Source organism: Pseudonaja textilis, chromosome 1 (assembly GCF_049901715.1).
Source record: "Pseudonaja textilis isolate UNSWEBS1 chromosome 1, rPseTex1.2, whole genome shotgun sequence".
Classification (NCBI taxonomy): Eukaryota; Metazoa; Chordata; class Lepidosauria; order Squamata; family Elapidae; genus Pseudonaja; species Pseudonaja textilis.
The window spans coordinates 279667532-279739620 of NC_141990.1; the positions used below are offsets into that span (position 1 = coordinate 279667532).

The window sequence follows — 72089 nt, forward strand, 5'->3', positions numbered from 1 at the left end:
AAGATAAAGGCTTCTGGTGAAGGTACTACATATTGTTCTTGTATAAGCGAACATTTAATTATGTTATATCTACCTAAACTGAAATTTAATTTGTTATCAGTAAGGGCTTTAGTTAATCTTGGTTATGTAGTAACCTTTAGGGGAGATAACTGTATAATAGAGAAAGAGGGTAAAAGTGTTACTGCTACTTTAGAGAATGGTTTATATGTGATATATGATGACCAGTTGCAGATGGCTAACTCAGTTTATAACAATGTTAAGCCACATGATGAATGTATACATTTACTTTATAGACGTCATGTATCTGTGTGCTGTGTGTGTATTATTCAACATGTCTCCCTGTATGTGCTCATTCTCCTAATGCTCAACAACTTGTCCTTTTTTTTTTCTTTTAATTTGCAAGAGAGATCTTTGTGCAGCCATGCTGGTTTCTTCTTGGATTTCTTGTTTTTCTTTGTCAGTGGTATTGTGCTGGTCTGGGCTACTATGGTCATACTTTTTAGAGTTTCCCAAGATTCTTGAGTTGTTTCATCCCATCAAGTTTCTGTTATTCCAACTATATCATATTTACCTTCGTGTATTCGTAGTTCGAGTTCACCCTGTTTTTTCCCCAGACTTTGTGCGTTTGTATATAGGCACTTGAAATTTTTATGTCTGACACTGTGTTTACTGTCTACATAACCTGCATTGTGCCTGCCTGCCCCTACTTTCTTGCCACCTGTTTGATTAATGCACTTGGTATGGCACTCACTATTAAATGCTTGGTTTTGGTTGGCATCAAGGTTGATAATCTTACCTGCACAAACATCTATTTTGCATGCACTGGTATCCTTATTAGTTTTAGGTTGCTGGGACAGAAATGTTCTGAATCCATTAATTCTCAATCTCCACTGTTCAGTTTAAATGTTTATCCAGGAAATCTGTGAATTCAATGTCAAGTAACTCAATCCCTTTCTTTTGTACAGTTTTTCATTGGACCGGCTGCAGACATCATGACTAATAAAACCAAAGCCTTCCCTTTTACACCACTCCTTTAGCCACACATTAAACTCTGCTATACACTGCCCTTTCCCTTTTTGTTCCTTGTATACTGATAGAACCTCTGAAAAGATAAGCCTGCAGCCCATATTGCTAAGTTCATACCCCAAGCTCTGGAAGTCTTTCTGAACAGAAAGTACATCCTTCTGAGATAGATCATTTGTACCAAGATGTATAATAGCATCAACATCACAGTCCTTGCTGGCATTCTTGACTAACAGGCACACAAACAAAGTATTATCAATCTAAATGGGTGCAAATTTATACAGAGGGCAAAAAAAAATTAAGACCTCTTCTCTACATTCAGAGTGTGTGCAGGATACAGAAAATATATTTCAGGTTATAGGAAGACAGATTCCAAGTGGATCTTAAGAAACATTTCTGAAAGTAAGATTAGTCTGACAATGGAACTAATTACCCCAAACCTGATCAGCTTCATTTGGTGGATGTGTTCAAGCCCAGGCTAGAGCAATGATAATTGAATTTGGATTCCATAACAATGGCTTGAACTCTGTGGTCTCTTCTAATTTGGTACATCTAAGATTTTAAGCCCATTTCCCTTTTCATTTATTTATTAGATTTATTTGCCACCCATCTGATCTAAATTTCCTCTTTTCCCTATCTCAATTTTGCCCTTCAGCATTCTACACAAGTACAGCAGGAAAGATTATTTTCCCTTCACAAAGAGGAAGTCTCACACTGCCACCCTGTGGCAGCAACACCCAAAAACTGGATATTCCAAAGGAAAAAGTAGTTTTTGTCCTCCTCTCCCATGCCATAGAAAATTAAATCTGCATTCTAACTGTCGTTATGAATTATGTTACAATGGCTTCATCTGATGTAGTTAGAAAAAGGGAAATCACGTTACAAAATAAGAGTGACTTTATGACAACGCATAAACAATATTTCTGTACAAAGTCGATATGTTAGTATTAACTGAGTCCAAATGAAGTCTTGATTTCTTGACATTGTCTCTTTTGTTTAATACATTTCAGTTAGGGGATGCTGGCATTTTATATGTGACTTCTCAACTCTCTGTAATGAAAATGCTGCCTCCCCATTAGTAAAATAATAGAGATATGCACAAATAGTATTTAGTATAAGAGGTGCTCAACAGGAGGGGTGTGAAACCTTCATCCTCCCTTCCTCTATTGTGCAGTATATTCTCTAATATTGTTGGCACGTTACCATTTCAATGCCCACCCTTCCCCCCATCTAGATTCCTTGCATGTGCTCATATAATTATAGTTCATTTAGCAGTTGATATGAAAGTTACTAAGACTGGAAAGTAAGAAATCAGAAGAATGAATCATTTTTATTCCACAACTTTAGCTACAAATTAATCGAAAAAGCTCCACTAATCTTCTCTTTCTGGAGCTGATTCAATTCAGCAATGTGCAGAGCACTTAAAAACAATAAAAGAAATAACCTAAGAAAATGAAAGAAAATGAATTTCCAATTACTTGCCGAAATTGTAATAAATGCACTTGCAAAGCAAAGAGTAAAATGTAACTTTGTTCTGTATAAATGGAGCTTGCCTTTTGTGCTTAATATAGTTCTCTTATAATTAGCTGAAGATTTGTTCTGGCTTGAAACAAAGTTCCTCCTTGAGATTGCTGTGCTCTGTGTATACAGAACTTTCCATCAAGGCAGGCTGGAGCGGCAGGGTTTGCTTTGACAGCCTTTATAATCTCTTTATAGAAATGAAAATGGGAAAGAACACAGCTGGTTCAAACAATGGAGCATGTTCAACATTAGACCAAAACACTGGAGATATTGCAAAATATTGCACAATTTATTTATAGCTCCCTGCACTTATTTTTTTTTTTAAATCATGCTGAAGCTTTTCTGCCCATGTCTCTGCAGAACAATCTGTCCCTTAATTAACTTTCAATTTGAGAGAGTTGCTTTTTAAGCCATTGGCAGCAGAGCTGGCCTTGGAGTGGTGGCACTGTGTGCCACTGGAACAGAGAGATCTTTAGCAGTGGGATCCAAAATGGCACAGAAGCTTAAGATTTTTAGGCCTGTGTGCAGTCTCAGAAAGCCAAGTGCATTTCATGCAAGAAATACATCTGATGATATCCAGCATTCCCAGAGCGTAACTAGCACAAATTATCCATTATAGTTTGTTTTCAAGAAAAGACTATCAGTGATGACACTACACATTCTTTGCTCTTTCTGCCACTTCTTTCTTTCCAGATCAAAATTGCCTTTGTCTTGCAAAAAGCAATACATAGCTGAAAGACTTCAAAGTGAACTTCAGAAACATGAAAGGTTAATAGTTACCGGGAACAATTTTAACTAAATTCTACGTACACAGATGTCTTATACTGAGCAAGACATTCCCAATGGTTTTGTTTACTCTGAATAGAAATTGTTCTCCAGACAGAAGCCTTCTAGAATCCTGAAATCTCTCCAGCTCAAGGTGACAGAGACTGAACCAAGATTTTACTCATGCAAATCTTAATTAGGTGATATATGTTTGGTTGGCAATTGGGTGGCACTGACTGCTGGATCAGATTGACCTGATTCAGCTGGGTTCTGCTTGTCTGCATATGATATGTCTTAGCTAAACATGTTATTACACAGAACTTTCACATCCTACTGTACAAAAGATCCATCTATAATGTAAAATGCCTTGTTATAGGATGTTGCTCCAAACTATCCAAGTTAACATCCACTTAATCCACATTACAAAGAATTTGTGGAAGACCTACATGCCATGGCCAAAATAATTCTGCATAAGAAAAGTGTTTCCATATCTACCCAAATTTTAAAGATAAAGGTTCATAATACTATTAGTACATGAAGGATTATTGAAGCTCAAACCCACCCTCCTGCCTTTATACATTAGTTTATAATCCATCTGCTTTGTAATGTATTCTTTTATTGAATCCCACTGATTTAAAAGATAAGAGAGTGTTTGTTCTTTGGGTTAAAGTTACACTAGAAAAGCATAATTGTCCCACAATATGTTATCAACAGTTCAAAATAAATCTTACCAGCTGTAGCATGTGAAATGGCAGGTTGTGCACTACATGGGGCCTTCTTGCTCAAGTGTGTGCATTGACATGCGTGTGCCCTAGAGTCAAGATGCATCTGTCTCCCATTCCCTCCACCCGCCACTTTGGTAGAGAAGGAGACTAAGGGAATGCAGCTGAAACTAGAAGAAAGACATTTCTAGCAACTGATACTAAGAAAACTTTAACAAGCATACCCAAAAAGCAAAATAGGAACTGGGAAACAGGAAATGGAATTCCTATATAGGAATATATGAAAAATGTTCATATATTCTTTTCCTAAAAATAGTCCTAGCTGCCCTATCACAAGTCTGTTAATATATATTGTAAAAAAACCCAAAACCTCAATTTTTATGTTTTGCATAAACCTTTACCTATCTATAAATATGAGTAGTCCTTAACTTACAAATACAACTGGAACTAGACATGTAGTCATAAAACATTAAGATCATAAATCAAGGCACTTATGTGACTGGAAATGATTTTACAACCTTTGGGGGTGGGATTCGCTTAGTGAATGCTAAGGGTTTTTGTCAAAACTGGTTTTAAAAAATTGCAAATTGTGGTCATGTGACTACTGAACACTGCAGTGAGCTATAACGGTGACAAGCATCTGACATGTGGTCATGTGACCACAGGGAAACTGTGCAATCATTTAACACAACTGGAGGTCATTTTACAAGATATAAACTGTTTGTTCTGTAGCTATCATAAATGTGAAGGTATTAAGCAGCCAATCCACTTTTACCACTACCTGGTATATCTCATTGAATCTTTGGAACTTGTTACCATATATCTGGTTATTGTAGTTGTTGTGCCGCAGATTGTGGATTACAGATTACAGTGGATTACATTGACTTTCATTTTAGCTGAGACTTTTAAGAAAACAAGCTTGGAGACAAACATTATAGTAAGGATTTTATGGACGAGAAGATAGTAAGCAAATCCAAGATGGACAGTAGTTCCTAAAAATGTGAAGAAATACTTAAAAATAGAATTACTACTTCAGTGAGAAAATAAATGGACAACAAAAGAAGACCAACATTCTTACAAAAAAAAAAAAGCTTTATGAAAATTAGGATTTAAAAAAATATGGAAAATGGAATGGGTCACAAAGGAAGGGTACATTCAGGTAGTCTGGTTTAGAAGGAAGGTTAAGAAAACTAAAGATTGTAATGGCTCAAGAATGCTAACGAAAAGAGCTTATTTTACATGTGTTCAAAATAAATGAAAAGGAAACTGGGCGAGAGAGAGAAAAGGCAGAACTATCCAGTCCTTATTTTGACTTGGTTTTCTCTAAAACAGAGAAAATTGGATTAAGGGATCCCATCAATATCCACGTCTCAAGTCATGTATCAGTTGTAATACTTTGGGTTGCACTTGGAAACAAAAAAATAGACAATGCAGCTCCCAAGTTATTGGTCTTAAATAACATGAAATTTCTGTAAATATGTGAATAGCTCCATTCTGCACCAAGTGAAGTTTCTAGATGGTTTTCAAATGCAGTCCCATTTGAGAAGTAATGAGAGCATGAGCATTGTCAGTGCCTCCCCTTTCCAACAATGGTCAACAGTGGCACACCTGCTTCAGCAGGAGCTGGAATCCAAAAATCAACTCAAATTATGAACCAGCACCTTCTGTGGGGAATATGTTCCCATCAAGAGCTAAAACTGAAGCCATTCCAGAATCAGTTGGTTTCTGAATTAACAATCATTCTGTTTACTTAGGGTTGAACTTCAGTCTCTTCCTCCCCATTCAGACTCTTACAAGCCTTTAAACACAGAGTTGGTTTTTTTTCTCTTAATGTTGGCTTTTAATTAGTTAAAGCTCATTGGCTGTTTTACTTCAGACAGTGCTCAAAACAAATTTAATTACTGCTTTTTAACTAGGGACTGCATTCTGTGTTTACAGATTTGGAAGAAAACAACTTTGAGCTTCTTTACCTTTTATAATGTTTATCTTCTATGTCAGTACATGAATCATTTACACACTGACTGTATTTATGAACAAAAACAGTGAGATAAATTATTTTCCCTGACTGATTTTAGAATTGATGGCTTTCTGCTCTCTTTGGTTGTTTGTCTAGCTGAATGCAATACATTGCATAATGACTCAACTGTTGTTCATGTTGACATTTTTATACCTTCCACATATTTCAAATTCATATCTGTTTGAATGGTATATGGTTAAAGTTCTAAAATCACAGCAGCAGTAGACAAGGAATGGCAGAACTTTGGAGCAGAGTGGAAAGCCTAGAATCCCTTTGTAGCCACAAATGAACAAAGTCCAACCCCTTTTGAGTGTCATTGACCCATATATCTTTAATCAGGTGCTGATTCCTATGCATAGTCTTTTAGCAATAAATCAGCTTAACTGAATCTTCATCTGTGAATCTGATCTTTTATATCTGACAAGCAGCCTTTTTCCTTGTTAGAAATGATTTGTTACATTAGGAATCAAGTATAAAGCTAGATAATTGAATATTCAACATCCCAACTCTACTGAGTAAGATATACTGTACGAACTCTTCCATGTAACAGAGATAGATCAATATTCAGTTTCTCTAGAACATAATTTTTTTGGAATCAGTGTATAAAAGAAAAGATTTAAAAAGTATGTTCCACAGTAGCAATATCTATCTTATTTTGAGACCCATTGCCTGATATTGAATTGGTTAAGGAGGACAAATAGCTTGAAGCTTAGTACTGCATGGGCAAAGATCTCCTCAGCTATTGTCCCTCTTGAATATCCTTCCTGGAAGCACTATTTCATAACTGTATTCAAATGGGCCTTATATTATGATACTTGCTTTGATTATATGTTATTGTATTTGCATATTTTATTGCTACTGATTTGCATGTTTCATTATTAAAAGTAAGGCACTACACCAGATTATTGGGCATCTGAACCACATTGAGAACCACATAAAAGATCTTACATTTGTCTCAAGGCAGCTGTAACATGATCTGCCCCCATCCGATCATTCTGTTCACGTTTTTTATTGACTGGTACTGTCCTTCTATTAGGTTGGCCTATCCTAGGAAAGTGATGGTTTCTAATTAGTTCAAGAGGGAGCTTAGGACTTTCCCTGAGGATCCTATGAGCAATTGGGCTAAGGCCTTTGTCACAACCTGGAATGGATGTAGCTGAAGCTTTAGTCCAGATTGTCCCTAAGCAGTCTCTCCCTGTATGCCAATCCCAAAGTACTCATTACTTTTCTGATAACCACTGGAAGATGAAGAACCAGAAAAAATGCTTGAAATACCACTGGAGGGAGACAAAGAATACTCTCATCAAACATATGTAAGAGGTCACATTTGGGGTTACTTCATGGCAATAAGAGCAGTGAAACAGCATTATTTATGTGCCCTTATTGCATATTCATCTCCTTACAGTGACTTGCTCCTTGCTAGGGACAGATAAATCAAGGAGACAACTACTGGCCTACTATGAAGAATATTCTCACTATCTGGATAAAATTACTCAGATTCATTCATAGTTGGACTCCAAGAAAGGAAACTTTATTTCAGTCACTCATCAGTAAAGACTTGGACTTCAATTGGGCAGGCCAAGTTGAGATCCCTGAATATAAATCTGTGGCTCCTGATGAAGTAAACAGGGTCCTTCAGACTGTGAACTCAGCCATCAGTTTACTTGATCCAGGTTCCTCCTGTGTTGTAAAAGCTGTCTAGGAAGTGATTTGTGGTTGGGTGCATGCAGTGCTGTTCACTTCTTTGAGAGATGAGTGGTCCTTTCAGAATTCTTCTCAAGGTCATCATTGCAGCCAATTTTTACTCTGTTTCAAACCTTGCCTTTTGGGAAAGATTCAGAAGGTAGTTGGGCAATGACTCCAGTGATTCTAGAGTAAAAAGATTATCTAGATCCATTTTATTCAGGCCAGGAAAAGTATTGAGATAACATTCATCATGTTTATCAATGACTTTAGCAGAGCAGACTATGGGTAGTGCGTTCATCGTTATATTGTTTAACCTCTTCACAATTTTCAATAACTTTAACCATAGTTTCTTTCTGGATGAACTGCAGTGTTTGGTAATGAGGGAGACTTGGGGTTACAGTGATTTTTGTCCTTTGCATATGGCCAGTTTCAGCCATTGTTGAAGGGTGAGATATATACCCGAACTCTTGGCCCCAAGTACTTGGCCCTTCACAGGTCAGGTACTGAATGGCTTGACACTCTCTCCCCATCCTTAAACTTCTGGGTGAGGTGATCCCTGAGCTTCAATCTGGTATCATCATTATGCAGGTGCTTTTCCAAGTATATATAGATATGATTACCTACAATCATAATGGACCCTACCAATTACAGTTGCAAGAGGTGATGATCATACAGTTTTCTTTATGACTTCTACTCCCTGCCACTAAACATGCAGGTTATTAAGTGAGCATGGGATACCTCATGGGTGTGGGAGACCCAGTTGGGTCCATAAAGGATCCAGACAAGTGGGGGGGGGATTTGCAAAGCTAAAAACAGGTTGAGCAAGTTGAGGGCCCAGTGTTATGTTCCAATGCCAAAAACCTTCCAAACAAGCCTCCATCGTTTGTCAATGAAAATGAACTTGTGGACCGGGCATCTGCCCGATTAGCTGGCCATCGGTAAACTGCAAAACCTATCCTGGTTCTTGCTAGCCTTGGGGAGGTCAGCCATCTGCCTGAAAAGGTGGCAGCTTTGGGGCAAGCTTCCCCAAACCTTTCCCTTGCTTAACATCCTCCCACCCCACCCCACCCAGAAACCCACTTTTCTTCAATAACCCCCCAAAAAAAAAGATGGAAAGGAAAATTTTGTTTTTGATTTTTTTTTTCACCCCTACCACCATTAGTTTTTCTGATTGGGATTGAAAGCTCGGAAAGCAGCCACCATTTTCACAAGGAATTATCAGAGTACTGAAAATGGTTGCTGCTTCTAGGAAGTACGGGGATCAGGCACCGGGTGTGATGGGGGAGAAAGAAGCAGGGGGCACTGCAGCACCTCCATGATTGGTAGTAAAGGTGAATGACCATAGGGGCACTGCAGCTGTCATAACTTTAGAGCAGGATCATAGTAGTTTTGGGGATCTGTGATAACTTCAAACAGTCATTAATTGATGTGTGGTATCACAAGGACTACCTGTATCTTGACCCTGGGTTGTTTCACTGTTTGCTTTGTATGGGTCCTTTGATTCTGGGGAGTTCCCAATTTTAGCTTCGGATAAGGTTGCACTACCCTGCTTAAGAATGATGCGTAATCTGAAGGTTGTCCTACCAGAAAAGCAAATGACAGCTATGCCCAGGAAGGCCTTCATACAGATTCTCTAGTGAACCAGTTGCTCTCATTCTTGGATCTAGAGACCAGGACAGTCTCTAATCAGCTGCAGCATGGATTACTGCAACCCACTCTACTTGGAACTACCCTTGAAAAATCACTCAGAAGCTGCAGCTACTTCAGACTGCCACAATACATCAATGTGACATCATTGTTCCATGATATCCACAGGTTGCCAGTTGGCTTCTGGGTGCAATTCAAGATACTGGTTGCCACTGATAAAGTCCTATGAGGAGGGTCTATTTCAAATAAACTGTGTCTGGAAAAACTTGGCTGAGTTGGCACATTTCAAGTCCACTTAATTAAACAATGTCATCTAGTGGACAATAATGAAGCATGAATGTCACCACATCTGCCTTCTGAATGTCTCATTCAGACATGATGTGGCACTGAAAACTTGGTTATTGTTGAGGTAATTCCCCATTAGCAGAATGAGTGCACACAGGGAGACGTAGTGAGAGTAGTGAAGAATAACACACACACAGCACACAGCCACACTGTATAGTAAAATGTAGGTTTTCACTTCCAGTAAAACCATCAAGCAAAGTTCAACAAAACAGTCCAAGTCATTCACGGTTAAAGCAGTCAGTTTTCAGTCCAGGGATAATCCAATAACAAAGTCCAGTATCAAAAACAATTCAGTAATAGACTTACATCAAATCCAAGAATAACAGTCCATAGGGAAAAATGGAGGACGGGCAGCACTCTCCAGAAACATCAGAACAGAAACTAAACAACCCAGGTTTCTGGCTCCATCTTATGGCAGTTTGAGGAACCACACCCGATTACAATTTTAGCATTTCCTTAAAGAGACAGTATTAAAATGTCTATCCTGGTTTATATATTTTCCAACCCAACTAACTGTTAGGTGACTTACATTCATAGCAGTTATTCTCCAAGACATTGATGTAGGATGGTGGTGAGCCCCTGTAAGTTTTAGTTTTGTTTGGCATTCATTTATTTGAGTGATTCAGTTTATATGGCCACACATCTTAATATTTTTTTCTCTAAGGGCACATTCCTTTGTTCTTTTATTTTATTCTTCCTGTTTTTATAGCATGAATTGCTCAGAATCTCTGAGAGTTAAGCTTTGTTCATTCTGTGTATAAATAAATACACAAGAAAAGAGACATCTAGCGTGTTGTGGGAGGAAGACAAAGAGCAGAACTGACTAAACCTATTAGGAATTACATTATGGCAGGTGTGAAGTGGGAAAATATATTTTCTTTTCTTATCTTACTGCATTTACAGGAATCCAGTGGCCTTGCTTAAGGTGATTTGATTCCTGTTAAGAAGTTATGTGAATATCTTCAGGGCTACTGTGAGGAATATTTTTTTTTAAATAAACTTTATTAATTTTACAATTAAAATAGACAAACAACACATACATAAATTTGAAAGAGAAAAAAGAAATAAAGAAGAAAAAGTTAAAAAGAAAATTCAGAAAAAAATTAAAAACCTCGACAGTTTGTGGGACCTTATTTTCAACTTTATACAATTAGTCCTTGTGCGAATATATATATATCTAGACATTACTACGATTATAACCTATTTTCTTTTGCCCTTTGATGTTTACTCGATCTTTGTTCCATCCATTCATACCAGCAGTTCCAGCTGTCATAATGCATTGTTGTATCTTTTCCTTTTAATGCCAAAATTAATCTGTTCATCTCTGCCCAGTTTGCTATTTTTTGAATAATCATTTCCTCCGATGGAATATGAGGTTGCTTCAAACATTATGCAAAGGCCAGTCTGGCCACTGTCAAAATATGTATTGTTGTGCACTTCACTTTTTTTGAGAGTTATTAAAAATCCCTAATAAAAAGAATTCTGGTTTAAATTCGATCTGTTCTATTGTCATTTCTTCCAACCATTTTCTAATTTTCTGCCAATATTTTTGAGCCTCTATGCAAGACCATCATATATGGAAGAAAGTTCCCTTCTTTTTTTTACATTTCCAACAATTCAGACTCATGTTGGGATGCATTTTCGCTAATCTCGAGGGGGGGAAGGTGCCATCTGTAAAACATCTTGTAGGCATTTTCCTTGTAAACTGCAGATTTTGTAATTTTGTTGTTTCTACTCCAGACCTTCTCCCATTCTGTTAAGGTAATACTGAGTCCTATAGTCCTACTCCAGGCTATCGTATTCCCTTTGACAATTTCTTCTGTGAGGAATATTTTAATGCCCCTGACAGAAACAATTGCTTGAATCTGCTCAGAGTTAGATTCTGATTGGATAAATATATATTGAGTGACTAAGGCATTTTCCTGTTTATTATTTGGGAAGTATTTGACACTGTACCTCTTGTGGAAAAAGATAAATTCAATAGGAATACTAACTAGCCACCCGATCATGCCCTTCTCATCTATTTAAGCTGCCCAGAAGGTGAATTACTGTGGGTCTATGTGGTGGTTAATGCAACTTTGAGTAAAAGGGTTCCTTGATGCCACCACTGGATCCAAATTCAGTTTTCAAATTTCTTTCTTCACGATTTAAGATATTTAAATTTGCAGCTTCAAAGGGCAGCAAAGAAAGTGGTTTACCTGGATCCTTTTCAGCCAGAACATAATATGGAGACAACATTGTATGGAGACATCATAATATAGATTCTAGTATGATACTTGGTGAAAGAGGAATAGTGCTTCTGCAACTCTCCAAGTTCTCATTGACATTCAGAAGCCTTCAATATTGTCCATCATAGTATACTTCTCAACTGATTGCAGGGATTAGAAGTTGGAGACATATTATTGTGGAGGCATGGTATTGCCTCCTTTCTCAAGCTCAGTTCGCATCATTATGGGGAGAAAATCCTGATGTGTGGGGTACTGCAGGGCTCTACACTGTCCTCACTCTAACATTTACATGAAACCAATGGATAATTTTTTGTTTCATTCTTATGCATAGGCTAGATATCAACATGCTGATGATTCCCAATTGTATATCTCAGCCTCAGGCCAACCAAGTAATGCTGTTGAGGTCTTTCCACAGGGTCTGTTGGTATCTGAATGCAAAAAGACAGGTTCAAGCCCAACCTTAAAAAGACCAAATGTGTGTTTTGAGTTCTCCCAATACTCATTCCTTAATCATCTCCCTTGCAGACAATTGAAATGTGCTCCACATGGAGCTGTTGCTGAAAATCACTCAAATGCTGTAGCTGCAGTAGCACATGCAGTTATGGGATCACCTTTCTGTGCCTATTGAATATTTGACCAGAAATGGGTGTATACTGTTGTGCCCATTTAGTTGTCGTGGTTACTAGTATTCTTCTGAGTGTAATTCAGTGTGCTAATTGTGAACTAAAAAGGCTTTCAAGGAATAGGACTTGGTTGAGGAATTGCTTTTCTCCCACTGTTTCAGCCCATTCAGTAAGATTTGAGAGAGTGGGCAGGCTCCTGTTCCCATAATTAAAGCAAAATTGTTCCAGTTCCCATAGTTAAAACAAAATTATATAATGGGATCAGGGACCTAAGCAGTTTCCTTTTTCTTCACATCACCTGCCTTCTGTAATAGTCCCCACACTTTACCCCAAACTGAAATTTCTTCAACCCTACCATCCTTTAAATAGGCCTTGAAGATGTCATTTTTTTTCCTCCAGGTGCCATGTTAGGAAGTGTACCCAACATAGGAATTTTACTGGTTGGGATTTTGCCTTTGAAATTTTTTGTCTTGTACCACAGTTACAGGAATCTTTTGATTTATAAATAAATAAAGTACCTGATAAGTCCTTGCCAAAATGAATTTATACTTTACTAATTTAAAGCTGAACAGACACTATTTCTATAGATCAGATCTTGGAAATGTTAGTCCTTTTGATAATAGGACTACAAATAAAATAACTTTGCCCTACTAGTTGAGGAAATATTGCAGTTGTAGCCCAACTATGTTTGAGGAACCATGATGGGGAAAATATACCATACCTTGACATTACCTAAATTAGAAGCCACAGTAATGCAGTGCGTTATTTGCAAAAAAAACAAACATCTAGTCTGAGTCTTAGGACTTACTAGCTTATTAGCCAAGTTGAACTACAATCTAAATTGTCAAGAGAAGTATTATTTTTCATATCTACCTGGCTGCATGAAATTGAAGAAAACAGCAAGGCTTTCCATTGTGTACTTCACAAATAAAGTGTTCTTAGTAGCATATTTGCAGATCCATTATAACAAGAAGTGATGAATATGATAGTGGAAGTAATAAAAGTCCATATTCCTTATAAGCAAGGAATTCTTAATTGACATGGTGCCACATGCAGGAAATCTAACAACTATAAAGTTCTGTAATCTATTGCTTTTGGTTAACTAATGAATTGCTTAATTAACAAATGCATGAAGATGCATATTTAACAAAAAAAAAACAATGGTAAACTAGAGAGTGTAGTTTAAAATCACTTTATGTCTACTGTAATTCAATTTGTGGACTTGGTTTAAGTATTGTTTTTAACCTTAACAAACTTTAACCTTAACAATCAGAAACTGGAGCCTGGCTATCTGAAAGTTCTTTTTTTTCTCTCATTACACCAGACAATTTTTTTTTTCAAAAGTTTTGTTCCTGAAAAACTTTTGGTGATTATGAGAGAACCCTTCACACTGAACACAAATATAATTTCAGAATGATTATATCACATAGAACTCTTAAAAACTATAATGTATTTAATCATACAATGTTTCCAACACGCTGCATGTGTTCAACAAGACTAACAGTGTTTTGCTGATTTTCGTTGGTACTGAATGTTCATTTTGCTGCAGTGCCCAATAACAGTCAGCTGGCACCAATAGATTCTAGTTCCCTTTTATCATTTTTCCATTTTGGCCATGTCCCAATGAAACATTTTGCCACATTCATCACTGATTTCACCTAGATCAGGGGTGTCAAAATGGCAGCCTGTGGGCCAGATGTGTCATGCATAGGCCATGCCCACCCCAGCTCTGCAAAGGCAAAAAACATCGCAATGCATCATGTGACATCAATGTGATACAGCGAGTTTAACACCTGTGGTACAGCGAGTTTGACACCTAGATTTTCAGGAAAGAAGTCCAAATGTGAATGCACAAAATGAATCTTCAGTGACATGTTGCACTTCATGATCTTGTATGCTGAAAGAAGATTACCAACCAACTGAATGTAGTCTGGTGCTCTGAAGTTCCCAAGAAAATTCTCAACAACATCTTCGAATGCTCTCCAGGTGTTGTTGTTTTTTTTTTTTCTGGCCACTGTAACGGATACTTGAACTGCTTCTCATTGATGACATATCCAGTCTGCAGACCAATAAATACCCTATTTTTAGTCTTGGCATCAGGTATTCTTGGAAACATCTGTCTTAAGTAATGAAACTATCACCTTCCTTGTTTCTTCTCTTTCACAAAATCTTTCATCAGTCTTGAGTTTTATGTGAAGCGAAGGCAAAAAAAATCTTGATTGGGTCAACAAGTGGTTGTTATGCCACATTTTACTCTTCTGGAACCAAATTCTTTCAGAATGGCAATTTCTCTTTAATGTAATGCAACTCTCTTAAAGAACTGTCTCATTTGCATACGTAACAACATCCAAGCTACATTCCAAGCAGCAGAGCCACTACTTTTGGATCTCCACAGATATTCCAGTTACTTGGGGGACTGGATATGCTTCAACAACGGTCCCATATTTTCATACATTTCTTTCAGGTGTGCAGCATAGCCAGTACATACTGAAGGGTGAATTTTCCAAAAACAGAAGATTTCTACAGAACAGTCCATGATAGATTAATTAATTTCATGATTAGCAGCCAAAAAGCTGTGACAGACCCAAAAGTATTCAGGAAGCAAAATCTTTGTTGTCCAGTGTTATGAGCCCGCTTAAACATTTATATATGCAAGAAATTCTAATTCTAATTCTTTGACGAGAAGGAACAACAGCCAGTTTGATGTAGTGATTAAAGCATGAGGCTATCTCCATCTTTGTTTTCTGAAGAGGTAAAAATATAGCATTTTCAACAGTTTTACAGATAGTTTCATTGTGTATTATTGATGTAATATGTAAATAATACCTATTATTTATCTCATTGTTTTTGTTATATTTTAATTGCATCATCAGTTTGTTTTTATATTTTTGCTATTGACTCTATAATGAAACAAAATGATAGAACATCGATTTAATATTTTTGAATATATTTCTTTAAAATACTGACATAGGAAGGAAGGAAGGAAGGAAGGAAGGAAGGAAGGAAGGAAGGAAGGAAGGAAGGAAAGAAAGGAAAGAAAGAAAGGAAAGAAAGAAAGAAAGAAAGAAAGAAAGAAAGAAAGAAAGAAAGAAAGAAAGAAAGAAAGAAAGAAAAAGAAATTCTCACAGACCAGGTACTGGTAAAGTCACCTATCCTTATGGAAGTCTATGCTTAATGTCAGCCTCAGATGGTAGTGCACAGAAGGTAATAATATGTACCAAAAAAGGAGCATCTTATATGGACTGCCCTTGAAAAAGGCCCAAAATTGCAAATGGTGCAAAATGTAATTGCCATGTCACTGAGTGATACAGGGATCATGTGATGTCTGCATTAAAAAAATCTGCTTTACTAACAGCTGCCTATTAAGGACTATTTAAGGTGCATCTTAACAAATGTCCACTACTATGTCTAAATGTTCCTTATCTCTGCGGCCACCTTTCAGTTAGTGACTTAAACCAGTGGGAAAAGTCCTTCTGAAGTTGCCCTCAACTGTCAGATACCCAACTATTGATTTGGCTCCCATTCTTCCATGTCTGGTTTTATTAAAGTTGGGTGTAATCATTTCCTTCTGTTTTATTCTGCATATTTTTTATTGTACTTAAGTCCACCTGTTGGAATAAAGAAAAACACAAGGTATAAATTCAGTAATAAATGAGGTGAATAAATAAAACTTTTCCTCTCTAAGTATGCTGACCTGGTGAACTGCTCCCAAGCTCTGTTTCAGAGTGAAATGCACCAAGGATATCTTTCTGTAACAAGAACATAAATTGAAATTTATACTGATAATGAACTTGGCATATGAATGCTGTATTTCCCATTATAAAACCTGGACCTATAAAAGCAGTAAAGCGTTGGTACACAGCCTGTCGACCTGCATATATCAACCCTGAAGATGTGGTAAATACCTCAGCACATCTGTTCAGAATACAAGGTGGATATTAGAGAGTTTTTGAGGAGAGAAACCTCATAGTGGTTAAGGATTTTCTTATACTAAAAATCATCCTTTGCAAATATGGAATGACTTGTTAGCTACATCATTCTACCCAAAGTGACATGAAGGGTTTTATTTGTTTGCTTTGGGGGGGGCGGCACAGTAAGAAGAGGGAGATAATCATATTTAAACAAGGTATGATATTTAAACAAGGTATCACATTCATTCCTCTTCTATCAGTCAAGCTATATCAAAGTTTGATTCAGACTGGGCATGGTGAAGGGCAGGGTAAGTGGATTCATGCTATTTAATATAACTGACAATATCGTAGAGTTAATTTTCTATTTCTGGTACTATATAAGATTTGTACCAATCATCTGCTTCTCAGACTCACTTATTTGCCTTATGAACTTTTATTATTTCTAGAGAGAAAAATAGTGTGTCTGCTGACCTCAAGTAGATGTGTGGCTGAAGACTCAATGCCATCCCAACCTCACTCTTGCTCCATCCATCATACTCTCTTTGAATGTCTATGGAGAGTCTCAATCATCCAAGTCATGGTTGTCCCAAAGCGCCTTTTCAAAAGCCAACTGGATTTACTTGGGAGTTTTTTTCTCTTTTTTCTTAAAAATGTTTTGCTTCTCATTCAAGAAGCCTCTGACTGAATGGTGGGGGGGGGGGGGGAGTGCAGTCCCAAGAAGATACACACTACACCCATTTGCACTCTGATTCAGGTGACCCTGAGGATACACACACACACACCCAGTAGCCTCAATCACTCTCTAATGTCCTAATGCCCGACCTTCAGAGTGCACTGACAGATCAGTGGTGGGTTTCAACAAATTTTACTACCGGTTCTGTGGGTGTGGCTTGGTGGGCATGGCAGGGAAGGATACTGTAAAATCTCCAGCCAGAGGTGGTATTTGCCAGTTCTCTGAACCACTCAAAATTTCCACTACTGGTTCTCCAGAACTAGTCAGAACCTGCTGAATACCACCTCTGGACCAGATGACTGCAAAGAATATAAATCCTTCTATTCCCCAATATCTAATCTGAACTGAAGAAGCTTTTTGGATGAAAGTGAAACATTTTCAAAGAAAAGAAAAGAAAAACCAAGAAAGTCCAGTTGCCTTTTGAAAAGATTCTTTGGGACCCTCTTTGAATCTTTCCTGAAGTTAGAAAAATGAGAAAAATCACAGAGAAAAATCAAGGTGGGAGACGGGAGGATGGTTCTAAAATTGAATTAACCCTTCCAAGATCAGAGTTACCTCTGATGCCTGAAAGAATGAAAATAATGAACTCTACAGTCTCTGAGATGCCAAATAAATGCTCAGAATGTTTCATCTATTACAGCATCACACCACAATCTTTGTGGTGTTATACAGTATGATGCTATTACAAATTTTTAAAAAAAATCTTCAAATTTCTTGCTACTGTTTAAAGATTGAATAAAATATGAAAAGATGACAACTCTGTCACATGAAACACTTGTATATATTCAGAGACACATACATAGGTCTATTTATATTGTAAGGGCAACTGAAAGATAGACATGTAGAGTTTTATGTAAAGAAAAGTTATGTGTATAAGAATTTGCTCCCACAGTTACTGTCTTTTTTCTTCATTCAGTGTCTGTGTGAACACGCCTAAAGTCCCCATCTCACCTCCCCCACACAGAAGAACATCAGGATCCTCTATGTATAATTTTTATTGTCACATATAGAGTGATAGTTGAGGGTAAGGAGCTGAAACAATATTTTATGAAAGTATCATGTTGAAGTTTCTGCAGGTTTCAAAATATTTAAATATGTAAATTTCAATGAAGAGATTTCATATATTTTTTGATAGCCTAATGATTTTAAGCATCTCATTTCTAGTCAAACACTGACAAAAGATGTGCAGATTGCAGTGTGAGATGGTTTCTATGGTTACCGTTGTTTCCTAGCAGTTTAGTGACATCTTTTGTGAACATTGGCTGCTTCACTTATTTGTCACTAATGTATGTGTAGAACTATAGTTAATAGCCTTGGGCGGACAATTTTTTTTTCCCCTCCAGAATGGCTGTATTGTTTTTTTAGCAGCATTTTTCAATAAGGTGACAATGAAGCAGAATACTAATGGTATGTATGGTATTTTAAGATGTCAACTTTTCAATAAAATGGTGATAAAAATTTTGCATTTCAGTTAATAGTTAAATATTCATGAATTTTCACAGCACGATCAAGCAGGCGAAAAATAAACTGTATAATGTGTAACACTAAACATCATAAATTCAAGCTCTTTACAGAAAATCTATTCACAACCGTTCAATAAAAAAACCTTTTTTGGGTTTAAACCAGCTTGTGATAAATTAAAGGTATATAAAGTCATTTTCAATCAGTCAGAAATAATTCAGCCCAGCATGTTTACAACTTAAAGAAAAATACACCTGGGAAATAAATGGTACTTTTTGTCATTATAATTTATAATGACCATTGGGAGAAGAATATAATATTTTGGCCTTTGTATCTGAAGGCATGCACAAATGTGTACACTTACAGATACAGGGACATACACCCACAAATAAGAAATATTTTTATTCAATCAACATACTGCTTTGGCAATCATTCTTAATATTTAGAAGTGACAGAATTAAACATTGGAAAGTACAGGAGCAATGTCAGAGCACATGATAGATCTGTATCAGCCGCTTCCAAATCTGATGTCCTTCATATGCATTGATTGGAAAATGATGGAATCTGTATTTCAACACATCAATGGTTGAGGGGGTCCTTGGTGCTCTCTGAGTTTGGTTGTTTTCTTGCAGACAGTTCATTACCCAAACAAGGTAATATCATCAGTGCATCATCTAGCACAGATGATGCTAACTAGTTTGGGTAATGAAATGTCTGCAAGAAAACAACCAACCTCAGAGAGCAACAAGGACCCTTCATTTCAATCCTGAGCTACAAATATTCTCCTTTATTGGTACGTCAGAGCTTGGAAAAAGATAGGCCAAACCACTGGTAGTGCAGTGCTTATACACTGCTTTGAAACTAGTACTCCACTGTGGGTTTAAATAAAGCAAGAGATTTCATATGATCAATATTCCATTTCTCCTTTACTTTTAGTATTTATTATTGATAACTACTTAAATCCTACCTTAAAGATAAACATTGTCCATAAGTGGCTTGCAAGTATATAAATCAGACAATCAGTACTATTTACAATGAAATGCAGAAGTGAATTTCCAAGATCCTTCCCATGGTTAGGAAGAGGAATGTCCAGCTCAGGAAAGTTCGATGGTATTTGTCACTTGCTTTTCTTCATCCTTCCCACAGGGGGAGAAAGGGAAAGAGAGGGAGAGCAATTTAAAATGCTTATAGAGTGAAGAGACTTCAGGTGAAACGTCTGCATTGTTCCTGGATGCAGATATTAAGAGACAAAGCAATCCTAACAATTTTTTTTAATTGTTTTTTTAAAAAATGTGAGAGAGGAGCTGCTAGATCTGTTTCCAAACCCTCTCAGAGATTTGCAGGATTGCAACCAAGCAAGTCTTAAAAGAAGTCAGCTGTTCTTCAAATGCTTTTGACAATCATCAATTGCAGGCAATGGCAATAAAATGTGAAGCAGTCATTCAAAATGTGTGGAGTATGCCCCTCCTTTGCAAAATGTACTGTTTCTCTTGCAACACAAGCACCTGCATTCCAACAGAATTATTGCTGTTTCTGAGCTGGAAGTTCCAGGAGCAAAAGCATAGTAAATTTGAAAGACACAAGGTTTGGAAGATATGAATTGCTGACAACCCTCCAAAAGTGTCTTCTGTACTTTAATTGTTAAGAGTCAAGATCATTACATTAACTCTGGATCAACTACTCCCATCATTGCTTGATCAATTACACCAGCAAAAATTTGGAACCACTTACATTATTTTTTAATTCTATAGGTGCCTATTTTAAAGCAATTGCCCTTATAATTTTTATAAGCTGCAACATCCTGTGTCAAGATAGCAACATTATCTTTCCTCTCACCAGTGAGCGAATAGTCTTCACTGGGACTCCCTATTCTGCGATGTAAAAGTCATATAAGGTGAGTAACTGACTGCTGGGAGAACCAAGATTGGGAGAAAATAGATTTTCTAAGTTCTTGCATCCTTTCTTTCCTCTCAGAGTGGGAAGATAGACCGAGAATATATGGAATATAAAATGAGAACACATATTTCACAGCAGAGGTGTCCAACTCAAAGTTCTGGCATCATGTGTGACCTCTACAAGTCATGGTAGGACCTCATTTGCCCCTTCAAAGTTGCTGCTGAGTTCTAATTTTTCATTTGGCAGAATGGAAAAATGATTAAATGCATGTTATGAATGTATAATTATTGTTAAAGTACAGTTACAAAATGTTAATTAACCATATTGATGGTGCAATTAAATTGACTTTTAATTTCTTTCTCATGACCACCTCTGGTTTTTGGAGTACACTCTTGACATGTCACTTATGGGCCCATGGTCTGAAGAAAATTCTTATATAATTCCTTTTTTTTAATGTTACACTCATAGTGGTCAAAGACTGTGCTTCAGCATGCAGTCTTTTATTGCCTAGTAAATTAACTGCACCCTCCCTAGTTTTCCATTTCTGAAATACCAAAGGAAGACACCATGGGGGTGTGGGGGCAATGAACCCTTGGACGTAGAAAGCCAGAAGAAATTATTTATGTGGGCTACTAGATCTCAAGATTTTTATAAAAAAAATACTTTATTTGCATATTAATTTATATATTAAATGGTCAATTAACTTGAGTATTTTGTAAAAAAACATCTGATATTTTATTCACTAGGCCTTAAAGATCTCGGGCTCTTTGAGTTTGATTATTTCTTGCTTTCAGCCATTTGCAATGCTCCTTTTTAAAAACAAATAACATTTCCTTTCTTTATATAATAACATAAACCCAATCTTGACCAACTAAAGATGGGTAGGAATCTCAAAGTACCAGGGGTAAGCATGGTTTTGGATAAATATAAAGCAAACAGAAACATAGGTCAATGTCATTTTTATCACAGATCCCTACAGCCCTATACAAAGGATCCAAATAAACTTTTTTTTTAAATCGCTCAGCCCTTTTTTTAGTTTTTTGTTTTTCTTCTTTTATAGAAGAACGCAAGAACTGGTCTCTATCATCCTCAATTATGAGGGAAAAGACTATTTGTCTTATATCACAGAAAGACATTCTAGATGAATGTTAAGAAAACATGCATTAAAGATAAGAGAAATTAGACAAAGAAACCAATTATTGGGGGGGCATAGAAAAAGGTTAATCATTTTTCAATTCAAGCAGGTGACTCTAGGTGACTATTGAAATTGAAAGGGACTCTTTGCATCAGAAATCGTTTATGGCCAGGAAACTAAAATAAAATGAAAATTAATATGACAAAATCACCAATGTCAGCAATCTCATCCCTGAGAGCTCATGAAACAGAGGCATTTGCACTGGAGATTTCATGATTTCATTATTTTATGTATTCCAAATATCTACAAAACATGGACTTTATCTGGAGGTACAAAATGTTAATAGCAGGTTCCCAGCTACTCAGCTGATTTAAACAGCAGGGAAAATGAATGGGCCTCTTCTGGAAGCCATGGTTTTCCTACTAGTGGTATGTATTATCCTATAATGTTTATATGAATGGAAAATGCAATGTTCATAAATGCCCGTAGAAATTCTCCACAGTCTTCTCTTTGAAGTCTCAATTTATTTCTAGCAGCTTTTATTAGTACTACATATTTTTAACAGTTAATGCCTGTTTTTTTAAAAAAAATATTCTTTCAAAAAAGCAGACATATTTCATAAATAATAACACACTTGCATTATCACCCTTTAAAGGATTTCAAAATATAAAACTAGCATACAGGGAACATGCTTAAATATGATCTGGAAAGAAATGGTTCAGTACAAATCATCATATATATCATCATCATCCAAACAGAATTGGAATTGATGTTTATAAATGTTATGGAATGCACTGCTGATTTACTCTTTTATCTATTTCATGGGCAAGCCAAACCTCATAATGCTATTCCATGAATGCATAACATAAGGATGGAGGGAATTCCAGGCCCACAAGCTGCAGGCCTTAACTGAATTAATAGCACTACTGCAGATCAGAAATTAAGGTTGTACAATCCAGCTGGCCCCAGGTTACATTGATGGAATCATAGAGTTGAAAGAAACCTCTGAGTTCTTCTGGTCCAACCTAATGCAGAATCCTAAAAAATACTTTAGGGCAAAACTATCTCCATTCTTTTAGGAGGTCTATAGTGAAGGACAGCAATCCTTCCATTTGTTTAAAATTAATCTACTTATTTCCTTTTTGGAAGATAGGGGTAATACCTGTTCTCCTCTTTATCTCAATAAGTTTTGCTGGTAACCTAGTATCTAGCCCTGGAGATAATTCCTTTTAAATTAGCCTCTCCTTGTCTATTCCGAGTTGCAATGCTTCCTACCATTAGTGGCCCAACACTAGTACTGTTTCACAAGTAATACTTAAAATACTATTGACATTCTTCTCTCTCACAGCTCCTATTCCTAATTAATTCCTTTTCCTTCACCATTGCCTTTTTGCTTTTCCTTCTGTTTCTAACTTACCTGAAAAGACTTTTGTTGTTGCTTGGGGCACTTCTCACAAGCCTTACCTTAGCTTTCTGACACAATTCCCCACAGTATTTGGTGACAGTCTTTTGTTCTTTATCCAAATAGGAAGAAATCAAATCAATCTTTATTATGGCCATAAACTAGAATAATGAGGGTGGAATACAGTCAAGTTAAAAAGTACCTGTTTGCCACAGAGCCTGACTTGTTTGTCTCTAGGAAGCCACAAGATGAGAATAAAGGCATATCCCAAAGGTGCTTTTTCAAAAGGCAATTGGACTGTTTTTCCTTGAAGACATTTTGCTTCTTATCCAAAAAGCTTCTTCATTTCTGACTGAATGGTGGAAGATGGAAGGATTTATATTCCTTGCAATCATCTGGTCATTAGCATTCTCCTTGAGAACTCTTGAGGCTACTTGAAGGTTTATCTGTTCCCTCAGTGTCATCTGACTAGTGCAAAAGGGCATGAAACCTCCTTGGAACTGCTGAAAGGACTGTATTGTAAACAGGAGATATGTTTGTTGTATCCCTTCCCCATTGTTGAGAAAGAAGTTAATGTAGATGGCCAGTTGCCTTTTGAAAAAGCACTTTTGGGACAACCATGACCTGGATGACTGAGAATCTCCACTGACAATAAAGGCAAATATTGCAAGCAGTATTAGTGCTTCCCGCTGTGAAACATTTGGATGATTTCTTCCTTGTTTCCCACACTTATTACCTCTCCAGTTCTGGGAAATCCCATTCCCTTGTCTACTTCAGCTCAAACTCTTAAATGAAAGTCTTACAGCTTAGTTTAACTAGAGAAACTTTCCCCAACCACATGCCCTCCAATCATATTGGATCAATTTCCATGATCTCTCAATTGCTATACAATAGGCTTTACACACCATGTAGTTTGATTGGTTTTGGGAGAATAAGTTGTAGGTACCCAGTAGGTTATTCATTAAACTAAATAATAAACCATTAAATAAAAAACAAACTTAATAAACTTTAAGTTATTCAGTACAATTGTTAAGCAAACCTCAGCTTACTCTGATGTTTCGTGGGTTCACACATCACGTTTGATTAACCCCAATTTATTGAGCTCATTCTAATTAGCTGGCTTCGCACAACATATTCAGTCAGAAATTTACAAGTCACAATTGTTTGAATTACACACCACACAAGCCATCTCTATGTTGTTCTTACAATACATGGCTATAAAGTGTTTGCCCAGAGGGTAACGTAAGAATAGAGCTGATAGGAGTAATTTACATAGCAGTGAAAGGGGAGGGAGCATTCCCCTTCCTAGCTAAAATTTTTCTTTGCTTAGCACTACATTTAAAGGAATATTCACAATTTAGAGAGAGGGGAGTAATTATTATTTCCAGAACTAGGAGATAAGTAGTGGTTTATCCTTGGGAGGAAAAACTTGCAAAGCAGCCAGCATTTTGAAATAAAAAATATAAGAATAATTTAACATAATGGAAGCAAAAGATCAGTATGCTTCTTTATCATCACAAATTTCTCTCTTGCTCCACCCCTCTCAGATGAGATAGGGTTTTTTTCTTTCTTTCTTTTTTTCCTCCCTTTAATGCTATGTTACAGAAGATGGCATCCCAGTTTGAGCTGCAAGTTGTTAAATACATTTGATTTGCCAAAACACAAGAGAGCTAATTAACTTGTGCTGAAGAAGCATAATTTATTATAACAAATTAAGGACATTTTTTTTTAAAAAAAAATTGTTCTTCCACAGTGAATTTCAATGATCACTCATTCAAAATGAGGAGGTACAACATTCCTTGTGTTTTTAGTACCATATTAGCAATCTAAACTGTAAATATAGCAGTATGGTGAGAGCAACCCACACAGAAAAGGCATATTTATATAGCAGGATTTTTTTTCCCTCAAACAATTCCCTTTGTATTGCTTCTTTAAAAAGGGTGGGAGGGGTGTCCAGCTCAGTTACTAATTTATCTTATATGATTTGTCTTCCTTATTATTATACCGCATCAATAATGTTTAAGCTATAATATTTTAAAATGGTTACAAAATGAGGATTAATAAAAGAAACAAGTTTTAAAATATTATGCACATCTTTAAAAGGCCTTAATTGATCAAACACAAAAATAGCTTTTAAAAGATGAGTAGTTCTCTACTTCCTTGTCCAGATATAAATATTAGGATACTTTCCCCCTTCTATGTAGGTGTTCAAAGCTCATTTACTGTCAGGAATGAAAAGCTCACATAAAAGTAGAGAGGAGTATTGGTAAAGTCCAAATAAAATGGATTTGATCTCCTAGAATTCCCTAATCAATTTGGCCAATGACGATGTTTCTGCAGTATCTGTAACATACCAAATTGGGGACATCAAGCTATGATTCTTCCCTTACTTTGTTTTTCCCTTTCAGATATCCTACCTCCATTTTCTTCTAGAGAAAATTCAAGTTTGCCACAGAAATACAGATTCCTGCAGAGAAAAATACAGCTAGGGGAGTTAGAGGATGAGAGATTTTGCCTTAATTAAACCTAGCTGAATATATACACAGATGCTTCTTGTTCTGAATGACCATTACCATGGGTTGGGATTCTGCCAATTTCTCTGCATGGCCCACAATAACATTGTCCAAATGTTTCTCCTTCTAAATTGTTATTAGAATGCACCAAAATAGTCATTCAAAATGCAGGGGAATGTGAATCCATTCATATGCGTGCATGCTATTGCTTTTCTGAAATATGCAGGACAGGAACAGTTTGATTCCAATGAATTTATATTGCCATCTGATCATGCAATTCAAATATGCTGAGCTCTAAGGCCACCATGAAGAAAATATACTATCTATAATATTAAAAAAAAATCTTGATTTATCTCACAAGGTTGTTGAAAGGATTAACATTATCTTTTTAGGAAAAATATCAATTTCTTGCCAGATCCAAGGATACTAAGAATAAGTAGTGTTAAAATATAATAAGCAGAAATATAATCCTACAAACACACTAAAACATGAACCCACAAAACTCTGTAAATTAACAAATCTAAATTTCCAAGTTGTATGTGCAGACATGCACATACTCCCTCCCAGAAAAAAAAAATGCTGTCTTTAAATGCAGTCTTTAAAATTTATGTCAATGACAATTATCCTTCATTTAGCATAATCTACTAGTATTCAAAAATGTTCTAATAGGCAATTGATGCAAAACATTTTGATATTTTTATCAAAAATATCTTATATTTTTATATTTTGTTTTCTATGGTTTTCATATAGGACTTCAAAGCCATATAACTTTTGTATTAAACAGAGGGGAATCTGGTTTATTTTGGTTGCTTTGATTTGTTTTGGCATGCAGAATATCTCTTCCAGTTATTGATAATTTTATTAATCACATTTTATTTTAATTTCTGCCACATACTTCATCACTATTTTACAGTTACAGAGTAATGTACAAAATAAGTGAATGAGACTTCATTTATGTAATTTGCTCAAATTTCCATTGATTGGTGCCTATAAAAGCTACTAAACAAATAAGCCTGTATAACATTGTTTATTATAATATACAATATTATAATATATTCAGAATAAATTTTATTTCCAATTGTGCTTCTTTGCTTGTTTGAACCTTGTTGCAGAACTCTTTTTAGGTAGTTTATTATAATGGAAGGATGATTGTACCAGAATTATATAGAATAATTTTCAGATGCAATATAAATCTATAAACAGTACATTTTCATTATGAAGGATGATATCTTGATCACATGGCATCAAATGATAATCTTTCCTAACCCACAAATATTCATATAGCTGTCTGGGACAAGCAATATATAGAGTCCAAGCTATATACCCTTGAAATGCTTGGTGATTGTATATTCTCTACACATCAGTCTGAATGCTCGGGATCTATTAAAAAAAACCCTACAGAATCTCCAAATGTGATGCAAACCAACCACCATGATCAAGTGCCCATCTTCTGGTTTTTAAAACATATTAAATCAGGGTGAATAGCCTTATAGGACAAGTGGCATTTTCCAGGGGTTAATATCAGAAAAATGACAATTTACCAACAATTTCTAATATGTGATTAAATAAGACGAAGATGCTCAAGGGGTGCAAATAGGAAACAGGTTGCCCCAAAGCCTTAGTCAACTGTTAACCATATACATGTGAGGCTTACTTGATGATCCTTATCTACATTGGAGGTTTTTGATATCAGGAGTTGATCAAACCTTGGCAATTTTTGTTCTTCGAATTCTGTTTTTGGTCAATGACTTTTGTCTTTAGAACTAATAGCAACAATGGTGGGCCAGGTGTAGAAATCCTGACCAATAATGCCTTGTATTTTTCAATAGGTCAAACCATGCACTGGTAAAGATGTCCCAGTAGGAAACACATCTGAGAGTGGGAATAATGAAATGGCTTTTATTTCTAGGGACCATTGCCTGTAATGGGTAGTTCCCAGCACTGAGATGTACAATAGTAAACCTCAACATTGCCGTTTCTTTTCTACAAATGTTGAGTGATTCCAAAGTGTGTTGATCTACTGTTTGGAGTAATTAATGCACGCTAACAAGGCAAAGTGGTTATGCTCTCCTGGCATATTCATCGAAAATCAATGGCAACAGCTTCCCTGACAACATTTCTCATCTAGAGTATGAGAAGGCAAAGGGTGATAAAGAAGTCTCCCAATTAAAAAGGTAACAAAAGGAAGAACAATTTTCCTTTCAGTTACTGACTGTGCTGCAGCTGCATTTCAGGTATCATGAGTGAGAGTTGTAATTTAGTGACAAGGTGTTTTCTTTCCAATCATAGGAAAAAGAAAACAAAGTTGATTAAAGAGATATAAGAATGAAATAAATGATAACAGGGTTTAAAAAAGAGTGGGTCATTTGCTAATGATTTTTAAAATTGTGTCATAAACTATCTGAATATAAATTTTTGGTTGCTTTATCCATTAGAAGCTCTTTCTTTTAGATTAGTTGCAAAGGTCTTACTTTGGTGGAGAGTGTAGTATACAATATTAAAATAGTTGATTTTTTGTACTATTCTATTCCTACCAATCTATTTAACATATTGACACCTACAGGTGGTCCTTAAATATATCTGATTAGTCTACACATCTTCTCAGATGACATAAAACTAAATTACTAAAACTAAAGATAGCCTGTTGGCATTCTCAAAGATGAAAGGGATAGTATTATGCTCTGTGTAATCATTTATCATGACATAATAACCCCTTAATTTCTAGAGCACCAAAGGGGCAACATGTTCAAAGGGATTGGAGCTAAATAAGAACAGAAAGGAGAATTCTGAACATCCAGGAGATTACTGGTTAATTTTGACCTCAAACACATGCTGAGTGTTTTCTGACCTTTGTAATCTTTTTCTACTGGTGATAAGAAACTTATATATTATATTTTTGACATGGAAATGCTTAACACAGTTATGGGAATATGTATGCAAGCAAGTATATTTCACTGTGACACCATTGAACAGATTATCCTAGACATATAATCAGGGGTGGGATTCTACAGGTTCGCACCTATTCGCTAGAACCGGTTGTTAACATTCTAAGCAGTTCAGAGAACCGGTTGTTAGAAGAAATTATTGGCCTAATCCTGTAAGGACGGCAGGAAGGAAACATTCTGGTGTTGCTTACAGAAACTGCCTCTCCGTTAACCCTTATTACATTCTTAACAGGACTAGACTTCCTGTCTCAGGAACTTCTCTGGAGTTTTTTTCCCCTCCTTTGCTGGTACTTTGCTTGTGTGGAGTGACCATTCAAAGTTACAATGACACTGCAAAAAGCGACTTATGACTGTTTTTCACACTTACGACTGTTGCAGCATCCCCAGAGTCATGAAAGGCTAGACGAGGAGATGCGTGCCTTGATGTGAATGAAGTTGAGTTGATCACACCTAGCCAGTCACATGACCACCAAGTTATGCCCATCAACTAAGCCACACCCACAAAACCGGTTGTTAAAAAATTTGAATCCCACCCCTGCATATAATCCATTTAGCTCAGTAATAATATATGGGAGATGATTAGGCCTCATTCTAGAAGGTATCTGGGATTCTGAAATGGGAGGCAGCGAGGGAAGGACTTTGACATATGAGAAGAGAAAGTGAACGAGAAAAGTACTTAGGGAAAGAAAGGTCTCAATACTCAGCAAAGTAAGAGAAGGAATAGAAAAGCGAGATTATTAGTGCAATTGATTTTCTAAATTATCTCAACAAAGTTATCTCAACCTAGATCTTGAAAATAGATTCTATTTATTATGTCAACCTATAATGAAACTAAATCTTGGTGTTATGGTTAATTAAAACATTCAATGAAAAATGGATGTTTTGCAGAAATGTTTTATAAGGATGTATATATTTTATTATTTTTATTATTTATGATGGACATTTATGTTTAATTGCAAACCAGATTACTCTTTATTTTCTTCACACTTTGAATGTACAAAAATTATTTTGCATGGCAGCCCTCAAGACTAATGAATTGGTAGCTTTATTATTCATGATAATTTAATTTGAGACTCCTAGTAGTCAATTCCTCCGTAATACAGAATTATCTATTTCCTCATTAGATGTCGTGCCTGAACCATAGAATTCCATCTGCATCATTAGCAATAGTTCCTTCCATAGAACTTTCTCTGGAAGTCCCCACCCATCAGAACATATTCCACATCCCATTTCTTTAGCTGGAGCCTGGAGGTCATGTTCCAGTAATAGAGAAGGAACTATGCCTTATCAACTAAGCACCACAGCAGATTTAGAGCAAAAACTTACCCCTTCTAAGCTACTTTCACCCCCAACTCTGGGAAAATTAATCAGTTTCAAAGTTCATTATCAGCTCAACTCAGAGGGGGGATTTGGAAAAGCTCATATGTCCACGTTACCTGTAGAAATAAGGAAAAATGTCAGTAGCTGGAATTTAAATATTGACTGGAATTTAGAATTTTAGCCTCAGGCTATTAAGTAACTCCCACCCACATCTGCAGTTTCTAGATTTATCCGAAAACTACTTTTCCATGGAAAAAAGCCCCTGGTTCACCCATGAAGCTGAATCCTTGGTTTCTTTAATTGTGACTGGTTGGATTAATTACAATTTGCTGGATTCAAACATATAAAACTATATACAATGATTAACAAACCATAGCTTACTTCATAAAGCATGCAAGATAGTCAAACTAATCCTATTTGGATTTAGCAGAACCCAAAGGGACTAGCATTTTGCAGTCTTCATCCTAACACTAAATAAAAAACTTTATGCAAGTTCAAGACACACGGTCATCTACCCTGCAGTCAATTTGTCTTTACACACATCCAAATGCAATACACGTGCAAATATTCCATTTGAAACTAGTACTGTAGATTTGATCCTTAAAGGATAGCAGAATCAGATAAAAGTACCCATAGAAAATTTTACTGTTCCAAATTTAATCCCAGATCAGTTTTTCCTTGATGCAGCATTAAGAATCCATAGGGCAGGAGTGGAGATTAGAAAGGATAGACAGAGTTGTTGAACTGAGTTCTCTTTCTGTCCATTTTTTCAGTCCTGACAGCCTTTCTAGTAATAATATTTCTTCTTCGTCATCATGAAATGTGTCAGTTCTAGGGCAGATTAGATTTTACAACCTTGTCCATGAGCTAGAATGAGCTGGAGGGAGGAAGTGCTATATGCACTGCCTTCCTCTGGATTCAGATTTTAACCACATGATCTTCCTAGTATTTTATTTCTTACATATACTGTTTCCTATTGCATTACAACAGCTGGTCAATTTCTACTGAGTTGGAAGCAGCAACTTAGTATTCCGACTTGCCAGCTGATTGCAGAAAGCCATCTGGTGATATGGTAGCATCTCTGAAAGGGCTGAAGAGAGTGTTGAGATAGGGTGAAAGGTAGAACAGTGAATGGTTGACTTCCTAGACGCTTCCTGGTCTCATTCACAATCTTATGTTCTCATATTTTCAATTTCAGATTGGTGCCACCAAAGAGATTTGCTTAAGGGCATAATTTTGACCTCTGTTTTGGGGGGAGGGATCGGGGTATTTCTGAGTAGTTAAACATGGAAAAGTAAAGATGAAAAGACATCTGTTCCTATTCCCACTCTTACATTTGCCAAGAATATATTGGGGTGCTGGAAGGTTATATATTTACCCAATCCTGAACTGAACTGAGTCATCTAAATTCATTGCTTATTAGTACTTTTTATTTAATTAACTATACTTTGAGAAGTCCTTGGTGCTCTCTGACCCTTGATTGTTTTCTTGCAGACATTTCATTACTGCAAGACTAAGCAATATAATCAGTACTAAGTACCAAACTAAGCAATATCGTCAATACTAAGTAACTTCATCAGTGCCTGGTCGGTCCATTACCTATTTTGGGTAATGAAACATCTACAAGAAACAATCAAGCTCAGAAAACACCAAAGACCCTCATTTCTTCCCTGAATTACAAATATCCTCCTTTCTTGGTAACTATACCTTAAACCTTAATCTCCCTTTTTATGACCCTGTAATCATTTAATATTAGCCTATATCTCTTTAAAAATACATGAGAAAATTATATGCTGGGAAACTGGTTTTTTTTTTAAAAAAAAAATCTAAACTATCCAAGGAGGAGTAATGGGCATTGTTAGCTCTTTCATCACCTGGCATTTATTTTACATTATCATTTCACCCTTTTAAACATTATCTTAATAAGAGATTGAGTTTCATTATTAATATGCTTATTTGCCCTTTTGGGGGAAAAAGAAAGACTGTAAAGATTGCTTGTTTATTGCTGAAATATATCTTCTGATTGCTCCCCTTATTTTTTTAAATCAACCTTTTGTATAGAAAATTATTAAACCAAAGATAAGGTTCTCTTTTACAGTGTATTATACTTTAATAACACAAAATGTAGATTTTCAATTCCTTATGGTAAGAAACTGTTCAGTCAGCAACTGTTCAGTCAGTAAGAAACTGTTCAGTCAGATTCTTCAGCCAAGAGAGATAAAAGACCTTCAAGCCAAAATTATTTTGTGCTCCCTCTCATTCACTCACACATAGTTATCATAGATACATATTTCAATATTATCTGCTCTAAATTCTTACCTCCTACAATGATGCCTTATTTTTGATGCTCCATTTTTTATTTATACATTCATCAGTCCCAGACATGATAGTCAAAATCAAAGTGTCTAGTAGACACCATTTTGAATAATCTAGCCATAGTTTTCTTTACATGGCTAACTTTTCAAATATGAAGGCTTAGGGCAAAATAAATATGCATTCAAAAAGTCTATACCTCAGATTTTATGCCTTACTCTGGCATTATTCAGAGTAATGATCTACTGAGATCCAGTTGGGTATAGCAATTGAGGCAGCAAGCTAGAAACCAGGAGTTATAGGGAACTGTAATCCCACCTTGAGCATAAAACTATCTAGGTGACCTTGGGTTAGTTATTTTTTTCTTGGCCCAAGGAAGGAGGCAATAGTAAACCACTTCTTTTTTTGCCAAGAAAATTGCAGGAATTTGTCCAGGAAATCTCCAAGAATCAGACATGATTGAATGGAAGAAAAAAGTATACTATTAAAAGATCATTAATATTACTATGTAATGGTATTTTACTGATAAAGGTTAAAACCCTTTTACAAACTTGACTCCTAATGACTTTATGGCAATACCACAAACAATCATTTTGTTTCTGCCTTTTTCCAGATTGACTTATCTCCAATGTAACCTAGATTCTCAATTACAGCAGCAAGGAATAAACCACGGGAAGACCTGAAGGGCCATATTTGGGAATATATCATCCTGGAGAAGGTATATTTATGTAGTTGCTAAAAACCAATACTGAGTTCATGGCACATAATAAATCAATGTTTCTACCCCACCAGCAAGACCAGACCAGGAATTGCCACATAAGGAAGCTAAAACTAATTTTACTGAAATGGGTAATAAAAGCATAATCTTGCAAATTTGATTTTATTGTACTCTCCCTCCTTCTTATAGGCCTATCTGAATCACTTCCAGATGTTATCCGGACATTCTGGACTTTAAAATTTAAACTTTTGTCAACTTGGCAATAAAGTTTGCATATCTCCATCAAGGTCATCTTCCTAACTTACACAAACAAGAGTTCTGTTACAATGCCAGAAATGCTGGTGGCATTTCCTGGTTGTTTCTCATCAAACCACTGACTACAGCAAAACTTAATAGTCTGGTGATATTTTCAGCTGGTATCATCTAGAAATCCATTCCCCTATCCTTGCAAAGAGAAATCCGCAATGGGTTTCTATTAAAATGTTCTTAATATTTTTATATAGCTCTGCTACATCAAAAATCTTGTTTCATGGCTCCATGAAGTGTAATAGTTTAAATAAATATGAAACTATGGGCATATTTCAATAAATATGGACTGTTACAGATAATCTCTTTCAATACTTCTGAATAGACAGAAGGCAATATACTAATTAATTGCATTAGTGCACCTACTGAAATGTATGCCTAAATAGAAGTTTCAAAGGGGTCTGAAAGAAAGTGAGATCAAGTATTTCCAAAAGTTCAAGTCCTAGAAAAGATCACCTCTTATCCTACCTTTAGTAGGCAGCATTAAGGAGCTTAGTGGTATTATGACAGATTAGTCTCTCTAATCTAAAAGATATTCAGAAAGATCCTGAAAATCCTGAAGTTAGCAGTACACTGAATGTTTGCATACAAGCACAATCATTTCAAATAAAGGATAATATTTATAACAGATTTTGAAGCATATTGTCTATGGTTAATGTTATTCTATGACCCTGCTGATTTGGACATATTATTTTTGTTTAAATACCATAACTTTTCATATAGGCATCTTGCACTAGCACATATGTTAGAATTCACTTGTTGCCTCTAATGTATATGCAGAATGTCTGTTCTGTAGCAAGTCTGTGTTTGTCTGCAAATGTGTACATTTGCATCTAATGTACAAGTTATAATCTAGATACCCTTAGTTCATTCACATGTACTGCAATGGACATATGTTCAGTACAGAGAACTTGGGCATCCAATATCCATTAACCCATTGAATGGTATTTCTGTACCCGATAAATCATGAGACAATGTGTTATCATTCTTACATTTCTGCTAGAATATTAATTTGTTATGCTACCAAATAAAAATAGACTAGGGATGTCTTACATGCAAAAGAAAATATCAACTATGGCAATATACAAGAGTTGGACACAATAAATGGATAATATTATTATCACATAAAAATATGCCATCAACAAATACTGAAATACCCTCACCTGAGGGTTGGGCAAGAAGCAATGGGTAGAAACTAATCAAGGAGAGAAGCAACTTAGAACTAAGGAGAAATTTCCTGACAGTTAGAACAATTAATCAATGGAACAATTTGCCTCCAGAAGTTGTAAATGCTCCAACACTGGAAGTTTTAAAAAAGAAATTGGATAACCTATTTGTCTGAAGTGGTGTAGGGTTTCCTGCCTAAGCAGGGAGTTGGACTAGAAGACTAGATCCAAGGTCCCTTCTAACTCTGTTATTCTACTCTACTCTAAACAATAGCTTAAATATCAGCAGTAATTATCCATAGTAAACTCAAATTAGTAAATGAAATGCTACCAAAATCCTCATCAAGACTACCATCAGTCAGCAAAGGCCCTGCAGAACAATTCTATCTTTGCTGTTTTTGAATGACTAGTACTCTTGTGGATTATCAATACAACGGAAAGCTATTCCATAAAATGCCATTTTAGATAATCCTCAATTTACAACTAGTCACTTAGCAGCCATTTGAAGTTAAGATGCCCTCCCCAAAGTACTTACAATCAGGTTTTGCCAGCTGTCTCTCCTCCATGGTCACATAACTGCATTTCAGGCACTCAACTGATCCACACGTATGGCTATTTGCAATGTCTCGTGTTCATGTGTCAGTAATTTATGTTTTTGCTGAAAATTGGAATTTACTGCTGGTTTTAGGCAAAAATGCCCCATAGCAAATAATGACCTTGTTTAACAGCTGCAGTGTTTGTTTAATAACCTCCACATTCACTTTGACACTGCTACATTCTCTTAACAACTGCAGCAAAAAGGTCATAAAAATAGCTCCAGTCACATGATGTCCTGCTTTACAATGATAGCAATTTCTGTAGAAATTCTATTAGCAAGTAACATAATCTTTGGGGCAAAATTCATAAAAGTATTTTTCCATCTACTCTAAATCAAACATTATGTACAGTATGCCCCAAACCAATGGCAGGCTTCACAAGATAATAAAGCTAGTGATTTGAGATAAGGGGTCTATCTTTCCAAAAGGGCCCAAAAATCTTCTTAAGTGCTAAAAGAACTACATCAGAGAAGTCTCCATTTGAACAACACTTCTTTTGTACATTTAGAAGTTCATTTTGAACTTCATGTTCAAGAACAGATGCTGAAGCCAATGCATGCTTCAAAACTGGAAGTTATTTGTAATGCATGAGAATGTAAGTGCAGCATTTCTTTAAAACAGCCAAGTCTTTTTTCAGGTTTCCATGACATGGCTGTTTTAAAAAGTATTGTGCTTGCACTTCCATGTATTTCAAACAGTCTCTCCAAAGCATTTGGAAAGCATGTAAAGGTCTATTGTAGAAACTTTGAAATTGAAATATATTGAAATACCAACCTTTTCCCTGTTGCTAGCTAGTTATGCTATTACAGCAACCAATGAACTTACAAAATGTTGTGGAGGGTACATTTCTCTTTGCGTTCCATCTTTGCATTCCATTTCCTCAATAATCTCTCAATAATTTGGAACAAATCATTGATGTACATAGGGAACTGAAAAGACAATCAGTTTCACTACTAGGTAAAAAGAAGAGCCACTTCTTTCACCCAGTGATGGCCAACTTCTATTGGCCAAGAGCCATTCTATACGTATGTAAATATTATATCATAAAAGTTGAAAGAACATAGTCTCTTTGGGAGGGGTTGGGAGAGGAGAGGAATTTAAGAGCAAAATAGGAATGTTTATGCAAATTGTAATTGTAACTTAATCACCACCTCTAAACTTCCAGAAATTCAAGACAAGGGTATCATTCTGGGAGCTCAGAGAGTCTCAAAGTAGATGTTGGTAGGGCCCATGCATCCCCAAATTGAACTTTTCTTGACACTATTTCAGCAGATAAAGAGTTGCTGTTTAGTAGTTGGTACGCCCTGGGATCTTTATATTTTAATTAATACTTTGTAGATTATATGCCAAGAAAATATTATACATCAATACATAAGCAAATCTTGTGGCTTTGGCCTACACTCATTATGCTTTGTAATTTGCATAAACTTTCCTAATATATCCAAACTGTCCAGATATATGCTAGAACTAGAAATTTTCCACATTAAGTGAGAAGACAAGCACCATCATATTCTATCCCCAAAGTTATTCTTCAACCATCCGAACCAGACAGCAATTATATCTATATCCCCATAATAATCAAGTCTTAATGGATGGGACCCAATTACCAAAGGATAAAAGCTGAGGTTTCCTGGAACAGGGCCCATAATTTTTTCAGTGTGTTGCAACCTACTGCAGTATTGTTGAAAGCCAAAGTGCAAACCCTAATAGATGCAGCCTCACTCTCTTCACTGAGAATCAATGTAATGTAGTAGTTAAGGTTTCAAGACTTCACTCAGTTATGAAGCTTACTACTTGACATTCAAACAGTCTCGTGTCACCCAACTCACCGCACGAAGTTGCTGTTGCAGGGATAAAAAGAAGAGACCTTCCACCATGCCCCCTTGAGCTTTGGAGAAAAGGCAGGCTATGAGCACCTTGATCAATTAATAAATAAACAAACCTACCCGTGCATATTTGGAATTGAAGGAAAGCGTAGCAGGGTTTGAAATAAAATATATCAACCTCGATTTGCTTCAGTGATGCTTCAGGGAGGGCAGCTTAACTTAAACAAGTTGTTCCCTTACGTTGCAAGCTTTTAACACAGCAAACATCTCAAGCTGAATGGCACCTGGAGGTCAATAGGCTGTCTGAACAGCACAGATGTGCTTGCTTTGACCCTCCCTAATGTGAGGGAGGTCCAATGCATTATGCACCAGCTGGAGGTTTTGCAGCCTTCTGATAGGCCTTCAGAAGATTACAATTCTCCAGCCTCCAGGCTGCCTATATCTCTATAGGCTGACTGTTTCCTCCAGCAGAGCTTGAATTTTTTTCTGCTGCAGAAAGAGTTAAAAAAAAATCCCCTTGGAAAAGCTAATTATTGCATGCAGATACTTCTTTGTGCGATCAAGGAGGGGACAATTTAATAGGCTCTGTAATACAACCAAGAACAAAATTGCTTTAAAGGAAGTCTCTTGTTGAGTGACAACTCTGTTGCCTGAGCCAATTAGGTCCCAATAAAGAGTGTTGAATTGGCTCCTGCTTTCTCATTAATTATGTTCTGTCACAGACATGGGGCTTGATTTAGCAATTTTGTATTACATTAAGATACTGAAAGGCATGGAACAAATGGCTCACTCTGATAATAGGCATTCTATACACGGTGTGACATTTACTATCCAGCTGTCCATAAGGCAGCCTAGCACTTCAGTTCAGGGGTTTATTTGTCATTGCTTCAAAGGGACACTCAGCTTTTCACAAAAAAGAAACAGAGAGGCTAATAGATAGGACAAAATGTACTGCTGATATGCTTTATTAGAGATAGGATACTAGGGTTTTGCTAACAAGCTCATCCGTTGGGACTAAGCCGAGTTTGCTGTCAATCATCCTCCACACAAAAGCACACTAGTTAACAAGGAGAAATGAATTACAGACGCTTATTCCTGCCTGTGGGATCACAAATACACCAATCTGTGAAAGAGGCACAAACTCGGGAGACAAGCTACATATTTGTCAATAACCTCCTAGAAAGAACCCTAGTAATTCTTTGAAGACCTTTGATTTGGTTTCCCTCTAAAATACAAGGATAGGAAATGTTTTAGTTACCATGACATTTTTCTCTTTGTTATTCGTGCAAATTTTCATCACATTAAAAACAGAACCAAGGAGGTCTGCAAATGTTGTAGTAGGTATACAAACTACTTTTTATTCCAACCCACAGGAGGCGGCTGTTGTTGAAATATTCATTAAAAGAGACAGAAAAATTAAATCTCTAAACTTTAGGTTCAAAGCAACACTTGTCAATATGTGGAACATAAGCCTTATATTTTATATGGCAATTAAAGTATCCGGTTGTTTTTTTCCTATTTCAGTGGTGTTTGCAAAAGGATGTAATGTTCTCTTCATTTCCTGAACTAACATTACAGGTGTGGACTAGATAAATGCATTACAGCGTTTTTGTATTTGCTTGATAAATAGATTTTGATATAAATGTTAAAGAGTGAATGCAGCTGATTACAAGGAGACATAATAAATAACTTGAATAATTAGGAGTGTGAAATTAGGAAACTTCTTTCTCCTGGATTTGGGTAGAAAGGGAAAGAGATAAATTATAAACATCAACTTTACAATTTGCACACCTTTGAGTAAATCAGTGCAGAAGGCATTCAAAACAAGAACATTCTTAAGTGACCAACTATAAAGGTAATAATGACCTGAAACAACTGGAATAAAATTTTTGTCAAAACTGAACATAAAAGTAACTTGTCATATAAAATTGAATCTTGGATTCAGTGATCAAGAGATAATGTTAATATTTGTATTGTTTCAATAATGAATCCAGGATTTAAGAAGTGAAAACTTGAAGAAATTGAATGAAGAAATGGGGTTCCTGCTAGAGTTCAGGGTCACCCACTGCGTTATCTGATACTCGGCAGAAAACTATGAGGCAGATTGTGTAAAATCCAAATTTAATTTCCCAAATATCCGGGAATAGTACTATTTTCACTTGCCAAGTTTTTTTTTTTTACAGGGATTTTTAGAAAACTCTAAAAGCCCAGAAAATGAATATACTGTTTCTTCTGTGGTCTTCTATCATTTATTTTGTCCTCTTTTGTTCTCTAAATTCTCCCTATTTGATTTAGGACCAAAATCATTAAAAAAAAATCTGGCATTATCAGAGATGTCCCCATGGAATCAGTCTGCAATTAAATCTTCACAGCATGCCTACAACCTCTACAGGCAATGGGAATGCTTAGAGCAATATATTTTTGAGGTATCAAACCCGTCTCCATATTGACCACCATTATGGCTTCCAAATTTGGCTTGGTTGATTGAAAACTGCTACAATGGTAATCCTCTAGGATGGCATAATGCTCTTGATTTGATTAAATTATCCCTTCAAATCAAATCACTGTATCAGTTCAGTCCATGGTGTAAGATTAGTGACCTCCAAAACAAATTGAGTTTTTGATGGATAAGTTTTGACGGCTCATATATACAAGCACACTTTAATCAAATTAAATCAAACACTGAAAACATAAAACATAAAAACAGAATTGTTCTGTTCTACTCTTTGAATCACAAATGTGAACTAAATCTACTCCTCAGGTTAAATCCCACAGTCAGAATAACAAAATAAGAGTTGGAAGGGACCTTGGAGGTCTTCTGGTCCAACCAGGGCTGTCTTAATGGATGGACTTGATGGGCACTTGCCCATGGGCCCCATGAGCAAAGGGGCCCCTTACTAATCTGAGTAGGTTAACCCTTCAATGCACCTTGTATCATATAAATACAGAAATTGCATCACTTACTGATTATTATTGTGTTTTTCAACTCCAATTTTGTTGGAAGTTTCAATAAAACAAATATATATTTAATTTTATTGACCATTTACATTTTTATTCCTATGAGTATTTGTCATAGGGGCTCCAGCACACTGCTTTGCCCAGGGCCCATATTGCTGTTAAGACGGCCCTGGGTCCAATCTCCTGCTCAGGCAGGAAACCCTATACCATTTCAGACAAATGGTTGTGCAATCTCTTCTTTAAAACCTCCAGTGTTTGACATTCAAATTAGATGTTGGCTAATTCAGTCATCTCTAGTATACATTTACTAAGTTATAATATAAAACAAAATAGAGGTTGCTATTCTTGCATGTCTTCAAAAATATAAAATATTTAAAATATTTTTATTAAAGCAAGGGGTTGAATCAACTGATTCCATCTCAACAGTGCGTGATTTATTTCCTAGCAACTGAATTTAAGATTGCTGAGGGACTGTCAGGACCACCAACGGGGCATCTTTGCCTCAGCTTTGGTGCATCCATAGCAGGGAGGAGGAGGAAAACGATTAGGAAGTCTTGTTACTTGAGCACTTTCTTGAGGTTGGATATAACTTAGGTGTTTTTAAACATTCAGTTCTGCATTATTTTCAGGCATTGTGCAAATCCATCACAGTAACTTAATAACTTGATTTATTTTCAACCCTACACACTATAGACCCTCGTAATTCAATTTCTGTAAATTTCCTGACAGTTAGAACAATTAATCAGTGGAACAACTTGCCTCCAGAAGTTGTAAATGCCCCAACACTGGAAGTTTTTAAGAAGAGATTGGATAACCATTTGTTTAAAATGGTATAGGGTTTCCTGCTTAAGCAGGGGGTTGGACTAAAAGACCTCCAAAGTACCTTCCTATTCTATTCTATTCTATTCTATTCTATTCTATTCTATTCTAATTCTATCCAGTAATTCAGGAACTCTGCCTATCCAGAGCATCCTATTAACTAAGTGTCTCTCCTTCTTCCCCTTAAACCAGGGGTGTCAAACTTGATTTCATTGAGGGCTTCATCAGGGTTGTGTTTGATGTCAGGGGGCTGGGGGGGAGGTATGGCCAAGGTGGGCATGGCCAGCTTGACATCACTCATCAAGGCTGTTTTCAAAAATGGAGTGCATGGCCTCAGTTTTTGCTGGCAGAGGGCTACAGGAGGCCATTGTGACCAAAAATGGAGCCTAGGGGGACCTTGCACAGCCACCCTGAGTTCTGTTTTTGCTGGCAGAGATACTGCAGACTGGTCCTTCACTGTTTCCAGGGAGGCCCCGCAGGCCAGATCTAAGCACCCTATGGGCTGGATCCAGACCCCAGGCCTCGAGTTTGTAACCTCTGCCCTAGACTGTAGCATTCAGTTCCTAGAACTCTGAACTCATGCTGAAGATATATGCACCATGCAAGTTATAATGTACCGTCTGGGAATAGGTTATTTAATGATTTTTGTTTAAATGCCAGCTTCCATCCTTCCTCAGTATTTTGTACAAATTGCCACCTACACAAATTCCTAACTAAAAATTGCATATTTATAAACATCTCAACTCACAGTAAATAAACTATCAGGTCCTTATTGAAAAACATGCAAATCAAGTAACAGCAGCAGTAGTTAATTCCAACATATTTTGCATACAGGTGGTGCAAGACTGCACATGCTCCCTTTGGACCTGCTGTAAAACAAATGCAATCAGTTACTCTGGAATGAAGAATGGATATCAGTTGATATGAAGATGCAGACACATCGAATAAAATACAACAACTATGATTAAAACTAGTATTGTTCTCTTTGTTGGCTTCATCTTGAATCAAGAGCCCAACAGCATAGTCTCTGTGGCCACCTCTGCTTCCAATGTGGCTTTTTAAGTAGGCTTATTAGCAGCTATGACCATGGATTAAAGATGGTAACAGATATATATATGAAAAAATAGAATATATGAGATCCTTAGACATAGCTACATAGCATGGGAGGATCTCGTGCTAATGCTAAAATTAGAAGTGGAAGGATTAGTTCTAGCAGATTTCCGTTTGTCCATCATGTGAGGAAATGAAGATTTAAAGACAGATAGTGAACAACTGCACTCAATAAGAAACATATAAAGCAACTGCACTCAATAAGAAACATATAAAGAAACATATAAAGAATGCCAAGCTAAATTTGGGCAAACATCATTGGGAACCATTAACAATGGATATTATAGCACTTCAGAGATATTGCATAGAATGAAGCTGCATATTCAGTGAACTTCTCAACAAGGGTCTTCTCCTGGCACTTGCCAGGTAGACAGAACTGGGTCAGTATGGTAGATATAAAGGAAGCTTTTATGTCAGTGAGCAACAAAACGTATAGATTTGCATTTGCTTCCCTTTATCTCTTTATTTCTATGTTGCTTGGGTGACACAGCAAAATGCCTGTGCCTATTTTAATTTCTGATAAAGTTCTTGATCATTACAAAAAATGAAAATGGCAGCTGCCCAGAATAAGCCAGCAGCAGGGAATGTGTCATGGCCTGTAAGGTGTGGACTTTACCAAGCAGATGGCTAAAAAATGTTATATACTGACAAGTGGCCTATCATTTAGACCAGGGGTTCCCAAAGTTGGCAACTTTAAGACTTGTGGACTTCAACTCTCAAATTCTCGCTGGCTGGAGAATTCTGAGAGTTGAAGTCCATAAGTCTTAAAGTTGCCAACTTTGGAGACCTCTGATTTAGACCATGTTAGGACTTTTCTTTCTGAGCTGCAAAAACTGAAATGACCCCAAGATGACAATAAAGAGATACAGGAAATATATGCCCTTTCCATCAGCCACGAATCATCCAGATAGTTGAAATATGGTTATAACTCTTCAGAGATACCCTAGTGTCAGTATCAGTGAAAATATTAGTAACAGCGAACAATTATTTTAAAAAGGCAGCTTGCCCAGCCCTGTTTTCATTTATCTCTAACGCAGTGTCAGAAAAGAGTTGAGTATGGTCTGATGTTTAAAGAAAGCAGCTATAAAATTCAGTGATTGGAGGTCACTGTGCATTCACATTTGTTTTAAAATCCAAATAAACAAAACAAAACAAAAAGATAGATTCTGTTTGAGTGGCGACTGGCAGTTGTACCAAATTTTGATTTCCAATTACACATTTTTCAACTATTAAGAAAAAAAATAGCTTCTTATGCTGTGTGGGGCTACGGCATAAAGCAAAACAATGGTGCTTTTCCATATTACAATGAGAACTAGAATCTTAGATCAGTATTAATATTCTTATAATATGGGTTTAGAACTGTTAGCAATCCAATAAAAAAAAACAGAGGTTTGTATCTCAGCCATTGAGTGTTGGCAATCTCTACCATCTCTACATCACACAACAAGCCACTCTATTCACTATTTTATTTTTACAGCCTGAGGGTATGATCCAATCCTTGCAGCCATCTGTCTTTGCCAATGTAGGACAATAAACCTCTGACACATATTCATTCTATCTTCCATACTGGCCATACAGGAAGTGCCAGAAGGAGAAACTAAAAACTGGGAATATTTAGTTAGCCAACTGTCCTTATGGTGATAATTGAGTAAGGCAACCAATTCAATTTTTTTTTAAAAAAAAATATATGTTATGTAAACAGTAGCCATGACAAGTGCAAAGGAGCCAGGGACAATTTTGTTCAAACATAGAACATGAGGACAAGTGTCTAGATTTACTTTAGCCAAGTTGTCCATCTGTTCATTTAATCAATCACTAAAAGACTTGCTCTCCACATTTTACCGATTTTCTTGGAAGCCAAAACATCACTCATAGGCACCGAGGTTTAGAAATTTGCATGACTGTAACGGCACCAAACGGTGCAGAAGCTCAGCACAAAATGTGACAACCATGGCAAAACTCAGCTTGCAATGTTGTTTATATTTTAATATACATTTTTTGGAATAATAAGATACTTCTTTCAATATAGTAATAAACAGAGATTGGCTAATGGGCAGCTTCTTTCTAAGGCTGAAAGAGGTATATACTATGGATATAAATAATTCTGGTAGAGCATAGTCCATCCTGCCTGACATCAGAGATTCCCTCCACATCCAATAAAATTTTGTAATTCTCATGTGGCTTCTGTTCTTCGACCTACTGTGCTCACCCTGCAACATGCCTACTATTATTTAAATGGGAGTTTCATGTCTGCCCTTTATCAAACATGCCTTTATCCATGTTTATTTGAAACTAAGCTCCACCTGTATTCAGTGCAGGCTTTTCCCAGGTGAATAAGCAGAGCAGTGCAAACCATATATTAGCTGCACATTTGTAAAAGAAGTGGGGCCAAGGCAGGAGACTTTGAATGCATGGCTAGTTGTACCTCAGGATGAGGTAATAGTTCTCTTGCAAACTGCTGCAAAACCAGACACAGTTGATAAACTGGCCAACCAGAAGACCACTTTGAAAAAGTTAAAAGAAGTTTGGAGATATTTTTTAAAAATCAAATCTGAAAACTGAAACAAGCATTTATATGCACTGCAGAGATTACATGAAAAAAGATTAACTTGTGGGTGGCATGGTTTTAAACAAGTGCCAAAACTTTGAGGGGAGGGGAGAGTCTTTGTATAAGCAAAACAGAATATACCAGCACATGGAACTGCCTGAATCAAAACAAAAATAAGAGGAAATCAAATGCTATTAATTTATAAACACAGCAGGCAGAATTTAAAATGGACCACAAGAAAGAATCTTGGTAGAAGCTGAAGTAATACTTAAGTAGGATTTTGTGATAGAATAATTGGGATAGAAAAAATTGAAATCATACAATTGTTACTTATTTATTTTTATCCCTCCTTTATTGTTTTTATAAATAACTCAAGTCAGCATACATGCCTAAAACTCTTTCCTCTTTCTATTTTCCCCACAACCCTGTGAGGTGGGTTGGGCTGACAGTGACTGGCCCAAAGTCACCCATTCTTCATAGCTAAGGTGGAACTAGATCTCACAGTGTCCTGATTTCTAGTTTGGTGCTTTGAACTAGCTGATATATATATTCCCACACAATACATTTTAGCTAACCAAACAGTAACACTCCCCCACCCCCCCACCCCTTCCTGGACCTTTACTCATACAGGGTAAACTCAACATTAAACTATCAAGCTCCTAGATATAATAAGCACTGAGAATCCAGCAGTCAGAATACACACCTAAACCTTGGAAATCACCAAATACATCTGAATGATTATTGAATTGGAAGAATCAGCCTTTAACATCCTTAATGTAATGTCTCATTTATGTGCTTATGTATATTAACGTTTTTCATAAAATTAAATTCCACTGTCCCATTTTCTTTAAGTATATGCATTTAGATTCCTAGAAACATAGAGCTCTACGGGACCTTGGAGGTCTTCTAGTCCAACTCCATGCCCAAGGCAGAAGGCCTTATTCTATCCCAGGCAAATGTGATTGAAGACACACAATTTCGTGAAGCAAGCTGTTCCATGAACTATTTTTTCTTATTGTCAGGAAATTTCTCTTTAGTTCCAGTTTGATCTGCCTCTGATGAGTTTCTATCCATTGCTTCTTGTCCTGTAATAAATTGACCTCCTTTTCTCTCTGACAGCCTTTCAAGTTTTGGAAGATGACGTCTTGTCTCTTTTAGATTAAACATACCTAGTTTCCTTAGCCATTCATCATATGGTTTAGCCTCCAGAACACTTTTCATCTTTGTTTCTTTTCTCTGCAGCCTAGAACTTTGTTGTCTTTTTTGGAAGCTGCAGCACTACCGGCATATAAATAAGTGGTGGTCTACAGGACACCTATATTCCTCTCACAGATATTAATGTTGCGTCACTATTGTGTATTCTGTACCTTGCATTTGGTTTTACCTACTTAAGTGCAGGATCTTACTTTCCTCACTTATTATACAGGCTATAGCCCAATACTCGAGTCTTTCAAGATTCTTTTGATGGCAGCTGAATTTCAAAGCTAGTATCATTCACAAATTTGATTACTTTCCCTTTAATCCCCTCAGCTAAGTCATTTATGAAGATATTGAAAGACACTGGGCCTAAGACAGAACCTTGAGGTACCCCACTGCATGCTTCTTTCCATGTAGTTCAGTGATGGGTTGCAACAGATTTACCCGGTGGTAGTAAATTTACTCCATGTAGTTCAGAGGGCGTGGCTTGGTGGACGTGCTTTGTGTGCACGCACACTTTGCGCACACGTGTGCCAAACACGCACTTTGCTCATGTGCTTTCCTGCTCACCTCCTGCAATCCCTGTAGCTTCAACAGCTGACACGCAGCAATCTGCTGTGCAGCACAAAGCAGCTGCGCTTCAAAAGCAGGGAATAAAGGTCAGAATGGGAGAGTTCAGAGAGAACCAGTTCGGTCTTGGCTGATCTTCGGTGCTACCAGTATGCCAGAACTGGGTCAAACCAGTAGAATAGCACCACTGATGTAGTTGTAATTCCAAATCCATCAGGTGATAGCACTCTCTACCCTGAATAGTGCTGTCTTACCGAGAAGTAGGCTGTGGTTTACTTTATCAAATTCCTTACTGAAAAAAGCACATTTGCTACAGAAAATGACCTAACTTGTTAAAAGTGACCTAACTATGGTTATGTCGTCTGATGACAATGTCTCAAACAAACATTTCCAGTGATTTGGGATTTGCTTTTCTTTTTTCTGTTCAATCTGCTTAATCATAAATGTTCAAGGAGGAAAAAGTGACCCAAGATAACGAAAAGGGCCACTTCAGTATCATTAAAATGGCTGCTCTGATGAAAATGAATCTGTATTAACATTGATCAAGATGTCATTAGTGCTAACTACTACAGTACAAAAGAGCTAGAGTCTTCTGCTATTGATTTCAAGAAACCACTGCTTGATTGCAATACAAGTCACTTCTTGAGTTGGAGTCATGGATGGGACAAGCAAATCAGCTTCTGGGCAAACTTGTTGATATTATTAAACACTAGCGCACAGCTGATTTTTGATGCTAAATTCTATGGCAGAATTTCACTGCTGCATTCACACAAAATTAATAGTAATGGTACAACTCAGAATATGCAATATCAACATTAATCTACCAATACCCAGAGTATTTGAATATGCAATACCAACATTAATCTTTCCATGAAATATTATGGAATATGTTTAAAAGAGTTATAAAACTGCATCAATAATGGTTTCTGAAATCCCATCAGTTTCCTTTTCTTCCCCACCCTCCTCCTTTATCTGCAAAGTTTTCTTGTGGAATTTCTTAAAGGCAAAATGCAGAATGGTCGTGTATTGCCAAGTGGAGAGCCAAACAAAGGATAAGAGGTAAAGAGAATTGCATTCACATTTATCTACAGGGAAGACAGAGCTATCTGCTACAAAGCCATCACACAAATAATGCACTTGCATACTTGCATCATGAGATTTGTCATGAAATCATGCAAGTTGAATCAGTGGCATGATAACATCCTGAGGCACATGTAATCATTTTGATATTACTGTCACTTATAATGGAATGCCTATGGGTACACAATTGTAGATTACCAAATGCAGTTTGGGGGCACAATGGTTCAATGGTTAAAGATGCTGAATTTGTCAGCGGGAAAGCTGAGAGCCTGGGTTTGAGACCCAAGCTCCGTGCAATGGGGTGAGCTCCCTTACTTGCCCCAGCTCCTGCCCACCTAGCAGTTCAAAAGCATACAAATGTGACTAGATAAATAGGTACCACTTTGGTGGGACAGTAACAGCATTCCATTCACGCTAGTGTATAGCCACACTCGCCATATGACCATGGAAATTGTCTTCAGACAATGCTCAGCCAAGAAATGGAGATGAACACCATGCCCTAGAGTCAAACACGACTCATAAGGAAACCTTTACCTTTAAATACAGTTTGGGCAACTTTCATCAAAGTGAGACCCCAAACCCATCAGACAAAGCAAATGCCTTGAGAATTTTTTGCCAAGTGCATCATTACCTTTTGCATTAGAAACAAGGTTACATCATGGTTCAAGTGGGTTCAAATAGCAGATACCAGTAGTCCTTGATTTACAAGCACAACTGGGACTGGGCCTTCTGTTGCCAATGATGCAGCGATTAGTGAGTCACATCTGATTTTACAATCTGTTTGTCATGGTTATTCAACAGTCAACAGCCCACATCTACCTACTACAGAACCTAGAAATTACTATAAGAGAAAGTCAGAAATATTAATCCCAGGGTCTAAATTCCAGGCCTTTTTCTCCTGGCCTTTTGACTTTGAAAGTCAAATTGACCTGTTCCAGGTTTATATAACATTTACATCTAACTTGATAATTGTTGGTTTCTGCCACATCAGTATTTGCCTTTACGCTTTATGAGAGGATCTTAAAGCTCCTTTATATGTTGGGCAGAAAGAAAGACAGTAGAGAAGCACCAATCACTATTGTCTTAGTTTAAAGCTAGGATTATCACCATTGTTAGTGGCACAAGAAAAAGAAGCTGATTAGTAAGGAAAATGTTAGGAAAAATCAATTGTTTGCTGTTCTCGGAAGACTTTATTGACAGTGGCCTTCTAATGGCTCATTTAACTCTCTTGCCCATGAAAAACTGAATTAGCATCTTTGGAGGTAGTAACTTTGGTTGGGTTGGGTTGGATTTGCCTTGGTTTTACATATAAAGTTGATATTTTAACCAGGTATGGTGTTCAGGTATTCAACTGTATGACAGAACAATGGTAGACATAAGCTTCAGATAGGATTGTATAGATCACTGTAATATTTGCACAACTCTGGTACATGATAACATTTTTGTATATCTGCTAGTCTCCATGTCTCTGCTAATTGCACAGGCCCTGCCAACTTCTAAAATCTCTGATTCCTTACAGTCTGAGAAAAATCAGCTTTTGCTTCCACCTTCATTCAGAGATGGATACAACTGTGGTCCCAATGAGTTCATCCAATGTTTGAGAGTGTTGTTTCCCACAGCCCACAATACACACATTCAGACATTTCCTTGGTTTGCATTTCATTTGTCCCAGCTTGGGCAAAAGCCCTCAAATACAATTTTGCTGATTGCAGTTTTCAAGCTATGGAACAGTTTGCATTTTCTAGGAAACACATTTCTCATGCCATGCAGAAACAAAGCGTTTTGTGGACTTTTCTGTACATGGTTTGCTAATTTCAAAAGCCATTCCTCCCTTACAACCTCTCCCTGCCAGGCTAACAAGATGACATTCTTGGAATCCAACACATGGGTTACATAAATAGTGTCCCATAAATACAGTACATGTAGTACATCGATTTTATCTGTATATTTATGAGAGCTAGTTCTTTGGTTCATTAAGTAATAAAGCACCAAAGCTCCCATGCTATTTACATGAGAACTGGCAAATTTGAAGCAGAGACTCACAATTGATCAGCTCAGGCAACAGCCACTCAGTGAAAATGGTCTTTGAGACCACCATGAACATATGGGCAACACCATGCTGAAAGCATTTTTGGTCTGCAGATGGTGGAGGCAAAAAGGAGGAGTCACAGGTTAGTTTTAAAGCGCTTTAGAAAGTATTTTCAAATGGGCAGGCTGATGGTATGGTAGAGCTCACAGTCTGTTTTTCGGGACAGATTTCTACTCCAGCAGGGTTTTGCCGCTCAGATTTTTAATTTTGTCAAGGTTTTTAATAAAGCCAGGGAAAAAATAGTTGGTCCATCTTTTATTTATTTATTTTTTTACTCTATATTATTTCCTCTCTACTCATCACAATTGAAATTGACTAGTCTCAGAAGGGTAGAGGCTGGTTGGATTTAATTTTGAGGGGCATAAGCTCACCTGTTCCTTTTAACAAGGGTTTGGGATTCCCTGCAGAAATTATTTTCTGTTTGCAATATTTCCTGTCATACCACCTGTCTGCTTGCCTGACAATATAACTTTGAACTTACTACATTTCTGATCAGATGCCTTGCATATAGCTGCCCACCATAAGGATTCTCCTTTTTCTCCGCCAATATCTTTTTTTTTAATAAATTTTATTCAGTTTTTCACATAAAAACAAAAATCTCTTTTTAGTGGACAACATATTTCTGGGTCATCACCTTTACATGCAAATATGACAGCAATTATACATTCATATATGCATACTTAATTCTATTATTACCTTTTCCATTCCAAATTTTCAGTAAGGAGAGAAACGAACACATTAATTCTAGCCTCTTTCATTAATCTCAGTCGAAACATCTTTTTGTTTCATTTCAATTATTTCAAATATAATCCTTTAATATTTATTTTAAAAACCAATATCTTGTGTTTTACAGGTCCATAGCTTTATAGCTCTATTGAAATGCATGAAATGTCTTATGTATGGAATTTAACAGCCTGTGTTCCAAGCAGGCACTTCACCTGCTAAATTGTTGCATTTATCATCTTTCTTTTTTCATATTTAAAAGAAAAACAATTCCCTGATCTTTCTAATGTGTGTTTAAATATTTGTTTTCATACATTTACTGTTTTTATTGTGTTGTGAGCCACCTTGAGTTTTCTAATAGAAAGGCACAATGAAAATATTTTATCATAAATAGAGCTGAATTCTTTTTTTTATCCAGATCAATTACAAGGCCAGTTTCATAGTATTAATATACTATGTCATGGAGAAATTAGGAAACATTTAAGAATGCTTTTAGAAGGTTTCAGTTTTTCGTTGAAGAAGCTGAAATTACCTGCTTGATTAAACATTCTATTTTTGTTTAGTGTTTTGTTCAATTGATGTTGTTTTATATTTGTATATATTAAGATTGTATTTATTTGATTTTTCTTTCCTAAAGAATCAGTGGTCTTTTACTTACTTAACATACTTTTTCAAGTTGTTTATCTGATTGTTAGATCAGCTAAACATTTTATTCAATATAACCTTATCAATTATTGTGCCTGATGATCATGCTGTCAAAACTCGATGTCAAACCACTAAACAATGGCTGAATGTTTTTCTTCCCTGAATTGTCATGGAGAGAATAACTTGTAAATAGTTTATTTAAAAAAAATAGGAGAAAAAATACTGCCCTCTCCAACAATATTCAAACATTCCTGCCAAGCCTTTGAAGGCTACTATCACTCCCCTCAAAATTTCATTTCCATCTACAAACACATTACTTGTTACATAATTCTGTTTGAAACTTTTCTAGTATAACCAGTGAATTATAGAATAAATCTTCCCATTCTAGCAGGCCTAGTTTTAAATCTGGAGACTGTATAGATAAGACTTTCACTGTATTCATTTGCCAGAATTGCTATAATATTCATATGCAATAACTAAGCCTCATCAAGGTTAGTGAGTGGGATCATTTTGCTAAAGTAATCATCACTGTCCATAGTGCAAATTACAGCTCTTGGATGGAGAGATTTTTCACAATTGCAAATCTGTCGTGTTAAATATCACTATTCAGTAATTCATCTTGATAGCTAATTTTCATAAGGGTATACGTGTTAATTGAACAGGAAAAAAGACATCCTGTATAAAGGCTTCTAGAAGGTAGTGATCAGATGGTAATCACACTCAAGGGGATTAGAATGCATGAAATGCATCCAACTGTTTCTGTATCTAGAACAATGCAACTGCAATATCATACAGTTAACCTTATGGGACTATTGACTTTTAGAAAGACATAACTCTCTACCTTGTCCTACATACTGCTCATTTCTTTGCTTTTTGAGCTTTAAACTGGGTATTTATTCTTTATAAACAGCAAAGTTAAATTGCATGGCTGCCTCCTCCCAGTCAATGGACAAGTACAAAAAATGGAAAGAAGGACATACAACTAAGGCAGAATATCAGCAGATAGCCAGAATCTGCAAAGACAAAGTCAGGATAGCAAGGCTCAGAATGAACAAAGACTTGCACCAAAAGTCAAAGATAATAAAAAAGTTTCTTCCAACATATAAATAACAAGAAAAAAATCAAGGAAACAGTTGGTCCACTAAAGAGAGAAGACAGCAAGGAAGTAAAAGGAAACAGAGAGAAAGCAGAACTGCTTAACTCATTCTTTGCATCAGTTTTCACGCAAAAAGAAACTATAGCTCAACTAACCAAAAGCATAACTGTAAAAGACAGACCAGAAATAAAAGTTAAAATAAGCAAAAAAAAAATAGTAAGAGAACACCTATCTGATCTTGATGAACACAAATCACCAGGGCCTGATAGATTACATCCCAGGAGCTGGCAGAGGTCAACTCAGAACCACTGCACCATATCTTTCAAAAATCCTGGAGCATCGGGGAACTACCAGAGGACTGGAAAAAAGCTGATGTGGTTCCCATCTTCAAAAAAGGAAAAAAACAGACCCAGGAAACTATAGACCAATCAGCCTAACATCAATACCTGGGAAGATACTGGAAAAGATAATAAAAAACAGATCTGCCAACATCTAGAAACAAGTAAAGTAATAACTAGCAGTCAGCATGGGTTTGTTAAAAACAGATCTTATTTCATTCTTCAACATAGTTACTAAATTAGTAGACCAGCAAAATACTGTGGACATAATATACTTAGATTTCAGCAAGGCATTCGACAAAGTAGACCACAACCTACTTCTTGGTAAGCTACAAAAAAGTGTAATAGATAGCACCACCACCAGATAGATTCACAACTGGCTGACAAACTGTACTCAATGAGTAGTCCTTAATGGGGTTAAGTCTACATGGAGGGAAGTTAAGCAGCAGTGGGGTGCCGCAAGGTTCCGTCTTAGGCCCAGTAATCTTGAATATCTTCATTAATGACTTAGATGAGGGAATAGAAGGGGAACTTACCAAATTTGCAGATGATACTAAGCTGGCAGGAATAGCTAACACCCAAGAAGATCGGCTCAAGATCCAAATGGATCTTGACAGACTAGAACACTGGGCCATATCTAATAAAATGAAATTCAATGTAGAGAAAAGTAAAGTCTTACACTTAGGCAAGAAAAACCAAAAGTACACATATAGACTGGGTGAAACCAGGCTCAATAGCAGTAACTGTGAGAGGGATCTTGGAGTCTTAGTGGACAACCAGCTAAATATGAGCCAGCAGTGTGCAGCAGCAGCCAAAAAAGCTAATGCAATCCTAAATTGCATTAACAGAGGGATACAATCAAGATCAAGTGAGATACTAATACTACTCTATAAAGCCTTAGTAAGACCACACCTAGAGTACTGCATCCAGTTTTGGTCACCACATTATAAAAAAGATGTTGCTACTCTAGAAAAAGTATGGAGAAGACCAACCAGGATGATTAGGAGACTGGAGACTAAAACATAAGAAGAATGGTTACAGGAACTGGGCTTGGCTAGTCTAATGAAGAGAAGGACCAGGGGAGACATAATAGCAGTCTTCCAATATTTGAGGGGCTGCCACAGAGAGGAAGGGGTCAAGCTATTTTCTAAAGCGCCTGTAGGCCAGACAAGGAATAATGGATGGAAACTGAACAAGGAAAATTTAACTTGGAAATAAGGAGAAACTTTCTGACAGTGAGAACAATCAACCAATGGAACACCTTGCCCTCAGAAGTTGTGGGAGCGCCATCACTTGAGACTTTCAAGAAGATATTGGAGTGCCATTTGTGTAGGGTCTCCCACTTGGGCAGGGGGTTGGACTAGATCAGGGGTCTCCAATCTTGGCAACTTTAAGGCTTGTGGATTTCAACTCCCAAAATTCCGGGAGCTGAAGTCCACAAGTCTTAAAGTTGCCAAGGTTGGAGGTCCCTGGACTAGATGACCTACAAGGTCCCTTCCAAATCTGATTATCTGTTAAATCTGTTAAATCCATCACCCAGTGTCCCAATGGCTGCAGCACGGCCATATCTCAGTCTGTATCCTCTGCAGACCAGATTCTCAGGATCCCTTCATCCGGTAGTGAAAAGGAAAGGTCCAGGGCACACTTTGATATTCCTAAAATTCTTAAATAGTGACATGATGATGTAATCAGGCTTATGGTTACCATATTTTTCACTTCATAATACACCCCCCCCCCAAAAAAAAAAGTGGGTGGAAATGTCTGTGCATCGGTGTTGGTCCTTTGGTGAATAGCAGCCGGGCTATGGTGGCAGGATCCTTTTACAGAGCTGAACCCTGCCTCTTCTGTCTTTGTCATTGCCCACCTTTTCTGTCTCTTTTCCACAGAGCAGAAGTCAATAGGCAAAGCTGGCATATGAGATGACACCTATCTGTGGTCCTCTCAGGCTCCACCTGATTTTTTTCTTTTCTTATTTTTCTCCTCTAAACCTAGGTGTGTCTTATAGTCAGGTGCATCTTATAGTGCAAAAAATATGGTACATCTTCAAATGCCAGTGACTTTATTACTCAGGGCCACTGTAGTTCTAGCCTGTCCAATGACCAATGACCCATGAGAAATAAGTTTTCCTGCAATATTTTACAAGGATGTTTATAAACTTATGGAAACTCAATCAGATATTAATAAACTCAATTAATATATCTTCATTCTCTTTCTATTTGGTATCAAGAGGGATTTGAGCATTTTATAGTATTGAGCTTTTAGAAAATATACAGGTTGCAGCAGATTTGAGCGGGTGCAAACTTTGAAAATCTTCACATTGTCCAGGAATATGTGTACTGCTATTTCTTATTATATCTCAGTTTAATTATACTGTTGTTTTTTTCAATTAACATAAGCAAAGGGTTATTGTATGATCATTGTGTTTGATTATTTGTTCATAATATAATCCTATTATGAATATAATACAGGCTTTGCATAACCTTTAATTTATAAGCAAAATAATATCTACATCATCAATGCATCTTAATTGTGACATAACATCCACATGAATTATGCATCAGAACCATTAAATACATTAATCCAAATCCCCCATAACATTTTCCAATCATGTATTTTGATAATGCAGAATAAGATTTTAGTATCCAAATCAAGATATTGCACGTTTCCTTTTAACAACTAGTGCAACAGCAACTATCTTTTTTGTTCCATCTCTTTCTTATCACTCAAGATATTTCAGTAATTAAAGACTGCAGTGCAAAACAATGCAACCAAACATTCCTAATATATTATTCTCCAATTGGACTATGCAACCTTCTACAGTCTTAGAGCCTTAAATTGTTCTTAAAGTCCCTGAATTCTTTCATAAATTGTTGCTCAATTGTAATTTTTAATTACTGCTTAAAAGGAAATATTAAATACACGGGGAGCAAAGATAGTATCTATTATTCAATTCATTTCATTTTGTTCTGCCCACCCATTCTGGGAAGTTCATATTATAATCTAAAATGTTACCCCAAATCCAAGTAAGGGTGGAAGTCTAAACAAACCTCAATGTTGGGCATTGTTGCTCTATATCTTAATTATCCAAACAAATTAGAAGAATAAAATATATTTTATTCACCATATGTTCAGATTGCGGCAACAATATTTTCTTTGAATAACACAGATGTGCATGTTACATGTGTGTATACTGTGCTACACAGTCTCTTCCAACATATCTGGTAATGGGCCCAGGCACAAATGTATTCAAATTAGTCAGAAAAGGTGTCAGTACATTGAGTATCACTGTCATTACTCAAAGTAATGTTTCTATTTCAATGCTTCAATATGCACACCATAGTCTAAATTGTAAAATATTGTTAATAAAATGTGAAGACACACTAAGAAAATGTGAGAAAATACAAGATATATTTGTAAAAATGACCGGTTTTTATCCCTAACGAGTCTATTTGGAAAAATATGTAATTGAACGAACAATGTGTTCACAGTTACCAATAAATGTGCTAAATTCACCTTATGGGTTTACAGAACATTGGGGACATCCTCGGACATTGCCTGGCTTGAAATGTTTGCTTTGATCTTTGTTCAGCCTGACTGACCAATGGCTAGGGTGACAAATTTTCCTAACTTATAAAGATCAATCCTCTTTTAAAGAATTTGAAGCATCTGATTAAGTGATCATTAACAAAAGTATCAGGGACCACAAGAGAAACCAAACAAAAAGTTCTGAACTAAATAAAGGCTGATTGTTCTCTTGAGACAATCATTTGCAGGCACTCGGATACTAGCAAATGATGGACTGGAAAAAGTTACCATGTTGTGGAAGATTGAGGGAACTTGAAGAAAAGGAATACAATGGATAAGGTATGTTAAATGGGATTTTATTTTATCCTATGTGCTGTATATAAATTAGGATATGAAAATCTGTCCCTTTTTTTGGTCATCATTTGTTGAGACACATGTGGCTACTTTACCAAATGTATTTATCTTTGGAAAAGAAATTGAGTGGTGGCAGTAGCAATTGTGATGATGATGATGATGATGATGATGATGATGATGATGATGATGATGATGATGGTGATGATTGATGATGATACAGATTTCTACCCCAACTTTCAATGAAAAAGCCATGTAGTATGTCAAGTGAATATATCAATCAATGTCTTCTCAGTTAGAATGCGACTAAGTATAAAAACGGGGCACATGTAGACATGTGAATATTTTTGTTTAGGACCATAGTATCTTGTTGATACATGTCCCAAAGGTGGCTTTGCAAGAGGCAACTGGGCTTTCTTATTTTTCTTTGGAGATGTTTTGCTTCTCACCTAAGAAATTTCCTGGATGAGAAGTGAAAAGTCTTCAGAGAAAAACAAGAAAGTCCAGTTGCCTCTTGAAAAAACATGAGACAACCATAACCTGGATGACTGAGAATCTCCATGGATTTGTTGGTACATGGGGGAAAAAAAGTACAAAATCAGAAAAGCAACGTGACAGCAATGTGATGCTGCAAGTATGACACCCATGCCCTATATACCATTCCAGACCAATTGCTGTCCAAGCTCTTTTTAAAAACCTCCAGTGATGGAGCACCCACAAATTGTTTCCCTAGTCTCACTGCTGAGAATTATACATTATGCAAAGGATCCAAAAGTAATACCTTATACTACGAATTAAAAAGTACAATATATTATGATTGGCATGATGTGTAAATATCGGGAGTAGAATGTAGGAAGTGTAACTTCTTGATATAAATTGAATGGAACCCAAATGTTATTCTTTTAAATTTATTTTATAAACAATTATTTATTTAAACCTACCTGGAATACTAAGAGTGCATTCCTAGGACAATGGACATTGAAAGGATGAAATCTTATTTTTTTCTTGTGGTTTTTGTAGACATCAGCTATAATTAAAGAGAAGGCAAAGGTGGTGACTAAGGAATAAAGTCACTACTGCAAGTATTACAGCTTGCATGACACTAGTGATGAATCCACTCTGCTAGTGGGCTTGCTGAGAAGCTTAATCCAGGATATAATATTGTCCAACACTATCAATGATAACATCTAAATGTGATGCTTTTTACACTGCTTTTAAAGAAACCCTAGCTATAAAACCTGATCCTTTCAATTGAAGTTACCTGACTTGCAAAGGTGACATTCTAGTTTCTTGAGGAAAGATATGTTAAACCCAGTTTGGGTAGGAAACAAGAAAATTAAAAACTCAAAACCACTGCTATTTTAGGCTGCAATCTTACATCCATTTGACTGACATTATTCCATCAAATTAAATGGGATTTATTTCATGAATCAGGTTACAGTATTAACTACAGTATTTATGAACTTGTTATAATTATGGTAATACTTATGATTGGTTCTAAGATAGTCAATCTCTCTATAGATATCACCAACCTATTACCCTCTCACCTCTGTAGCAATATCAAAATAATATTTTTCTCAAGTTGTTGCGCTCAACACTTTTTTATCTTCTTCCAAGCATAATCTTAGATGCCTACCTCTTACTTAAAGAGTTAGAGCAAAGCAATCTTTTGTAAATAAATATGCATGTTGTAAATATGCCAAAATACAGTATCTCAAAAAGTATGATAGGACAGGTTAAATCCTGCATAAATACTGTAAATTCTCTTGGAAATTATCTTCCATGGGGTCACTGCCAGGGGTGGGATTCTACCAGTTCGCATCTATTCGCTAGAACCGGTTGCTAACATTCTAAGCAGTTCGGAGAACCAGTTATTAGAAGAAACTACTGGCCTAATCCTGTAAGGAAGGCAGGAAGGAAACATTCTGGTGTTGCTTACAGAAACTGCCTCTCCGTTAACCCTTATTACATTCTTGGCAGAACTAGACTTCCTGTCTCAGGAACTTCTCTGGAGTTTTTTCCCCCTCCTTTGCCAGTACTTTGCTTGTGTGGAGTGACCATTCAAAGTTACAATGGCACTGAAAAAAGTGACTTATGACCATTTTTCACACTTACAACTGTTGCAGCATCCCCACAGTCATGAGAGGCCAGGCGAGGAGATGCATGCCTCAATATGAGTGATATTGAGTTGGCCAAGCCCAGCCAATAACATGACCACCAAGCCACATCCACCCAGTCACATGACCACCAAACCACACCCACCAACTAAGCCACGCCCACCGAACCAGTTAAGAAATTTGAATCCCACCCCTGAGCACTGCATTTTGTAAAATTACTTGTTATATTGCAGTTTCAGGATGGCAATTTCTGATAGATTACAGACTATTGGACTATTCCTATAGTTCTGAAAACAGAAAACAGACTTTTACCATAAGCAAAGTACAATCTAAATGTGCTTATAAGATGCAAGCATCAGTCTGATTGCTGTGCACAACAGTGACATGAATATAAAGACTCCCTAAGGTTAAATTAGGCTCCTACACTGAAATTCTAATTAGAAATACAAGTGCCCCAACTCTGAGAAAATGCATGTGTGTTTAATTACTCTGTTTTCAGTGTCTCTCGTCTGTTATTCCATGCCACTCTTCTTCCTCTTTTCTTGCTGTTTTCAAGCAACCCATGCTCCTCACTTAATCTAAGTGTAGAGCCTTTTTTAGGCTGGCATTAATTGACAAGCAGTGTTTAATTATTATTTTTCATCCTTGAAGAGACCTTCTATTAACTCACCATGGCTCTGTGGCAGCAACCCTGCCCCACTGGATCTGGTGGCACAGCTCTGCCATCTTCTGTCACTTTTCAACACTTGTCAGAAAGGCAGGTATTCTACTGCTTTAAAGCCCCAGTTATTATTTCTGTCAGTAGTTGTCACTGCATATTATTTGTAGAAGTTCTCAGACTGCTGGGATCTTTAGGCAAGCAGTTAAATGAATTTCAGCCAACACTTAAGATAATAAAAACAACGGCAGGCCAAGACAGGACCAACTAGTTCTGTTTTCCAACCTCAATACATAATTCTTTAGGTGAATGACGTGAGAATTAAGAGACATATTTGTGGATACCCAATGAATGTCTTGAGCAAAGATTCATGTAGCACAGATGATCTCCAGCCCAAACATGAAGGTGCCCATCCACTCATGCTTACAAAAATAGTTCTCCATCACAAAACGTTGCAATGGGATATAAAAGAGGAATCTAAATTAAGCTGACTTTATTCAACCTGGAGTTACATTTCAAGTAGTTACGAGTGAACTCCAATCATGATTCAGTTTAACAATATTTTATTGGAATGAATCACCTTTTCAGGAAGCTTCATGAATAATAAAATTCCATCATGATTCAAATATGAGTCAGCTCAAACCCCCTATACAAACTCATTAGAAAAGGATGTGAGCAAGAGGAAGGGGGCTGTCTTTGTAACTTTGTAATCTCTAACCTGATATTATTTAAGCTGCAAATGAATGTTAATATGAAGAATAGCAGTCAGGCTGCAACTAGGCTCAAGCATTTTAGAATCCAGGTCATTTTCCCTTTGTGCTTACCTTATTTCCAGACAGTTTCAGAGACAGCAGGAAGATATAAATGCATTTCAGTGAAATAGGCAGTACTGTACCAAATGAGAAGAAAATAGAAACTGCTATCATTGTTAGTCACTTGTTTATGTAAAAATTTGTCTCATGTATGGTAGCTACTGGAATGTTCTGTGATGCTGTGTAGTCTATAAGCTTCCTGTTCTCCCAACTACAAAGGTTTTCAGCTTTCTTGAACATAAGGATGGGAAAGACTCATGCTTTTTTAATAACATAAAGCTGGACTAAGGAATCAAAGTGTACACTGCCCCTGATCACAGATAATTAATTGACTGAAAGATGTATAAGCAGAATAAATTTGTCAGGCATACTATTCCATAAATGAAAGACTTATATATATATTGGAATGCTATGCAAGACCCTTTCTAGCCAGGGTATGTTTTGAAATGTAGCGCTACAGAGGAACAAGTTCAGTTAAGCAAAGCATGAAAATAGGACTGGACAATAATTGTTTTATTCTTTTGATGACAGTAAAATCAGTTGAGTATAGAATCTCTTTCCAATTGAGAAGTCGTGTCTCCCAGGTTTCAATTATTCATATATCTATAACTAGTATAAAATGCAGTAGCAAAACAAACCATTAGAAACCATCTTTCACCAGTTTTTAAGAAATTGCATATGTTGCTAATAAACTTCTAGCCCAAATTCAAAGTACTGTGATGAGATCCAAAGCCCCTCAAATGGTTTGAGGCTGCAGGTGTTTATCTTATTTTTATATATGTTGGCATGTGACCTGTTTGCCCAGAGATAGAGAGCTATAACTAGGTACCATTTATGTACCGATAATACCTCACCCTGGGCTAACTGAGAGTTTATCACAGCAGTTACATGTAGATATTAAATAAGAATAGAGAAATGGCAAATCTCTCCACACTGGAATTCCAGCAGACACAATTGCTCCCTCCACACCATTACTACTGATTGAAATTGGGCCCTCAGGAAGAAATGGAACTACCATAAACAAATATTTTCATTTCCAGTCTCAGAGATAGTCCAGAATGGTATCAGTTATACTGAAAACTGCTAAGACACCATACTACATTCCCCTATTTCAACCTTGCTACATGTCATCTACAAAGATGGTCGGTGTAGTTTCTATGAATTCCTGAAACCTGACTGATAGAATAGAATAGAACAGAACAGAACAGAACAGAACAGAACAGAACAGAATAGAATAGAATAGAATAGAATAGAATAGAATAGAATAGAACAGAATAGCTTTATTGGCCAAGTGTTATTGGACATAAGGAACTTGTCTTGGTGTAAATACTCTCAGAATACACAAAGAAAAGGTACATTCATTAAGAATTAAGAATCATAACGTACAACACTTAATGATAGTCATAGGGTACAATCAACAATCAAATCATACTAGGAAACAGTCAATATAAATCGAAGGATACAAGCAACTAAGTTACAGTCCTACAATCACAAGTGGGAGGGGATGGGTGAAAAGGAGTAATGAGAAGATTAACAGTAATAGTAGTGTACACTTTATAAATAGTTGAACAGTGTTGAGGGAATTATTTGTTTAGCAGAGTGATGGCTTTCAGGAAAAAACAAGTTCTTGTGTCTAGTTGTTTTGGTGTGCAGTGCTCTATAGCGTCGTTTTGAGGGAAGTTGTTGAAACAGTTTATGTCCAGGATGTGAGGGGTCTGTAAATATTTTCACAGTCCTCTTTTTGTTTCCTGCAGTATACAGGTCCTCAACTGAAGGCAGGTGGGTAGTAATTGTTTTTTCTGCAGTCCTAATTATCCTCTGAAGTCTGTGTCTGTCCTGTTGGGTTGCAGAACCAAACCAGACAGTTATAGTGGTGCAGATGATAGACTCAATAATTCCTCTGTAGAACTGTATCAGCAGCTCCTTGGGCAGTTTGAGCTTTCTGAGTTGGTGCAGAAAGAACATTCTTTGTTGTGCTTTTTTGATAATGTTTTTGATGTTAGGTGTCCATTTTAGGTCATGTGATATAGTAGAACCTAGAAATTTGAAGGTCTCTACTGTTGATACTGTGTTGTCTAGTATTGTAAGAGGTGGTAGTATGGGAGGGTTTCTTTTAAAGTCTACCACCATTTTTATGGTTTTGAGTGTGTGCAGTTCCAGATTGTTCCGGTTACACCATGAGGCAAGTTGTATAACCTCCTGTCTGTATGCAGATTCATTGTTGTCTCAAATGAGACCAATCACGGTTGTGTCATCAGCAAACTTCAGTATTTTAACAGATTGATCGTTTGATGCAGATATTGGTATATAGGGAGAAGACAAGTAGAGATAGGGGTGGGCCTTGGTGGGCCCCTGTGCTGATTGTACAGTTATCAGATGTGATTCTGCCTAGCTTCACCTGCTGCTTCCTGTCTGTTAGGAGGCTTATGATCCACTTACAAGTGTATTCAGGTACTGCCAGTTGGTTTAATTTACTTAGAAGAGTGTCTGGAATGATGGTATTGAATGCTGAACTGAAGTCTACAAAGAGGAGCCTTGCGTAGGTATTTGGAGATTCAAGGTGTTGTAGGATTAATGCAGAGCCATGTTAACAGCATCATCTGTCGATTTATTTGCTCAGTATGCAAACTACATGGGATCTAACAGCAGATCCATGATGGTTTTCAGGTGGGACAGCACAAGCCTTTCAAAGATTTTCATAACTACAGATGTTAGAGCAATTGGTCTGTAGTCATTCAGTTCCTTGATGGAGGGCTTCTTTGGCACTGGGATGATGGTAGAACATTTGAAGCAGGAAGGAACATAGCATATCTCTAGTGATCTATTGAAGATTTGGGTAAAGATGGGGCCCAATTGGTCAGCACAGACTTTTAAGCAAGGAGGAGTTATCCTGTCTGGTCCTGGTGCTTTTCCTGGCTTCTGTCTGTGTAATAGATCTTGCACTTCTTTTTCTGTGATCACCAGAGGTTGTGAGCTCAATGGATTGGGGCCAGTTGTAGGAGGCTTGGCTGTTGTTGATGTATTTGAGATGTGGATTGTGGAGATAGGTGGCTGTAGTTTTTTTTCAAACCTGCAGGAAAACATTCAGGTCATCTGCTAGTTGTTGATTTCCTTCTGCCTGGGAAGGAGGTTTGCTGAAGCCAGAGATGTTTTTAAGAGTTTTCCACATGTTTGCTGGTTCATTTGTTGAGAATTGATTCTTTAACTTTTCAGAGTAGCTTCTTTTTGCTGCTCTGAACTCTCTTGTTAATATGGTTCTGGCCTGGTTGTATAGCATTCTGTCACCTTTTCTGTAGGCTTCTTTGGAACAACGTAGCTGCTTCAGTTTAGCTGTGAACCAAGGTTTATTGTTACTATATATTTGCAGGTTCCTTGTTGGTACATATTAGTCTTCGCAGAAGCTAACATATGATGTTACAGTATCTGTGAGCTCATCTAGGTCTGCAGAGGCATCTCCAAAACATTCCAATCAGTGCAATCAAGGCAGGCTTGGAGTTTCAGCTTTGCCTCATCCGACCAAGTCTTCACTGATTTAATTGTTGGTTTAATGGTTTTAAGTGTTTGTCTGTAGGCAGGTGCAAGGTGAATCATGCAGTGGTCAGAGTGTCCCACAGCTGCTCATGGTAAAGCCCTATAAGCATCTTTTACTGTTGTGTAGCAGTGGTCTAAAGTATTTTTGCCTCTGGTGGGACAATTTACATGCTGGAAATATTTTGGGAGCTCTCTCCTTAAATTTGCTTGATTGAAATCTCCTAAAATGATGGGAAGAGAACCTGGGTGTTTGGCTTCAGCCTCCATAATTTGATCAGCAAGAGTTTGTAATGGCTTGTTTACACAAGCTTCTGGAGGAACATACAGCTATTAGGAGAAATGAGGAGAACTCACATGGAGAGTAGAATGGCTTGCAGTTGATGTGTAAAGACTCTAAGTTTTCATCACAAAACTTATATGTTATAGTTATATCCTGAGACCAGCTGTTGTTGATATATACACATAATCCTCCACCCTTTGTTTTACCTGATGTCTCTTCAATTCTGTCTGATCTAAATGTCTGAAATCCTGGGATGTATATGGTGCTGTCCCCATGAATTTGTGGATTAAGCCAGGTTTCAGTAAAACAAAAAACAGCTGAATTATGAAAATCAGAATTCCATCTATTTAAGAGATGAATTTCATCCATCTTGTTAGCCAGTGAGCATAAATTAGTCAGAAAGATTGAAGGGAGAGAAGTCCCCTCCCCCCCATTCCTTAGTCTGTTTAAAATTCCCGCTCATTTACCTCATCTCCTCTTCTGGCATGGTCGTGTCTTTGCTTTCTTTGTTGTAATCCATAGCACCAAGGAATTGGTTAGAATCTCCTCCATGTTTGCAAAGACAGGTGGGGGTGGAGAATCAGAAAGCTGCTCCTTAAGGAAACTTTGCCTAATTCTTAGCAGATGGTCTCATGAGATGAAATCTGTAGTGAATTGCAGATAATAATAAGGAATAAAGAAAATATTAGAGAGCATTTCACCAAGGCAGCCATCGTCGGCGCCATCTTGGCTTCAAATAAATAGATGTCCAGATAATGCTTTTCTTCCATGATTCTCTGTATGTGTGAGACGATTAATTTCTCAACAACCTTTCCCAAAAGGAAAGATGGAGATTGGATGGTTGTTTTCTAAAACTTCAGGACTGAGCAGTGGCTTCTGGAAGAAAGGATCTACCACCACCTCTTTCAATGGGTAAAGCCAAATGTTCCTTCCTCAAAAAATATCTTCCCTGCTGAACCCAGCCTCCTGTCCCCTCTCTGGCAGCTTTCCCTAGACAAATGAGACGATCAAATCTGCAGGTGGCTATTCTAATAGCACAGACTATCCATCCATTTCCTCAGGATTCACCATGCTCCATGCTCAGATTGATCCAAAAAACATGCCAGCATCATCTCAGCATCTACTGGGCAGGCAGTTTTCATCTGACTAGATTGGCATCAAGGCCCATACAAAGAACATTTCAGAACCTAACAATAAAGTTACATGAAAACTGAATGAAACAGTATTTTCAGGAAGTGATATACCAACCTAGTCTGCAATGACATGCCTAGCTATGGACACTAATTAGGTTTTTGAAGAGAATTATGACTCTGAGATTACCATCAAAACATATATCTCTTCTCAAAGTAATCCAATCCAGTTTAGAAAGATAAACTTCCTTGATTCCCAAACCTAATTTATAACGTTGCCATCATTAAGATTCAACCTCAGTTTATTGGTGATCATCCACTCCATCCCATTATTAATTCAAAATATGTGCAACATCTCCTGTTTCAGATGTTATGGAGAGGATGTTTTGGATTTTGTCATATTCTTTTACACACTTATTGTGTCCTCAGATTTATGCCCAGCAACTGTTACCAAGAGTGTTTGGAGGGGGGAGAATGGACAGGACAAAACCCCTGCAGGCCAGATGTCTTTGTGGGGGTTTTTGACAGAAACAAAAATATTTTACTTACTCTGGACTGGATGTCAGTTGAAGAGAATTTAAAATAAAACTAGATCTTGTGATATTATTTTGGATTCTTCTGAGTATATTGATTTGAGAAAAGGGATCTTTAAGACATGAATTAAGTTACCTTCTGGCTTCTTTTTGCAATCAGGTGGGACATGAGTTGCTGGGTTGTAGAATTATTGTTGTAGGAAGGAGTAATGTTGCCATTTTAAAGGGAATGTGTGGATCCAGAAATAGTCCATCTTGGATCCAGCAGATTTTGATAAATTATCTGCTATATCTAATCTCTTTTGGGAGTATGTTGTTCAGAAAATGATGGCAGTTCATTTCAGAAAGTTCTAGAAAAAAGAGATTATCTGGACACCTGTTAGTCAGGATTCAAAACTGGTCATGGGATAAAAACTACGCAGCCACCCAATCCTCCTAACAAATTGTTTTCCTCATTTCCACACACATCAGTTGAAGCTGAAAATTTCTATTATAGATTTTGCATGCTTGCATGGTTCTGGATAGACTCAACACAAATTGGTCAAGATGATTAGGGATCAGCTTCCAATGGCTATAGATGGGCTCAAAGATAAAATAAATAAATAAATAGAACTTTGCAACAAATCACTCTGCAGAAAGTTAATTTTACAGATACAATAAAGGCTGCCCAGCTTTTTTGGGGAAGATTGCTCATGATACTTTCCTCTTGGCTGAACTGTATTGACAGGAACAAAGAGATCCCCTTCGTCTCCCATGCATACCAGCTGAGCACAAACTCATTTTTACAAGTTCTTTTACAGCCAGGGTGGAACAAAAGAAAAAGAGATTTACTTGTTGGAAGTGAGAAATGTTATTTCATATGGTGCATACAGAGGAGGATAAAGAGGAGCTGCAGTAATTTGAATGCTGATTCTATTTATTTCTATAAAATGTTATTCCAGATTTATTTTTGAATCAATTTGGTGACATTCACTTCATGTCAAAATTTGAAGTGAGAACATAACGGGGAAAAAAATGTATTTATTCATTCTGCTCTTATCTCAAAATGCTAAAATAAATTGTGAATTGTGTACCAAAAAATCTAACAACCATAGTTCTCTCTTTCCTGAGATGGAGTTACCAGTTCTTCAAAAACAAAAATAACGTTCATCTGGCCTAGGATTGGTAGAGCATTCAGATCATGGCAGGGCCCAAATCAAAAAAGAAATGAGGTTGAAATAGGTAAGGAGGGCTGCAGAACATCAGCTTGAGATCCATGCTAGGCTTTGGGCTTTTCATTGCCCTATTCACTCTGATGAGGTAAGAGGAGCCATAAAAATGTTATTGACAAATCAGAACCATTTTTGCACCCCTGTGGTGCAAATTGCATGATTATTCTACATGTTTACAAGTCACCTGCCACCAACCAATATGTCTATTCAGAGTAGAAGGCAAATAACACAGATTAATCATCCTGAGTCAATATCACAAATGTAAATGAAGAATTAACAGGATAAGGATGGGAAATAAAGAAGTTCAAAGTGTCTAGACTTGTATCTTTTATTCACTTATCTGGGAAGATGATCTAATGAGCTGGAAAAGCTTTTTGACACAAATAGATTATTGTAAAGTACTTCATTCCAAAGAACTATAGACAGTGCACACATATGAACACACAGACTTTTCATTAAGACATAATAACACATCCATAGGCAAGAATCTCTTTAATCATAATGTATAAATTGAATTCAATATTTGCAAGTATATGTTAGAACATTTTACAGTCCAGTGTTAAGTCTAAATATCTAAAATCTGTGATGTTTTTATTCATTTTGTGATATAATCCCAGGTATTTATTTATTTACTTTGCATTCTGCCCAACTCTCAACAACTTTGGGAGATTATAAAGAAAAATGTTTAAAACAAGAGGGGAAATATGATAGACAACAATGAAGAATAAACATAGCGATGATAACATAAAATAAATGGGAGAAAAAAAAAGTCCCTACTATCCTAAATTTTCAATAAAACATGTATTTAACATATTCAGTCTTCAAAGTTCCCACTGACTGCCCATACTACAGGGCGTTGTGACTCTTCATCTAACTACATTTTGAACACAAAATGAACTGGAGAGGTGGGGGGTTCCCCATTTTTTGACTTTTCATACTCATTATTCATTCCTTGACTTTCTGAAGTTCATTTTTCTCAGTGCTATTTTAAAACATTTTTCTTTGCATATGCTTAAAATTGCTGTTTTTTACATATACCTAATAAGAAGATTCCAGCTTACTTACAATTAAGCATCACAGGGAGACAGGGAGAAAATTGTACATCTGCGGAAGTCTTCTCATATTTTTCACACCTTCAGGAGCTTACCTACACATTTAGCTTGAAACATACACTATCATTTGTTTAAAAAAAAAGAGTTTGGGAAAATGACAATTTAATATAAGCAAAGCACACACCAACAATAACCACAAAAATCAACTAATAATAAGAACAACAAATATAATTATAGTACTGTATAACCATAAAACTGTTGTATGCTGCCCAGAATTGCTATTTTGTGAGATGGACAGCTATAAAAATGTTATTAATAAGTACATAAAGCAAACAGTAGCTTAAAAATCTAAAATTATCTAGACAAATCAAGGGTATATTCTGAAGACCAACAATAATAAGCCCAGCAACACTATCTTCTACAAACAAAGTTTTGGAGTTTTTTAACTATCAGTTCCAAACATTCACCCATTTGCCTGCACAAACAGTTATGCTTCTGGGGTTTGGGAACTAACTACAGGGAAAGTTAAAGTTAGGTACAGGGCATGCCCAACTAGGTGCAAAATGGCACCAATTATCTCCTTTGTACTTCTAATCTATAAACTTTCTAGGCATGGGCTGCCAGTCTCTCTGCCAGTCTTATCTTTATGGAATTGCAAGGAACAAATCCTTCTTTATAACATATTATAGGCAAGTGGAGTTTGCTTTCCTTACAAGAGATTTTTCATTAGCAGAGGTCATGCCCTTATGAAATAGGACCCCTGGGAGGGGGAAGATAACTATGATCCATTTGGTGGATCCTTAGGATAACCATTAACCAAAGAACTGGCATGTTTGTTGCCTTGGGTGACTATGGTTTGGGTTTAGCTAAGGGCTGCTCTTGTTTTCAATTCCTGGCACCATGCAAGGAATACTTTCCTTTTTCTTGCAAAGTCCTTCTCCTTGGAAGAAGTTCTGGGAATCAGCCCTAACAAACAGAGGAAGATAAGTGGCTTCCCAGTGTTTCTGGAGGAGTTGTCATAAAGAGGTGAAATTCACAATTCCAGGTTCTAAGCTGTTTGATCAGCCCACCAAGCCACACGGCACACAGCCTGTTTAAATCTGTCAAAACAATGCTCCTCAGGGGTGTTGTTTTGATATCAAGCAGACACATTCAGATGTCACCCTCGATGTGTGAATTCTAACTCAGTGTTTAGTATTAATAGTGACAGCATCAATATTTAAAAATAAACAGAGTTGTGTAGTTTTTATGTTTGTCGAAATAATCACTGTCTTGAAAAAAAAACTCTTAAAACATTTGTTACACTCCAAATGTAAATGCCTTCTTTTGTCATCTAGTATGGTTTTCATTTGGAAAATAATTGTCTTCCACACTGCCAGGCTGTAAACCAAGCTATTGCAATAAACCTCCCATCACCACCCCCACAGCACTCTCAGTTTGAGACAAATGGTTTTCCATATATATTAGGAAATATTGAATATTAGGGATTACCATCACTGTCCCACTCACCCATGTAGCAATCCAGAAATACATAAGGAAGATAATCTGCAGTTTGAGATTGAAGTTGGTCTTTTTGTATGACTGTTGTGGAATAAAACCAGCCCAGCTAAACTTGATTCTCCTGACAGTAGATTCCCACAGCTTAGGTTGATGTTCTACCACTGAAGGAGGCCTCCAATGAAATCAAGCAGAACTACTCTTATTATCTGAGGGGTTTTTTTTAATCACCCATTTAGTTTTGTTGAATAGAATAGAATTCTTTATTGGCCAAGTGTGATTGGACACACAAGGAATTTGTCTTGGTGTATATGCTCTCAGTGTACATAAAAGAAAAGATACATTCGTCAAAGGTCAAGAATCATAAGGTACAACACTTAATAATAGTCATAGAGTACAATAAGCAATCAAATCATACTAAGAAACAGTCAATAAAAATTGTTAGGATACAAGCAACAGTCATATAGTCATAAGTGGGAGGAGATGGGTGAAAAAAAGATGGGAGGATTTGTTTATAATAAGAAGATATAATAAGAGGAAATGCCACAAGATTAGTGAAATATTAAGATGACTCCAGGATCAATACCCTCTCTTTACCTAAACTCTTTTTGTTTTATTTTACTTTTGCACCCTTTATAACTTTAAATTTTTAATATTAATACTATTAATATTCATTTGTCTATATTGCTTTTAACTTTGTTGTATGCCATCTAGAGACCCTTGGTTATAAAATGGATGGATATATCACAATGAATGTAAAATTGATTGTAAAATATGACAAAAAATAAATAAATACAACAAAGAAGGGACTTTAGTCAGCAACATGATCATGACAGACTTTGGGACAGAAATTCAAGGCAACAGTCAAGAAAATGTGCAGGAGAGCTCTCAACATGACATGAAACTTTGTTCCTTAAAATGTAGACAACTAAACTAAGACAATTAAATGCCATTGAGGAAAAACCCAAGTATATGTTTTAAACTTCAGGAGAACTTTTAAAGGATACTGTGCAATTGACAGAAATCTATATGTACTTAATTTATTTAAATTATATATAAAGATCTCATTTCTAATTCAATTGTTCTTCAGAAATATAAAAATTTGATGTTCAATGCAGAAATCCATGTAAAAAAAATCTCACCATTTTAGGTAATTATTTCCTGTGTCTCAACCTGTTCTCATACAATTCACATCTTATATTTTTTTTACACAAAAATAAAGGAAGAAAGAACAAAGAGAGAGAAAACAATCCTTGCAGTTTAACTAAAGCCTGCAGTCTAAACTAGTCTTACATACAGATAGTCCTTGACTTACAACCAGTTATTTAAAGGCCATTTGAAGTTATGATGAACCTCTTACCAAAGCTACTTACATCCTGTTTTCAAAGTTATTATGGACACCTTTCCCAGCAGTCACATTATCTCATTTTGGGCACTTGGCAACCACTCACCTTGATAGCGGTTTGCGCCATCCTACAGTCAAATCACAATGAACATGATGGGCAACATTTTTGCCAGTTTCCAGTGTTTACTTCTGGTTTTGTGGAAAAAGTGCCCATTGGGGAAAATGAAGTTACTTAATTATCACAAGGCTCGCTTAATGACCACTGCCAAAAATGTTGCAAAATCAGGTCCAGTCAGGTTGTGCCTTGATTTATGACTGTATCATCTTACATTCATAATTCCAAACTCCATTCTGGTTGTAAAGCAAGGAGTACCCATTCATCACCCTGTCATGTGATACACTTAATTTATTATCATTTAATTAGTAATAATTATGAGGGTCAGTTTGGTGTGATATAATCCTATCACTGGACTCAGAGCATGGAAATAAGTTCTAGTTCATTGTTACCTATGATTTTGAACCAATCACTGTCTTAGTCCTTGACAGGGAAATAAAAAATATCCTGAAAGAAGGCAATGGCAAACCATTTATGAAAATGTTGCCAAGAAAAATTCAGTGATCGTCCCATAGAGTCATCAGGGGTCAAAGTTGACTCAAAGACCACCTCCACCACCATAAGAACAACAATTATTAATGAAAATAATTATTATATATTTAACAATAGAGAAAATTGATGAACAATTGTCCAAATTTCTATTGATTCTCTAGTTGCCTGCCAGCTGTTAAATGCTCGTTCAAATGTAAAAAAAAAAAAAAGTAAGTTCTTCAGACCACTAATTTAACTGATTAAGAATGGATATCTTTCCAACCTTGCAGTATCGATTTTTTCCACTTGACATTAGCAAAATAATGCTTATCCACTACAAATTGGAGCAGTAAATTGGAAGGGAAATGCCAGGTGTTCAAGTTGCTTTTAGAAAAGTTTGAGGAACAAGAGACACTATTGTTGGATAATTGAGAAAGCCAAACAATACCAAAAATAATGTATATCACTGATTATAGAAAAATCTTCAATTGTGTCAATGTGTCAAGCTTTGGAACATTCCAGGGAAAATAAGAAATTCCAAACATGTCCTTGTTCTCATTCAAAACCTATACACAGGAAAGGAAGCCAAAATCTAAATGGAACATGACAAAGCAGTCTAGTTCCAGGTGAATAAAGGAAAATAACCTGATTCTATACTTTTCACTTATTTATTCAAACCTATATGCTGAGAAGATACATATTAAAGGAGTTTGGATTGGAAGTAGGTGAATGTGAGTTTAAAATTGGAAGAAAAAAGAACAAACACCTGCTCTTCACTGATGACACTACTTTGATAGATGAAAATGCAAATTATCTACAAACTATAATAATGAAAAACAGGGAATACACTGCAGTCTGGCATTTGGTAGGTAGCCTTGGAAAAGATATTCAGACACTGTGACACATCTATCCTCATATAAGAAGATCCAGAATTATGCAGTCAAGAGTCTTTTCTGATGGAGACTAGAGTATCAATACTTTAAAGTTTAATGTTGGGAAAGGCTCATATAGGAATATCATGTATAACCAAGAAAACAAGCAAATGGGTCCAAATAAATCCAGAGTTCTCGCCTGAGGAGTAAATGAGCAAGCTCAAATTATATTTTGGATACATTATCCCAAGATTCAGCTCCCTTGAGAACTCTATACAAGGAAAGAACAAAAGAGAAGAGCATGACTAGCAACAAGATAAATTGATGATTACAAGAACAATAGGTGCATCCATTAAAATACCTGAAGAACCAGATTTGGAACAAATCATTCTACAGAAGGTTTATATAGTCAGTAAGAATCAACACCTTTGTGAACTTGATGGCATCAAATTCAAAAATCAATTAATCAAAAAGATTCTATAGTCAGCTCTGTTGTCCTGTTAATTATCTTAATCGTTTGCATCACTGTTATAAACTGGTCTGAATGATTGCATATGCCTAATAAGACACTTTAGCATGATATGAATTCATTATATCA

General features: G+C 36.6%; 1 long non-coding RNA gene across 3 annotated transcripts; it reads right to left on the minus strand.

Annotated features, from left to right (window-relative positions):
* Nucleotides 1-13753: 13753 nt before the first annotated feature.
* LOC148128232 (uncharacterized) lies at nt 13754-37041 on the minus strand. Of its 3 annotated transcripts, XR_015741527.1 has the most exons (6): nt 36939-37041; nt 29900-30009; nt 19650-19818; nt 16272-16326; nt 16083-16185; nt 13754-15321 (listed from the first exon to the last, which is right to left on the minus strand). It is a non-coding gene; the product is annotated as an uncharacterized LOC148128232 (long non-coding RNA). The 3 variants fall into 3 exon arrangements; XR_015741525.1 differs by lacking the exon at nt 13754-15321 and having other exon boundaries at nt 15550-16185; XR_015741526.1 differs by lacking the exons at nt 13754-15321; nt 36939-37041 and adding an exon at nt 36822-36874 and having other exon boundaries at nt 15550-16185.
* Between the last annotated feature and the right edge of the window lie 35048 nt (nt 37042-72089).